General features: G+C 38.6%; 4 protein-coding genes and 2 long non-coding RNA genes across 7 annotated transcripts; 5 read left to right on the forward strand and 1 right to left on the reverse strand.

Annotated features, from left to right (window-relative positions):
- The first annotated feature begins 2273 nt into the window (after nucleotides 1-2273).
- On the forward strand, nucleotides 2274-7091 carry LOC146508803 (macrophage mannose receptor 1-like). Of its 2 annotated transcripts, XM_085178603.1 has the most exons (5): nucleotides 2281-2347; nucleotides 4878-5249; nucleotides 6098-6442; nucleotides 6581-6675; nucleotides 6834-7091. In XM_085178603.1, exons 1-5 carry the CDS (start codon nucleotides 2314-2316, stop codon nucleotides 6927-6929), a joined length of 942 nt encoding a protein of 313 aa, XP_085034729.1. In that variant the 5' UTR covers nucleotides 2281-2313; the 3' UTR covers nucleotides 6930-7091. The 2 variants fall into 2 exon arrangements, with proteins under 2 accessions (XP_085034730.1, XP_085034729.1); XM_085178604.1 differs by lacking the exons at nucleotides 6581-6675; nucleotides 6834-7091 and having other exon boundaries at nucleotides 2274-2347; nucleotides 6098-6450.
- A 6862-nt stretch (nucleotides 7092-13953) lies between these two features.
- Nucleotides 13954-19676, forward strand: LOC146508804 (L-selectin-like). The gene is made up of 4 exons (XM_085176438.1): nucleotides 13954-16887; nucleotides 18122-18466; nucleotides 18635-18729; nucleotides 19071-19676. Exons 1-4 carry the CDS (start codon nucleotides 16641-16643, stop codon nucleotides 19164-19166), a joined length of 783 nt encoding a protein of 260 aa, XP_085032564.1. The 5' UTR covers nucleotides 13954-16640; the 3' UTR covers nucleotides 19167-19676.
- A 3799-nt stretch (nucleotides 19677-23475) lies between these two features.
- On the forward strand, nucleotides 23476-25970 carry LOC146508805 (C-type lectin galactose-binding isoform-like). Its single transcript, XM_085175987.1, has 3 exons — nucleotides 23476-24423; nucleotides 24560-24657; nucleotides 24790-25970. Exons 1-3 carry the CDS (start codon nucleotides 24051-24053, stop codon nucleotides 24883-24885), a joined length of 567 nt encoding a protein of 188 aa, XP_085032113.1. The 5' UTR covers nucleotides 23476-24050; the 3' UTR covers nucleotides 24886-25970.
- An 8071-nt stretch (nucleotides 25971-34041) lies between these two features.
- Nucleotides 34042-35761, forward strand: LOC146508806 (uncharacterized). The gene is made up of 2 exons (XR_014876959.1): nucleotides 34042-35212; nucleotides 35399-35761. It is a non-coding gene; the product is annotated as an uncharacterized LOC146508806 (long non-coding RNA).
- Nucleotides 35762-35813: 52 nt separating this feature from the next.
- Nucleotides 35814-49502, forward strand: LOC146508807 (uncharacterized; the record flags this gene model as incomplete). Its single annotated transcript, XM_085178182.1, has 9 exons — nucleotides 35814-36201; nucleotides 36320-36414; nucleotides 37026-37103; nucleotides 47058-47142; nucleotides 47359-47388; nucleotides 47548-47904; nucleotides 47997-48350; nucleotides 48469-48563; nucleotides 49155-49502. Coding segments are annotated over 9 exons (1566 nt in total), but the record flags the coding sequence as incomplete, so codon positions are not given.
- On the reverse strand, nucleotides 41345-45168 carry LOC146508808 (uncharacterized). The gene is made up of 5 exons (XR_014876958.1): nucleotides 45068-45168; nucleotides 43221-43606; nucleotides 42911-43063; nucleotides 42591-42674; nucleotides 41345-42488 (listed from the first exon to the last, which is right to left on the reverse strand). It is a non-coding gene; the product is annotated as an uncharacterized LOC146508808 (long non-coding RNA).
- Nucleotides 49503-55192: the final 5690 nt, after the last annotated feature.

The following is a 55192-nucleotide window of genomic DNA, read 5'->3' on the forward strand; positions in this document are numbered from 1 at the left end:
TGACACTTTACAGACAGTACAGAAAATTCTTTAGTGTAGGTCACAAATAATGGCTTATTACAATGATAGATTAATTATGGCCTCTGGCAGTGGACTCATCTCTTTGCTTGTTGTTTTAGACCTAGGACTTCCAGATACAGACAGACAAACTGGCAATGGCTAGTCAACCAGACATAGTAGTGGTGGAGAAGCAGAGGAAGACGGCGACGGTGATAAAAGTGGCTATACTGAGTGATGGGAAGAAGGACCACGAGAAGCTTGAGAAGTACCAGCTTGAGAAGGATGCTGTCTCATGGTGATGATGAAAAACTAGTTCAATTTATTAAATCTAGACTGGACTACTGCAATATATTCACACAATATCTCCGTTCGTTAAGTTGACAAACTGAAGCCTATATTATAGCCTATATTTTGTCTGCTTTGGCTTCAAATTGCAATGTAAATAAAGTTATTTCGGCTGTATTATTCATTTGAGTTGGTTGGGGTTTTTTTTGCGCACTTATAAGAATTCATGACATTAATTGACATTTAATTGATGTGGACATGTACAGAGACAGGAAGAAGAAGCAAGGAAGAAAGGCCAAGGGACACTGGAGACATCCAGGTACTATGACAGTTATGTATATTTGTTACATTTTAGGTTCAAATAATATTGATGGTTATTAGGGAAACTTGAATACGTAAAATTAATCTTTTTTTTTGTCATAGTCTGGGTCTTGCACCCATGGTTTTGTGTTTAAAGTGTTGATTTTATTTGAGTTTTGATTTGATTGAGTTTTGATTTCCGTGTCTGTCGGGTTTCCAGTTTCATTTGGATAGTCCCTTGTTTCTTGTGTATTACGCTATATCCAATTTGATCCTGTGTTTGCCAGCTGTCTCTATTGCCCAAATCACCTGCTTGTGTATATATTGTCTCACTCTGTCTGTCAGGTTTCATGTTTTTTTGTTGTTTTTTTTTTTGTATTTTCCCATATAGGTTTTCTGTTGCATTTTGGTTTTTCTTGTTTTGTATCAGCCTTAATAAACTGCTTGCATATGTTAACTAGTTCCTGTCCTCCTGCGTCCTTTGCATTTGGGTCCTCTTTCTGCTTCAAGTTATCTGCGGTCTGCAAATACTGACACTTTTCAAATGATTAAAGTTATTAATTGATGTCATTATGCATCCAAAAATTAAGTATGTACCTGGTTTTATAGTATGCCATTCTGCCAGTCAAACACCATCTAGAAATCATACTTTTGTACTGACAATGTAAAATTATTTACTAAATTAACATATTTCCACATAGTATGTTATTAGTATTATCATTTAATATAGTAGTATATAGTCTTCATAAAATTCTCCAGTGAGGGAAGGAAATTAGATGAATGCTAAACATGAACTGGTAGCATCAGTGACAAAAGCTCCACCCTTTGTCACTGATGAGGACACTGCAATTACCTTGACATAAACAAAGAAAACAAGGTTGTTTTACATTCTGTATGAGTAACATTTACATGATCAGGATCTGAAAAGCAAAAGTGCGTAACTAATAGTATCTAGTGCAGAGAAAATGACAGAAACCTCAGCAGAACACTTTTCAGGAGAATGGCAACTATGGCAACTCCTCCATCTAATGTACACAGTGCAATAGTTAAACCCTTCTGCACATGCTCTACAGTGCAAATAACAAAGTTTCATAGTTTACAGTTTAGAGTAAAATGCACCATATATATCTCTGTAATATTCGATTAAACTTTATAATTGAGTTCTTTATATATATTAGAGCAATTTCTTATATTTTGTAAACTTTGTATTATGTTGTATTATTTAATTGAATTCAGTCTGTTGCTATTTCTATTGTGTTGGAGCAACTATAACCACATAATTTCCTTAGGGAAGAATAAATTATCCTTATTCTGATTTTGTAGTATGAACCTATGTATTATAAGTCCTGCTGCATTGACACCATCTGGGAATCATAGTTATGTACTGAAAATTAAAAATTTTAATGAATTAACATGTTAGCATGTAATACAGTATTAGTATAGTAATGGTATGGTATTTAAATCAAATCCTCCAATGAGAGAAAGAAAAATATATTCTTGGTGAACTAGGAGCATTGCCATCAGTAACAAAGTCTCCACCCTGTATAATGCTGTAATTACCTTGACATTAAATTAACCAAAGAACAGGGTTGTTTTGCATTCTAGATGAGAAACATTTACATGATCAGGATCAGAAATGCAAACTAGCACAAAGAATGTAGTATCTGGAAACATATATATACATATAACAGGAACCTTCAGCAGAACTTTGTCAGAAGAATAGCAACTATGGCGGGGATCATGCATCTTCTGCTGCTGTCAGGTTAGTGTTGTAAAATAATATTAAACGTTTTGTCACCCTTTCAAACATCTTTAGCTTAGTGTATAGTGCATTTCAGTAAAAGTAGCTTCTTCTTCTTTCTTTTTTTTTTTTTTTTAGCATTTTCTATTAAAGCTCAGTAATGAAGTGGTAATAGTAGGGTAACAAGGCAGAAACAAGACCGTACAAACAAACGTACCATGTAATAACCTGTTAATATCCAAGAAATATCATGGTAGCAGCAGTGGTTACACTGTGAAGAGGTTGCTGTGAAACTGACAAGAGCTACTTGTAACGTAGTGCCAGTATTTTATTTACAGTATTGTTTTACTTTCCTTTACAGTATCTTCACAGTTTTTCCATTTACAGCATTACTGTAGTTCATTTTACAGTAGTTCTACTGTGATCTCATTCACTTAATTTTTACTGGAATGTCTTGCGCAGCACTTTTTCTGTATTATCCTTTTACAGTATTACTGTAACATCCTTTGCGGTATTTCTACTGTTATTTTTATGGTACTTAGATTGTAGTCTTGCTTAAAGTGCTTTTGTTGTATGTTCATTTACAGTACAGTATTTTCATTAAATACTGTAAAACTGTGACTTTAACCTGTAAAAATATTCTAGTAGCAGAACAGCACTGTAAACTTAAAATGTAACTGTAAAAGTGAGATACTCAATTAAGTTTGGCCTTTAAAAAGCCTTAAATTGATTGTAGAACATTAAAATTAATACTTTTTTGGAAATTCAGTGTTCAACTTGTGGGTCTCAATAGTCTATCATATTAAAGCACTTTAAAAAGAAAACTATTACAAATTTTATAATATACTAAACTGACTCTGGAAATCACAACATCTGACATTAACCTCTGTGAAAATCTTGCTTTGTGAAAGCTAAAAAACCTGGGCAACAAGAAAAATAAAAATACAATTTTGGCAAAAATATAATTTAATATTTAATAAATATAATTAAATATAATTAATTCAGCCTGCTGGTCTTCCTCTGGACCCTCTTTACAGAGTTTTGGCTGATCTGTGACTTTGACGGGCATTTGGTTCCATCAGTATTTGTATGATTTGTAGAAGATACAGACAGAATGATAGACTGAACCTGCTATCACCTCTCTTCTTCTCCCCCCTTCCTCTCCTGTTGCTACTTCAATCATGAAACTGATCAATGATCAGCTGATCGGCTTTTCTCTCTTGTTTATTTATCGCTCACTTTACGCCAGAAAGATTAAACCAGCGGATGTTGCGCTAAACAATAGCAGCAAGTTTAAGCCTGATCAGCTGTTGTTAGAATTTATTTAATATTAATTTCTAGTATCAGCTGATGTTTGCTGGAGCCACAGCTGTAAAAGCTGCTGGTCATGATATCGGTTTGGATATCTGGTGAGAGGGAAACATGAAGATGAAACCAGGAGATGTCCTTACTGAATCATCAGAGCTGAACAGGTGATGGAGAAACAGGTTTACATTTTAGGTGACATGAATGAGTTGAAGGGAAGTTATGAACTGTTTCTGAGAGACAAATAACACCAGGATCCTTTTCTAAGTAGCTGACAGCTGGTAACTGTGCAGGGGCGGGTCTAGCAAAGTGTTGCCAGGGGGGCCAGGTAGGGCATTAACAGGGAAAAGGGGGGCACAAAGAAATACTTTTCTTTCTTGTTCTCATTTAAAATGTCTAGCTTTTAACAAATAGTTATCTGAATCTTGCGAACAAAGTTTTTATCTGACGTAAAATGCATAGAAATCATACATATACCAAAAAGACAGTGTACATCACTGTCACAACAGCGTTTGTTTTCATTCAAAGGCTTTATGGCTTTAATACCTGGTGGGCCAGTCTCTAGTCAAAATGCCCAATTTTTTGTCCCAGTCCAGCCCTGCAGGTTAATACTGGCAGTGTCACCATGCCAGCTGACTGTATTTCATCATCAGCCAGTGTTGTTCTTTATACATCAATATTACCAAAGTTTATCATAACGCAGCATAGAAAGTATTTACTTGCTTTCAGGTTTTATTCAAATGTTAGTCTTTTCAGTTGTTTCCCCTCTTTTTTCCTATTTCAAAATCAAAAAACAGTTTGTAAGAAGATTATCTTCTTTTTTTAATAGGCAGATAAAGTTTTGCATTGGCTAATTTGCCAATTGTATGTTAAAAATGTTCGTATTTTATTTTATTTGTGGCAGTCGTGAGCCGACTGCCACAATTGATATTACCTGGATAATAACACAATATCTAATCGTGTAAATATATTGCGACTATCTGACAAATTCTGATAATTAAGCTCATGGTTTTCCTATTGTTTTTAGGTTTAAAATATTGTTTGAATCTTCTACCTTAAAGTGTTTGTTAAGCAGATCTGCAGTGTTCATAAACCCACTTTATTCTTGTTCTAGACTTAATTTTCAGTGGTACACATGTTGCTGAAATGTTGACAAATTTTACAGTAAACATCTACATCTACTACTGACAGTAGTGGGTTTTATAATGACTTGTCATTAAGTATTTCATATATTTCTGTTCCACAGGCCTGTCTTTTCAATTTTCACATGGCCTCCAGCCCCAGTTTGTCTTCTTTCAAACACCAAAGACCTGGTCTGAAGCACAGAGCATCTGCAGGGAGCAATGTTTCGACCTGGCCACCATTAATGACATGAGAGAGATGAAAATTGTACTTGAAGCTGTCGGAGATAAATATGATGATGCTGTGTGGATTGGCCTTTCAAAAGGCACGATCCACAGGTGGCACTGGTCTCTCGCAGACGACGACTTCTACAAAGAGGGAGAAAGAAATTACTTGTTGTGGAGCTCAGAAACGAGTAGCAACTGTGCAACTTCCAGCAACAGGAAACTGAATATGTTGACCTGTGGCAACCAAAAATATTCAGTTTGCTTTGATGGTGAGTCATTTTAAATAGTTGTTTTTGCCATACTCTCATCATGTGTGCATTGTGTTCTGTTTTGCTTACTCTGTCTCTTTGCCCTCTTGTTATCGTGTGTGTGTGTGTGTGTGTGTGTGTGTGTGTGTGTGTGTGTGTGTGTATTTAAGTTCCTCAGTTTTCCCTTTTCCTTGTCACATCGTTGTTGTTTACCTGACTGTGTGTGCGCTCTTCTAGAGTCTTAGTGTTGCCTAGTGTTTCCTGGTCGCTGAGTATCAGAAATAAAGCGACTGTTTCAGTTGAGCCTCATCTATGAGTCCTGCATTTGTGTCCTTCCCTTGCCTGCAACCCAGCAAATCCTGGCAAGTTCATGGTTACCTGTTAGAATGTGTCTCTGATATTTGATGGAAATCCATCAAATAGGTAAATTTTCAGAGGGAGGAAGGAGACAAGACAAGACAAAAGACAGGCTGTGGAAAAGAGTTAGTGTTTAATAATAAGTAATAATTAAATGAAAAGTGGTGTATACAGTGATTGCATCAAGCTCATGCCAAACACTCAAACTGGTTTCACTAAATGTAATGGCACTTTTTTATTTTCAAATCTTATTTATCCTTCTTTGATTAGTACTGTAATCTTTGTAGATAGGTTTGTAGATAGGTTTAAAGTTAAATTTAAAAAAAATGTCTCTTTATTTTGATCAGTAGTTTGTCAATACATAAAAACTGTCTTGCTTTGATTCTCGGGAATACTACAGGACACACTGCACACTCTTGGCTGAAACCTGAGGACCATTGCTACAAAGCAAATGTTTTAACTGTTTTGTGGAAATCAAAAGTCAATGAAGCTAATTTTACTTTACTTTGCAGCGACAAAACAAGGTGCAGATCAGTACATCCTTAACACACAAGGCATAGTTTGGACTGCTGCTCGGGATTACTGCAGAACACACTACACAGACCTGACCAGTCTAAGGAATGATGCTGAGTACCAGATAGTCCAGCAAGTAGCCAATGGCAATGAAGTGTATGTTGGCCTCTTCAGAGACCCCTGGGTGTGGTCAGACCAGACTGACTCCTCATTTAGATACTGGAACCCAGACGAGACTGTCTGGACTGATGGCACTCAAAACTGTGTTGCTATGTTGAAGGTAAACTCTGGTAAATGGGGAGAAAGGGCATGCACAGAAACACATCCTTTCGTCTGTGACTGCAGTGAGTAAAACTCTTTACTAGAAAATTTATATAACATTTATATTTCAAATAGAAAAAAAATATCTATGTCTTTCTCCATGACAGAAATGTGTAAAATGAAGGATCCAGACTAACTCTGTTTACATGTGTTTATATCAGGGAACAAGCTGAGTTTCATTAAACTGAGGATCAGCCCACAGGACTCAATGCTGGATCTAAGTAATCCTTCGGTGCAAGCAGACATCCTGGAGCAAGTAAGTGATGCAGATCTTTGTTAATGATGAGCAGTTAAATTTGAGTATATCATATATATGTTTATTTAGATTGTGACATGAAATAAGTACTTCATCGCATTAGGACCTTCATGGCTTTGCTATAGTAAATGGAAACATGAGTATTTTCTGTTTAATAGATTAACCAGAAGCTAAGGAGTTATAACACGACTGCTGTTTTTCGTCTAACGTGGAGAAAACAATCTGATGGAAGAGTTTTTACCAAGGAGCCTTGAAGAAGTGGCTGAAGAGAAAAGAATCAGCGGAACAAGTTAATATGGATGATAAATGTACTTTAACAGAGTAGCATAGAGCAATGTGAACATAGTATAGACAGTGTGTGTGTGTGTGTGTGTGTGTGTGTGTGTCAGCCTTAACCTTTGTATATATTTCCCCAGCCCAAGTGGCTGAAGAGAGAAAAATCAGGGGAAGTGATTAATATGGATGATAAATGTACTTTAACAGAGTAGCATAGAGCAATGTGAACATAGTATAGAGAGTTTTTCAGAGTAGAATATTTTGGCACGTAACAGCAAAGCCAGATTAGACATTTGCCAACGAAACTATGTGTAAGAAAAAGTACACTATGATAATGAAAAGTTATACACCGTCTCTCTCTCTCTCTACACATATATATATATATATACGAATATATATTTGTGTATCTTTTTTCTGTCCTTACGTGTGCATTTATGACTGTTTTGCATGGGAAAGTTTTTAAATTTCTTTTTGAGAAAACAACATCTAGCACTTGTTTGGATTAACTCGTTGCAATTCAAGGCAGGACGACTCTCTCTCTCTCTCTCTCTACATATATATATGTATTAGGGGTGCAACGATACTCGTATCGATATTGAACCGTTCGATACAGTGCTTTCGGTTCGGTACGCATATGTATCGAACAATACAAATTTTTAATTTCTTTTATCAACTTTTCTTCTGACGATGCTGTCTGTGTTGAGCGCTCAGTGGATCTGCGCTCGACAGTGCAGCCTAGGCGGAGTAGTCGAACGCAGATTCACTGAGTGCAGGCCAAGCTAGCGAGACAGAAGTTAAGCTCTCCTTGCAACATGGCAAATTGAACCTCCCCCACCCTCATTCAGATCTGGCGTTTGGAACTATTTTGGTTTTCATGTGACATATGACCCTGAAGGTAAGCGCGTCATGGACTAAAGTAAAACAGTATGTTGGATGTGCCAGCAATGCTCAATTACATTGGTGGGAACTAGTGCGTTAGCGCAGTTAGCTCGTTAACGTGTTGGCCGTCCAGCCCCACGCACGGGGCGATCCGCAGTAGCTCGTTAACGGAGATTTGCCGAGTTGTGGCGTTAACCTCATTTCAGATTAACGCTGACAGCACTAGTGGGAACACAACGAATATGACTGCACATTTACGCCAACATCATCCTAGTGCAAAGACAAGTGGAAGCAGACAAAAACAACAAGCACGCATGCTACAAACTTTACCCGAGTCATTTAGACAGCCGTTAGCACATGATTCTCCTTATGGGGACCTCATATGTTTAATATGCTGCTGAGAATATAGCCCAGAAGAAGCGTATAGTATAGCTTTTATTTTGGAAAGAGCCATTTCTCTGTAATAAACTCTCTTTTCCAAAGATGAGTGATTTCTTGATCAGAGAGATTTATTTTTTATTACTTTGTTGTTTCAGCAACATTACATTTAAAAGCTGTACTTTTGAGTTAAAATATATATTTATAATTTTAATAAATGACAAATTAAAAAGGCATGAACTTTTTTTTGTATCGAAAAAATATCGAACCGCGACACCAAAGTATCGAACCGAACCGAACCGTGAATTTTGTGTATCGTTGCACCCCTAATATATATATATATATATACATATATATATATATATATATATATATATATAAATCTACACATATATAAATATACGAATATATATTTGTGTATCTTTTTTCTGTCCTTACGTGTGCATTTATGACTGGTTTTTTGCATTGGAAAGTTTTTAAATTTGTTTTTCAGAAAACAACATCTAGCACTTGCTTGGATTAACTCGTTGCAATTCAAGGCAGGTCGACTCGGCTCAACAATTTTTCAGTCGAGTTCCACCTAAGGCTGTTTTTATGCTCGCCACGTGGCTTGTGTCATGGGTGTCTCATGTATCACATAACATCCTGTGTTGTGCGACACAGTTTTTATTGTGTGTTGTCCAGTCATGCAGCTCTTGATTTTTTTTAACTTGTGTCAGATTATTCCTGTTTATACCTCCATCATTGAAACTCAGGGACATACAGACACACAGAGTGAGATGTTGCAACTGTTGTGGAAAGAAAGGATGCAAAAAAAAAAAGCTTCCGGTTGTGACTTCTTCTTGTTTGTATCAGCGAGTATGACATGCATTTCGTTCCCTTTTACTTGTGGCGTTTGCAGTGACAATAAAGAATAAAGATGAATTCTATTCTATTCTATTCTTCTATATTGTCTTAGTGGTGACACCTATTTTTTTGGAGAATACTGCAACAGCTTCTTACGTCTTAACAGCAGGTATGAATGGCTGGATCTGTGTGATGATGGCGTGGCAGTGAGTAAAATATGATCAGCCTATATTTGCTAAATGATAGGTACACAGGCCTTCAAGCTTGCAGTATTTAAACCGTTATTTACAAAGCCATCACTTGACAAAGCTGTCTTAGGTGGGTCCTCTGCAGAGGAATGATTTCAGTCGGGTTTCAGAGTTAATCACATCACAAATACAGCTTTAGTGAAGGTTATAAATGATCTTCTTATGGCCTCTGACAAAGGACTAATCACTGTTCTTGTCCTGTTAGTGCAGGTACTGGTCAATACTACTGAAAATAACATTTTGTTACAGTGATTAGAGCTTGCTGTAGGTATTATAGGTACAGCACTACTGGAGTTTGAATAATATCAATCTAATAGACTCAAATGAGTTCATGTAAATGAAGAGTACTCTTTACACTAAGGTTAATTATGGAGGTCCACAGGGTTCCAAAAGACCCTGTGGACCTCCATAAATGTAGACCTTATAAATGTAGACCTTAAAATAATCTGCAAAGCTCTCTCAAAGAGACTAGAGAAAATAACCCCCCTCTTAATTCATCCTGACCAAACTGGTTTCATAAAAGGTAGGCACTCATCAACAAATACACGTAGATTACTTAATTTAATAGACTACTCATACAGTAAAAACCTTGAAACTCCAATATTTTCTTTAGATGCAGAAAAAGCATTTGACAGAGTTAACTGGAAATTTCTATTTGCAACTTTACACAAATTTGGTTTTGGATCCTCTTTCATTAACTGGGTAAAAATATTATACAATTCCCCAACAGCTTGTGTCAGAACAAATGACCAGACATACTCCAACTTCTGTCTCCTGAAGGGCACCAGGCAGGGATGCCCACTCTCCCCTTCACTGTTTGCAATTTTTATAGAACCACTAGCAGCAGCAATTAGACAGAATTCAGTAATTAAGGGCATAAAATGCAAGAATGTGGAACATAAAATCAGCCTTTATGCAGATGATGTGTTACTTTTTCTCCAAAACTCACAAACCAATATCTCTGGGGTGATTGAATTGATAAACTCTTTTGCAAGAATATCAGATTAGTCAATTAACTGGTAAAAATCTACAGTCCTCCCGATTAATTGCTCCTTCCATAATTCTTCTTCTACACCACTGCAATCAGGAAATATAAAATATTTAGGTATTAATGTTTCTCCCAAGCTTGCAGATCTAACTAAATTAAACCATATCCCACTTTTAAAGAAAGTAGAAGGTGATCTGGCTAGATGGAAATGTCTACCCATATCACTCATGGGAAGGGTTGCCGCTATAGAAATGATGGTCTTACCAAAAATAAATTATTTATTCTCAATGATCCCAAATAAGCCATCACAAGATTGGTTCAAATCTCTAGATTCATATATGTCCAAATTCCTTTGGAAAAATAAACCCCCACGTATAAGCTTAAAAACACTACAAAAGACCAAGGATAAAGGAGGATTAGAACTACCGAACTTTCAGCACTACTTCTTAGCCAACAGGCTTCAATTTATCTCAGGATGGCTAAAACATACCCTCTTAGATGAACCTTGGCTAGATGTAGAACAAGCACTTTGCAATAATATAGAGATTTCAGATCTACCATTTATCAGCTCAAACATCCAACGACATGAATGCTTCAAAACGTCAGCATTAGCTCTTCTCTGGCAGCATGGTGGGAGTCTTCATTAATCCCATGCAAATGTACACCTATCTGGAACAACCCTGACATATTACAAAACAATAATATGATAAACTTTCCAGATTGGAGTGGTAAAGGAATCAAATATTTAGAACATATATTAGAAGGAACAGAATGTATTCCATTTGACAGACTAGTTACACAATATGGGATCAACAAGAAAAGATTTTTAGAATATCAACAAATTAAATCCATAGTAAAAAAGAAATTTAAACCGGGTTAAGTTGAACTACAAACACCACCAAGTGTGGTACAATTTCTTACTCTTAAAACCCCAAAATTGCTTTCCAAAATATACAGAATGCTTTCTAAAACAGATGAATCAATATCACTTCCTATTGCAAAATGGGAAGCGAAGCGGATTTATCAGTTAACTTAGACCAAAACTTCTGGTCTCAGATTTGCTTAAAAACCTTTCATCTAATTAGAAATCCCAGTCTTCAATTAATTCAATACAAAATACTACATAGAGTGCACTATACAGGTCATTGGATGTCCAAGATGGGCTTTACATCTACCAACAACTGCTCACACTGTCAAACCAATACACTGGACAATTATATCCACGCTCTTTGATTCTGTCCACCAGTTCAGAAGTTTTGGCGCAAGATATGTGAAGACTTATCAAAGTGTCTGAAATTTAACATTCCAACTTCTCCTTTTGTGTGTTTGTTGGACAGCTTAGATAATGTCACTACATAAAAGAATATAGCCCATATGATTTTCACTGCCCTATGCATAGCCAAGAAAAGTCCTCATGAACTGGAAAAATAAAAATAATCTTAATTCTAACCAATATAGAAATTATCTATTAGATTACATTAGTCTTGATACAGCCTCTGCCACCACATCAGATCAATTTGGGCTCCTTTGATCAGCTCCATCACCAAGTGGAGGAGGGGGGGTCATAGTTTGGTCCCATCTTCGCTGTTGTGATTGGTGTAGGGGTAGGGACAGACTTGGGGCGTCGGGGGATTCTCCAGGAGCATCTTCCTTGGAGGGCTCCTTCTCTGGTCTGGGGCCTTGGCTGGGCCTTGGGGGCTTGGGTCCTGGTTGTTGTGTCGCCGGGGTTACGGGCGGGTGGGTGTATGGGGGCCCAGCCCTGGCGCAGGGTACCGCCAGTGCATCGAGCCATCTGGGGGGCTCTTCAACTGGTGGGGGAGGCTGTTACATCTTGCAAGAGGTCTCCTCTCTTCAGGAACTCACTCTGCAGAAGGGGGAGATATAGGAGAGGTGGAGGAAGATCTCAGCCTGGGCGTCTATTGTCTTGTGTAGTCTGGAAGATGAGTGGATGACGGGGTGGGGACAGTTTTCTCTGTGGTAGGGTCGGGTGGGCTGTCCTGGGCTCTGTGGGACCGGGCACGGGCACGTCACTGCAACCCCCCCCCCCCCCCCCCCCGCTTCTTTAATATTTACTGTTATATTCCCATAGATCATCGTAATGATGTTGTTTATTATATTTGCTCTTTTTTTCTGCTTGTTTTCTCTTTTTTCTTTCTCAACAGGTGATCCAGGTGATCGATATATGTATTTTTTGTCTGCTTAGTTTGTTGGTTTTTGGTTTTTTGCCCTTTATCACCATTCCTCTTCCCCACTGTTTTTCTTTCCCTCTTTCTTTCTCCCCTTTCTTCTCCCCAGTCAAGTCTGTCCCATATTTAGCAGGTTAAAATAAAATAAACAATAAAATTGGTCTTAGGTCATGTCTCTTGTTTAGTATAGGTTCAGTTTAGTGCCTGGTCTATGCCTGTTTCTTGTTTCCTGTTTTATTGTGAAAGGTTGTGCCTCATGTCAGTGTGTCTAACTTTGCTCCCCGTGTCTTGTTAGCCCAAACCCTCCCAGCTGTGTCTCCCTCCTATTTTCCATTCCCTGATTACTCCCCTGTGTATATAAGCCCTGTGTTTTCCTGTGTTCCCTGTCGCATCGTACCTTCAACTTGCTGTGTGTTCGTGATTTCCAGTCCTCCAGCACCTCGGTTTGCATCGAGCCCGGGAGGCAATTCAAGCTCGGGACCGAGCTGGCTTTGCCGCTGCTGTATCGCAGTGGACTCGGTCCGCTGCTGCTGCTGCGGCGAATAGAGAAGCTCCCTGCAGCGCTGCCGCGGATGCTACAGCAGGAGGATGAACCTACGCCGTCTCCGCGGATTAACCCACTCTCCACGCCTTTCTCCGACCGTTGTTTGCCGGCTTTTTTCCTTGCGGCAATGTGGTCGGATGGTGAGGAGTTGGCATCAACCTCTCTGTCATTACCGATCTCCTCTGAAATCTCCGCCCCACTTCCAGGAGGAAGCAGAATCGGCGCCATTGTCGTTCCTTGCCACAGCCGCATCCCAGCCTCTCTCTGGAACAGTCTGCCACTGTGAGTAATCTTGACTGTACTTCTCCCACTCCTTCAAGACGAAATCTGGAGAGGTACTGTGTTTTTCCTGCTCCACCTGAGCCTGTATTTGCCCTCTCTGACTCTGCTAGCCCTGTGTCAGTTTACCCTGAGTCTGCCAAACCAGAGAAAATTAACCTCAGCCATAAGGATACAAACACTATTTTACTTTCCGAATTCCCCACTCAGGAGACTGTTCAATGTACGTCAGAACGTTTTATTTCTCAGACTATTGACTCTCATTCTAAGACATGTAGTGACAATATTGTCGAGGCTGAGAAATCATTAACTCAACCACAAGCTGCAACTCCACCACAACCGTCGTTGCAGCCAGCCACTCCGGCTCTTTCTCAATCAGCTGCCCAGCCAGAGGCCCCAGTTCAGCTGCCCAGCCAGAGGCCCCAGTTCAGCTGCCCAGCCAGAGGCCCCAGTTCAGCTGCCCAGCCAGAGGCCCCAGTTCAGCTGCCCAGCCAGAGGCCCCAGTTCAGCTGCCCAGCCAGAGGCCCCAGTTCAGCTGCCCAGCCAGAGGCCCCAGTTCAGCTGCCCAGCCAGAGGCCCCAGTTCAGCTGCCCAGCCAGAGGCCCCAGTTCAGCTGCCCAGCCAGAGGCCCCAGTTCAGCTGCCCAGCCAGAGGCCCCAGTTCAGCTGCCCAGCCAGAGGCCCCAGTTCAGCTGCCCAGCCAGAGGCCCCAGTTCAGACTCCTGCTCCTCAGTCATTCACTCAATCACCAACTCCACCTTCACCACAACTGCCACTACAAACTGCAGCTCAGGCATCAGCTCTCCCACCAGTTCATACTTCAGTACAGCATCCTGTAGCTCAGCTCCCGGTGTCACCTGTAGCGATTCAGTCCCCTAGTCAGCTACACACTCACTACAAATATGCAAAAGCATTTGCTCACAAAACACGCAATGACCTTAAATGAATGTCGTGTTTTTAATTCCGCTCTGGACTCGTGAATCTCAACCCAGCAGCAGCGGTAACGTTTGCACGTCCTCTGCTGTTAATGCGGCAGGTAAATAATCAATTAACAGCGCATATTATGTTAGCGCGATCTGCCTTATTACAAAACCTGCCATTACTATGCATTTAGGTGACCATGATGAGAGAGACAGACAGAGTCTGGCTCAGATGCTGGCAGTTCTCGCTGCAGTCTACCGGTAGCGTCTCCTTTCAGGCCAGGATAGACGAATGTCACCGAGCAGTGACTCAGTTTGTGGTCAAAGGCTTGCACCCATTTGCCACAGCAGATGTCCCGATTTTCGGTAAGTGAATGTGTTTAATTGTAGGCAGGGACATTACTGGATATTCTTGTGTAATTGTTACAGAATAATTTATGTTATACTTTATTATTGCTATAGAAGAATATTTATTTTGCATTTACAATTTTTTATTATTTTTTTTCCCCGGGGACCCTGTGACACCCCATTGAAGAGCCGTAGGCTGTGGATCTCTTAAGATCTCACTGCTGGGTTTGTAAGGCCATGTTATTCCTAAATTTCTATCTTGTTCAAAGAGAAGATATAAAACAAAGTTCTAAGCTAGTCGACCTTAGTGTTCTCCTTTAAAAAAAAAAAAAGAAGAATTGATTAAAGAATCGAATCGTTAAACAGAATCAAAAATGGAATCGGAATCATGAAAATCTTATCAATACCCATCCCTAGTCCTGCCTCAATGATTACTGGCTGGTGGCACTTACGCCCATCATCACAAAGTGCTTTGAGAGGCTGGTATTGAGGCACATAATAACTCAGCTTCCACAGAATCTGGACCCGTTACAGTTTGCTTACTGCTCAAACTGCTCCACAAATGATGCCATCTTGTCTGCTCTTCACCTTTCTCTCTCCCATCTCGACAAAAAGGACACTTAGAATGCGGTTTATTGACTTCAGCTCAGCATTCAACACAGTCATTCCCCAGAAGCTGGTAAAGAAGTTGGACCTACTATGAATAAACACTACTCTCTGCAATTGGATCTTTGACTTCCTAACTGACAGGCCCCAGGTCTTTCTTCTTAGGAAATACCACCTCCAAAGTCCTCAGAGTGAGTACAGGATCGTGGCAGGGCTGTGTGCTTGGTCCACTGCTGTTTACCCTGCTAACATGTGACTGTACTGCAGAGTACACCTCAGCAGTCGGGACTCAGCACTCAGGAGCCGTGGAAGGCACCTTGGCAGCAGAAAATGATGGAACTCTGCAAATAAGAAATAATTTTGTCTTTAATGTTTGTAAATATAATTACAAGGCTAAAGGATTACAACATGATCATTTTAAAAAAGAATTACTATAAAGTGTTTTCCTTGTAATGCTGTGACTAACTCCAGTAAACAAGGACTAATGCTGTTTTGCATTCTGAGTGGGAAGCATTTGCATGACCGGCATATGGAAATCACAGTTCATGTTTAAAAAAAGTAGAAAGGAGCAAGTGATATCACTCTGGCACATCCATCCTAGACAAACACTGAGGGCTCTCCAGCTCTCCCATATTTGCCACAAATTGACAAGTACGGCAAGGATCATGCATCTAATTCTGCTCCTGTCAGGTCAGTGTTGCTAACTGTCAAAACAGTGATCCTTTTTAACTCTTTAGCTGGGCATACCTCTGCATTTTAAAAGACAAAAACAAAATAATAAATAAAACTTTAATAATACTGTTTGCTTAAAGAAAGCCTAAAGGTTAGGGTTTATATTTAAATGATGCTTTCTCTGTGCGGTTAATGAATGGTGAAATAATATAGGCTTTTATAACTCAACAAGTGCAAAAAAGATGTTTGGTCACCCTATCTAAAAAAGCCAGAGTTTCAAAGCTCATAAGTTGTCCTATTTTGTCCCTTTGTTTTAATATTTTAAAAATATTATTTTGAACCTTGTACTTCGTTTTGCAAATTAATTATTTATATTTCAGCTGTTTTTTCTTATTCGTAATAGTTGTTTCAATGACCTTAAATTGTTTGTTAGGCAACCCTGCTGTGCTAAACTGTTTTATACAAATGAACTCACTTTATTTTTGTCCTAGATTTCATTTTGACTGGTACATGTGCTGCTAAAATTTCAACAAATCTAACAGTGAACACCTTTAATTACATTTTAAATAAAATATTAACACATAATTTTTTGGTTATCTAAGACTTACTTACAGTTTGCAGATCTTACAATGGCGATTGACTGTTTAATTTGTGGATTATATTTATTCCACAGGCTTGTCTTCAATTTTCACATGGTCTCCAGCCACGGTTTGTCTTCTTTCAAACACCAAAGACCTGGTCTGAAGCACAGAGCATCTGCAGGGAGCAATGTTTTGACCTGGCCACCACTCATGACATGAGAGAGATGGAAACTCTCCTTGAAGTTGTCAAAGATAAATATGATGATGCTGTGTGGATTGGCCTTTCAAAAGGCACGACCCGCAGGTGGCACTGTTCTCTGGCAGATGATGATTTCTACAAAGAGGGAGAAAGAAGTTATTTGTTGTGGCACTCAATAACTGATGACAACTGTGCAGTTTCCAGCAACGGGAACCTGAATATATATTCCTGTATGAGCAAAAAATATTCAGTTTGCTTTGATGGTGAGTCTTTCTTTTACATACTGTATGACACAAGCATACTAATACTCATTAGACACATTGGATGTGTTATGTCGTGAGGCATTCATTCAGAAAGTTTATTCTGTTCATTAGTGATGTGTGGATCGATACTAAAATATCGATTCCTTCGATACCAGTCATTTATGTTCTAGAATCGATCCAAGTTGCATGGTTTATTAAAATAATCAAATTACAGCATTTACATTTATGTTAGACTACTTTTAATTAACTGCTTGTTAACACTGTTACAGTGTCTATCAAATAGACACTGTAACATTTCGAACTTGACGAACATAGTCAACTTTGAACTGTTCACCACTCTTCTAACAATTCAGTTTAAATGAATTTAATTCATTTAGCACCAGAACACACCAACAGTCATCTTGAGGTGCTTTATATTGTATGGTAAAGATCCTACTAATCTACAGAGAAAACCAGATGACGCCCTGTAAGCAAGAACTTTATGAGTTGAAGGAAAAACTCTCTTTAAACAAGAGGAAACCTCCAGCAGAACCAGGTTCATGGAGGGGCAACTGCTGCAACCACATGGAGGTGAAAGAAAGGACATAAGACAAAAGTCAATGTTTAATAATAAAATGTAAAGTGGTGTTTACAGTGACTGTATCAAGCTCATGTCAAACAAATTAGTTTTATAGTAAATGTAATGCTACTAAAATTCTCAAATCTTGATTGTCCTTCTTTGTTTTGTACTGTAATCTTTCTGAAATTTTTTAAAATTGTCTCTTTATTTTGAGAATAAAACATGCAGATCAGTAGTTTGCCAATACATAAATGTCTTACTTGGATTCTCAGGAATACTACAGCAGCAGTCCTCAACCTTTTTTGCACCACGGACCGGTTTATGTCCGACAATATTTTCACAGACCGGCCTTTAGGGTGTCGCGGATAAATACAACAAAATAAAACAAAAAAAAGGTTCATTCATAACACAGGGGAAAAGACCCAGAGAAACCGAGTTAACGATACAAAAAATAACGAAGAAAAGCCTAAAAACCATCAATTTCACACCCGAGCCACAACTCTCGCGGCCTGATGCCAAATGACTCACGGACAAGCCCGGGGTTTGGGGACTGCTGTACTACAGGACAACTGCACACTCTTGGCTGAAACCTGAGGACAATTGCTACATAGCAAATGTTTTAACTGTTTTGTGGAAATCAAAAGTCAATGAAGCTAATTTTACTTTACTTTGCAGCGACAAAACAAGGTGCAGATCAGTACATCCTTAATACACAAGGCATGGTTTGGACTGCTGCTCGGGATTACTGCAGAACACACTACACAGACCTGACCAGTCTAAGGAATGATGCTGAGTACCAGATAGTCCAGCAAGTAGCCAATGGCAATGAAGTGTATGTTGGCCTCTTCAGAGACCCCTGGGAGTGGTCAGACCAGACTGACTCCTCATTTAGATACTGGAACCCAGACGAGACTGTCTGGACAGATGGCACTCAAAACTGTGTTGCTATGTTGAAGGTAAACTCTGGTAAATGGGGAGACAGGGCATGCACAGAAACACATCAATTCGTTTGTAACTGCAGTGAGTAAAACTCTTTACTAACACATTTAGTTTTACTGTTTTTTTGTTTTTGTTTTTTTCAAATGGCAAAAACTATTATCTTTTTTCTCCATGACAGAAATGTGTAAAATGAAGGAGAGTGTTGCAAATACGATTCAGACTAACTCTGTTTACATGTGTTTATATTAGGCAACAAACTGAGTTTCATTAAACTGAGGATCAGCACACAGGACTCAATGCTGGATCTAAGTAATCCTTCAGTGCAAGCAGACATCTTGGAGCAGGTAAGTGATACAGATCTTTGTTAATGCAGAGCAGTTAAATTTCAGTATATATATATATATATATATATATATATATATATATATATAGATATATATATATATATATATATAGATATATAGATAGATATATAGATAGATAGATAGATAGATATATATATCTAGAGAGAGAGAGCGATCTAGAGAGAGAGAGAGATCGATATCTATAGAGAGATAGCTATAGAGAGATATCGATATCTATAGAGATATATTTAGATTGTGACATGAAATAAGTATTTAATCACATTAGGACCTTCATGGTTTTGCAATGGTAAATGGAAACATGAGTATTTTCTGTCTAATAGATAAGCCAGAAGCTACGGAGTTATAACATGACTGCTGGTTTCCATCTAAAGTGGAGAAAACAATCTGATGGAAGAGTTTTTACCAAGGAGCCTTGAAGAAGTGGCTGAAGAGAAAAGAATCAGCGGAACAAGTTAATATGGATGATAAATGTACTTTAACAGAGTAGCATAGAGCAATGTGAACATAGTATAGACAGTGTGTGTGTGTGTGTGTGTGTGTGTGTGTGTGTCAGCCTTAACCTTTGTATATATTTCCCCAGCCCAAGTGTACTCGTGTAGTGTTCGTGCGCAGTTAACATAACCACAGTTTTCACTTAGCCACTACTGCACCCCACCTGTATATAGCCGCTAAACTCCACATCAGTGTGTATTCACGTTTTGCCACTTGCTGTAATAAATTCTTGTCACGTTCATACGGTGTCTGTGTTGAATCTGTCCAATCTGCCCTGTATGGCCCACGCCGTGACAGTTACATGCTTAAATATAAAGTTGAAAAAATGTAAGTGCAACCAGGCTATGGATCAGGTAATTGCGATTAATCGCAATTAATTACAAAAAACTGTGAGATGAATAGGTTAATTTTTTTTAATCTATTCACAGCACTAATCTCTCGTGTGTGTGTGTGTGTGTGTGTGTGTGTTCGTTCCACAATATGACTTTTTATAAAGTAAAACAAGACAAGAAAATACCAGATGCAAGCCACACAATTTACCCCTGAGTAAGTCTCCAGGGTCTCAAACTCGCGGTCCGGGAGCCACTTGTGGTCCACGTCACCCCTACTTGTGGCCTGTGTATTGACGTGAAGAAATATAATGCAATTTGGCCCATGAGGTGACTTTTTTTGTTACGGAAGATTTGTTTGTTGTTGAGTGCAATGTGAAAATAAGTTCTCTAAAAAAGCAAAAAATGATTTAATATGAAGCCACTGTGAGCACAGAGTACAAACATGTTGAGGGATTGGCTGTCTTAGTTCAGTGAGAGAGTTATTTGTAAAGAAAACAATTTTCAGTGGCCCTCAAAAACTAATTTATACACTTATGTCTGCATTTTTATTTTGTTACGTACGAACATAATTATTGCAGAAGTGCTGCCATGTGTCTGGCCAGAGAGAGAGGACCAGTTTGTTTATTTGGTAGTTCAATGAAAGGCTTCAGTTAGTTAAGAGTAAGAAAAATACAGTTTGGAGTTTTGTCTTGTTATACAATATTTGAAATTTAAAAAACAAAGAAAGAAAACACTACATTTTTGGAAATATTTGTGGGTGCTTTCTTGTTTGCTTGTTTTGTACTACTTGACCACTAAAGTGGCCCTCCAATGAGATGCCAGTGCCAGCAGTGGCCCACAGCTCATTTAAGTTTGAGACCCTGGCTAAGTTGAACATTCCAAACCACACAAGGTTGTTGGAAAATGTCTGTAATCTGATCTCTAAAAGTTGATTCTGTTCATCTGGACATAGCGTTTTTAGTGTGAAAAACACTTCTCACATCACTTAGTAATGACAACAACATTATCATCCTTCCGGCAGATAAGGGTAGGTGCACAGTATTGCTAAACCAGAAAGACTATCATGAGAAATTTGTCACTGCACAGTGACCAAAATACTTTGAGCCCCTGAAACAAAATCCAGGAAGTGGTTACAGGAAGAGGGTGATAGACTGTCTGAAGGGTTCTGCACTTTGAAGTTCTTTAATCCTGCATTTTTCTTCATGGTGCCAGCAGGAGGTGGCACCGCTGTCTGTAAAAACAAACAAATGAGGGGACGCCTTCCAATCATTTCATTTTAAAAATGATCATTTTGAATTCAATTTAAAAAGCCAAACAGTTGATATAGTATTTTTTTGTTTTTAATGGTTACCATGTGCGAATCACAATTTCCTACAGAGAAATTAAAATTATTTACAGAATTAAGATCTTTCTTTCGCGATCTATACAATCGTATTCATAACATTTTTAACTGAGAAAACAATAAAATAAACACACGATCAACAAACCCGTAACCTGATATGTTTTGCTTCAGTACATTTCTAGAAAGTAATTTGCACAGAATTTCCATCCATGACAAAGACTCCACCCTGGCAGCAGAAAATGATGGAACTCTACAAATAAGAAATAATTTAATTTAATGTTTGTAAATATAATTATACAAGCTAAAGGATTACAACACGATCATTTTGGAACAGATTTACTGTAAAGTGTTTTTCCTTATAATGCCATGACTAACTCCAGTAAACAGTGCTGTTTTGCATTCTGGGTGGGAAACATTTGCATGACCACGTATGGGAATCGCAGTTCATTGTTTAAAAACTTAGAAAAAGAGCACAAGTGATTTTGCTCTGGCAGATCCAGCCTGGATAGACACCGAGGGCTTTCCAGCTCTCCAATATTTTCCACAAAATTACAGCTATGGCAAAGATCATGCATCTTATTCTGCTCCTGTCAGGTCAGTGTTGCTAACTGTCAAAAAGTTGATCTTTTTTCACCCTTCAGCTGGACGTGCACATTTTAAGCTGTAAAATAGTAGAAAGATATCTATAATCACATTCTCTAATTGAGAAATTGTTTTTCAATATATATTTTAATTACTAACATAATGGAAACAGTATTTCATCTTTCCCAGGAATGTGATTGTCAAGCACTTTCAAAGCTCATAATTGTCCTATTGTTCTTATATGTTTAAAATATTACTTTGAACCTTATATTTTGTTTTGTAATTAATTATATTTCAGCTGGGTTTTTTTTTTTGTTAAATTTGTTATAATTGTTTCAATGACATTAAATTGTTTGTCAAGCAGCCCTGCTGTGTAATTGTTCTGTAAAAATATATATGTAAATATATTTCTTTTTGTCACAAAACGGCCGGAGGCCGAGCACCAAAAATCAAACCCACCGTGCAGGAAACCCAAGGCGGAGGCAGAGTAAAGGGTTTAACAAGGGTTTATTAACTAACACCAAAATGACGTTCACGTTAGTACTTGATTTAAGGCTTGATATAGGGGGCGTAGGACAAGCAAGGGGACAGGTCCAAGAAAGCAACGGCAGCTGCTGGTGATTAGGTACGTACTGGAAGAGAGGAGAGCAGTGTTAGAGCGGTAGCCAATGAGGAGTTCTGGAGAGAGTGGAAGCTGTGAAAATCTTCATCTTACTGTGCAGGTGGGAGATGGAAGCATTGAGGGAGAGGTGGTGCGGTCCAGGTGGGTTAGGTGGTGTGTGGCAGCTGTCCTGAGTGGTGAAGGTCCCAAGGTGGTGTAAGGGCAGGAGGGCAGGCAGGTGAGGCAAGGAGATGATTCCGAGAGCTGGCGGGTTAACCAGATTTCCAAGATGAGTGGTTCAGTATGATGGAGTTTTCCTGGAGTAACTAGAACACGAGATTACAAGGTTAATAGAGCACTTGAGATTCATGAACATGAAGCGTGAGGCCTGGTTACCAACATAGAGTAGCTGACAAACTGGCGAGGAAGCAGTGTCAGCAAGCAGCTTAAATCTCCAACCTGATTGCCTCAATCAGCTTCAGGTGAGGGGGGCTGTAGGCCCTGCCCATGGGTGGATACCAGACCATGACATTTTTGTCCTAGATTTCATTTTCACTCATACAAGTGCTGGTAAAATGTTGACAAATCTTATAGTGAACATTTTTAGTTACAAGTAAATAATAAAATGTGGACATATCATTATTTGTGATTCTCTAAGATCTACTTACAGAAAGCAGTGGCTCTTACAATGCCCCATCAAGTATTTAATTTGTGGGTGATTTTTATTCCACAGGCCTGTCTTTTCAATTTTCACATGGCCTCCAGCCCCAGTTTGTCTTCTTTCAAACACCAAAGACCTGGTCTGAAGCACAGAGCATCTGCAGGGAGCAATGTGTCGACCTGGCCACTATTAATGACATGAGAGAGATGAAAATTGTCCTCGAAGCTGTCGGAGATAAATATGATGATGCTGTGTGGATTGGCCTTTCAAAAGGCACGACCCTCAGGTGGCACTGGTCTCTGGCAGACGATGATTTCTACAAAGAGGGAGAAAGAAATTATTTGTTATGGAGTTCAATAAATGTACTTTACAACTGCCCAATTTTCAAAGACGGGAAGCTGAATATGGTTTCCTGTGATTACAAACGGTATTCAGTTTGCTTTGATGGTGAGTCATTCTTGTTCATACTGGTATGATACAAATCTATAAACACTCATTAGACACATTGGATGTATGCATGTGTTTCGTGGTTCATTCATTCAGAAAGTTGATGCTATTCATCTGGGTGTAGTTTTTAGGGTGGGTGAAACATTTCATCACTCATCCATATATATATATATATATATATATATATATATATATATATCAGATATGTTAATTATTATTATTATTTATGTATTTTTGTGTTTCTTTTGATTTAATTTTCATATTTTTTTCTGTCCTAAATATTAAGCAATTAGGTCAGCACTTGCTGTTTTTAAAGCACTTTATCCAATTTCCCATTTTCCAGTTTCATTGTACTATTATACTATGTATGATTGTGCAACGACTATAAAGAGTTATCTTATCTAATAATAAACTTTGCTTGGCCTATATAGCACTACATAACACCTACAGTCAACTTAAGGCATTCATATTGTATGATAAAGACCCAACAATAGCACAGAGTTGTATGCCCAACATACAGATGAATCACTATGCGAAAGCATTTGGCAAAAGTTGGAAGGAAAAACTCCCTTTAAACAAGAAGAAACTTCTAGACAACTTTTTTTTTATTGTCAATGCTTAATTATCCTTTTTAGTCAGCTCCCTGTAGATAGGCTTAAAATTTAATCTAAAAATAATTATTTTTATCAATATAAGCTGTAGTTCAGTACCTTGCCAGTACATAAAAACTGTCTTGCTTTGATTCTCGGGAATACTACAGGACAACTGCACACTCTTGACTGAAACCTGAGGACCATTGCTACATAGCAAACGTTTTAACTGTTTTGTGGAAATCAAAAGTCAATGAAGCTAATTTTACTTTACTTTGCAGCGACAAAACAAGGTGCAGATCAATACATCCTTAACACACAAGGCATGGTTTGGATTGCTGCTCGGGATTACTGCAGAGCACACTACACAGACCTGACCAGTCTAAGGAATGATGCTGAATACCAGATAGTCCAGCAAGTAGCCAATGGCAATGACGTGTATGTTGGGCTCTTCAGAGACCCCTGGGAGTGGTCAGACCAGACTGACTCCTCATTTAGATACTGGAACCCAGACAAGGCTGTCTGGACTGATGGCACTCAAACCTGTGTTGCTATGTTGAAGGTGAACTCTGGTAAATGGGGAGACAGGGCATGCACAAAAAGACATCCATTCGTCTGTGAGTGCAGTGAGTAAAACTCTTTACTAGAAAATTTATATAACATTTATATTTCAAATAGAAAAAAAAATATCTATGTCTTTCTCCATGACAGAAATGTGTAAAATGAAGGATCCAGACTAACCCTGTTTACATGTGTTTATAGTAGGGAGCAAGCTGAGTTTCATTAAACTGAGGATCAGCCCACAGGACTCAATGCTGGATCTAAGTAATCCTTCGGTGCAAGCAGACATCCTGGAGCAAGTAAGTCAAACAGATCTTCCGATCTTTGTTAATGAAGAGCAGTTCATTATTAGTATATCATACACTGCATGATGACCTTCATGGCTTTGCTATAGTAAATGTAAATATGAGTGGGTTTTTTTTTTTCAATAGCTGAGCCAGAAGCTAAGGACTAATAACACGACTGCTGTTTTTCATCTAAAGTGGAGAAAAAAATCTGATGGCACAGTCTTTACCAAGGAGCCTTGAAGAAGTGGATGAAAAGACAAGAATCAGGGGAATAGATTAATATGGAGCATAGAGCAATGTGAACATTGTAATTAGACAGTTTTTAATAATAATTTCCCCTTTCTTTATGCATTAATTTAATAAATAGCAGTAGGTTGTGAACCTTGTTCTTTGCTGTTTAATTTTCTAAGATCCAAAGTCCTTCATGGCATGCATTTTTAATTTCTCTTTGTTATTTGGGACCCGATGAATGTAAAAACAAAGAATTATCTTTTTACCTGATGTAGTTCACAAGAAAAATGATATCCACATGAGGACATTTGTTTTAGATTTCGATACAACACTATAAAGTCACAATTGAGTAATGATGTGCAAAACGTTATTTGGCGTTAGCATTTTTCCTAAGTACAAAAACAAAATGAGAAACAACATTTGGGCCCCTTTGAACAATATGGCTCATTTGAAGTGCTTCTAACAGTTACAGGAACACGTATGTCTGTAACAAAGTAAAAAAAAAAGTAAAAGATTTCTGAACATCGCATGGAAAACAAAAAATTTCACTCCAAAACTGCTACTTCAAACGTGGGAACATGTTTACTCAGGCCCTCCCAGGAATGGGGGGGCAGCACACTCCCTGCTGGTGGCTGATACCCTCAAGCGTCGGTGGTTCTCGGTGTTCAGGTCTGGGTACCCGCTCACTCCCGATGGCTTCTTGGCGGTGTCATGGTCCTGAGTCTGTTGACTCAGTGTTTTGTTTTATTTAATATTATCTTATGTTTTTGTTTATTCTGGTTGTGTATGCTATTCTAAGATTTCTAGTCGCTAGATTTTGGTTCCCATGTTCTCTCTGTTTCTAGTTCTGTCATGTCTCTGTGTTAAGCCCGTGACTCTGAGTCTTTGCGTGTGTGTTGTGTTTCCTATTTTACTCTCATGTCAGTGTTTCTGGTTTTGCTTCCCCTGGCTCATCAGCCCTGATTACTCCCAGCTGTGCTCCCAGTGTGTATTTAAGGCCTGTGTTTCTCTGTGTCAGTGTCGCGTTGTCCCTCATACCACCCTGTTTGTTCCGTTCGCCTGCCTGGTTGCTAGTTTATTTGCTTTCCAGTTCAGTTAGTTCTGTCACGGGGCCGAGTGGCCTGTACTGAACAGGACTCAGGTGCAGAAACCCAGAGCTGAGACAGCAGATGATGTGACAATTTATTAGGCGTAGTGCAAAAAACGTAGCAAAGACAAAAAAACAATAAGACGTGGAGTTTGACGTGGCGTGGCCTGGGAAACGTGGCTAGGGCGAGGGAACGGGATGCAGAGTGGAGCTGAGCAGGGAACAGTCACAATGAAGAGAGAAGACAGTGGAGTTAGGGAGGTAGTGGAGGCAGCTCTGAAGTGGCAAGTTGTAAGGGTAGAAATTCTTACTTGCAGTAGGGGACATGGAGAGTTGAGAGGGGGGTAAGAGAATCCAGGGAGGGCTGAGTGGCGTGGAAAGGCTGACCTGAGATCCGGAGCTTCAGATGGAGTGTGATGGCAGGCAGGTGAGGCACAGAGAGATTTTCAAAATGATTGCTTGGTATCCTGAGTCTGGAGGTGGAGCGTGAGCCAAGGTGAAAACAGCAACTGCAGCACAAGAGAGTCTGGTTAACAAGATAAATCACAGGAAGAATTTGAAGTATAAGGCCTGTTACCAACATGTGTTGATGACGAACTGGCAGTGAATGAACATCAATGTGTGGCTTAAATCCCTCTGGCTTGATTGCCTCCAATAGGCTCCAGGTGTGCAGGAGTTGGCCCTGCCCAGGGGCGGATCCCAGGTAGATTCATGAGCCTTATGGAAATTCCAGCCACCCACTGCAGACCATGACAAGTTCTTTGTTCAGTCTGTAATCCCACAATAAAGACGAGTGTTTTATACTACGTTTACGCTGCAGGCAAAAGCGCATCAAATCTGATTTTTCTGACCGTATGCGACCCATATCTGATGATGGTATGACAGTTTGCACAGCACAAATCCGATTTTTTTCAAATTCGACCTAGGTCACTTTCGTATGTGGTACTGAATCCGATACTTATCTGATGTTTTAGAAAGCGACTGCTGTTTGAACGGTCATGTCGCAATAAATCCGTCTTTGATGTCACTGACACAAGACAGATGCCAGTTATCAGTGCCGGAGAAGACATCGTGAACGCCTCCTGGCCATCCAGTGTAGATATTAGTTAAACTGTTGGGAAGACAATGTTAGAGAAACGTGAACATTTTATTTGTACTGTATAATCTGCAGATTCTGACAGAAATCTGCAACTTTCTGTCTCTAAAACAGCAATAAGGATAATTATTAGGCTATATGAAAATAACAAAATAACTTTAACTTAAAGCAAAATTGGGAAACGTAAAGTCCGAAACAAGTCTTTATATTAAGGGACATCAGTCAAACAATACTGTTTCGTCTGGGTCTGAACAGAGCGCGTTGTGTGTGACGTCTTCTTTTGCGCATGCGGGCCGCTTTGAGGGCCGTGAACTGTTCACACTAGAGCGCGTTTACTGTCACATTTTATTTTTAGTGTGAACAACCAGACAAGAAAAATCTGATTTGATCACAAAATTGCAAATGAGCATTAAGAACACAGTTGTGTGAAAGAAGCAAAAACTTTATTGCATACTCTCTTGCTGTGGATGAAAGTATAGACATGATAGACATTGCACAGCTGGCCATCTTTATCCGTGGAGAGGAAATATTGAACATTAAATTGATGCACGGGTTAGGGTATTTTAAAACGTATGTCAAAGTGTTACCGACATGAAACTGCCCTGGGACAAACTTGTTGAACTTACAACAGGGTGTTGTGCAGTGAAAAAAGCAGACTAGTCCGCAGGATGCGAGTAAAGATGCAGGAGGAGAACTGTACCAGTGAGTTAACAGCATATCACTGCATCATACACCAGGAAAGGCTGTGTGGTAAAGTCCTAAAAATGGAGCATGTAATCAGTAGCGGTTTTTGATACACGCGACACGGACAGTTGCCCGGGGCGGCATCGTGGTGGGGGGCGGCATCGGCAAAAAAAAAAAAAAATTCATGCTGCCCCTTGCAGCACAAGGAGGAGAGGGCGGGGATTCTCTGGCTGGCTGGAGCAGCATCTAATAACCAACTCGCCAAATAAAACAAAATAAAAACCAAACCAACAAACACAAAAACACCAGACATTATGATACAGACTTATAATTTGCACCGATGTTTTTTCGAAATTCTATACGCGAAAAGTGAGCGCGAGAGCCCTCGGTGCGCCTGCTCGCTGCTGAAGTCAAAGTAAACTTTATTGTCATCTCCGCTACATACAGTCCAGTATAGAGAGACGAGACGACGAGGCTCCAGTTACAGCAGTGCAAGTAAACAAACAATAAATATAAGAAGTGTAAGAAAATAAATATACAAGGGATCAAAGGGATCAATAACAATTTATAATTTACAGTTTGATGATTTAAAGTCTCACACACAACCCGTCGAAAGGGGAGGGGCCCAAATAGAGCACTTTTCAATCATAATGTCGTAACTCCAAGCCCATTATTTTTCTACCTAAATCAACCAAAAATACAATTTCATTATCACATGTTGCTAGCAACATAACTCCCTCTGTCCATACAACAAAGATAACAAGACTAAGTCCCTCTGTCCACATATGCGTACCACATGTTTAGCAACTTTAGTAACGTTTGTAAAATTTGACTTCCATAACACACATTAAACACTTTTGTACATATCTGAACAAGAATCAGCCAAGAAATGTGATTGCATTTTTTACCTGGTTGAAGTGTGGCTCAGTAGTTGACATCTGAACTTCTGGGTGTGTTGTTGGCCATCTTGAATCTAACGTGTAATGAGAAATACTCTTCTGTCGCCACCAGGTGGCAGTATGATGTCCTCATAAGTGGATATCAGGTCCTTATAGAATAAAATTTAGTATTGTGGTCTAGACAACCCAAAATGTGACGTCCGCATATGTGGACATCAGGTCCTAGAAGGTTAAAAAAGCATTTTCTAATAACTATAAACATCCCAAATATTGACAGGTCACAGCAAAGTCACGCTACAGACATTTGCCAACCACCTTGCATGACTTGGAATTAAAGCTTTTTGACTTTTGTCTTATTCAGCAGTATATTCTGTGGCTTACATTTGGTGTTTTGTGTTTTTGTTTTGGTGCTGGGTTTTTTGTCAGAAACTGTGTGTTAGAAAAAGTGCATTATGATGATGAAAGTTATACAACAGCTCTCTCTCATTATCTCTTTTTTCTGTACATGTGTGTGCATTCATGAGTGTTACACAATTTTTAAGAGTGTCAGAGATATAGGTGCACTTATTCTTTGTTGTGGTACTTTAGTGTTCCAATGAAAAGAGCCCAAATTAGCTCATTTTAAAGTACATTTTTTGCCATCCTGTGATCTCATGTGACATATTCTCTTAATATCTAAGAGCTATTTCCAGGGGGAGAATGTTTATGTTAGATCCTGTTTCAAATCAGGTTGTGATCGTAAAGTCACTTACATAGCACTGATTTTAGAGTAATGTACAACAATTGTAATCTCATTTAAATTTCCAAACTGCCTTTTGCCAGTAAGGGTTATGGTAAAATGTCATTGTGTGTCATTACACACTGTCCATGAGAGGACCCCTTATCAGGTTTATCTGTATAGTGCCAAATTACAGAGTCACCTGGAAGTGAGTCTGTTAATCACTGGATTGAAATTTTTTTTTGAATAAATCAAATGACTCAGTTAATATCTTTGGTTTTATTTATAATTACACCTTAATTTTTCAGTCCCCTACATCTTTTCAGTCCTCCTACATCTATAACAAAGTTTGTACAGGCTGTATGGAGGACTGTACCTTAACTGTTAAGTTCACCTTTTCAACATATAATGTCTCTCATCACTATCTCTCTCTCTCTCTCTCTCTCTCTCTCTCTCTATATATATATATATATATATATATATATATATATATATATATATATATATATGACCCTTGCTACTCTTCAGAGAAAATTAAAGGAGGAGGGAAACTTACCGCCTTAAATACTCTTTGTCATTATTGGATTCACCTGTGTATGTAGGTCAGGGGTCACTGAGCTTACGAAGCCAATTTGAGTTCCAATAATTAGTTCTAAAATTTTTGGAATCAATAGGATTTTGAAATTATAATCCATGCGTTTATTACAACGCGACAGGATTATTGCAACTCTCTCTGTTTTGGTGTCTCCCAGTTCTCCCTGTCCCGTCACCAGCTGGTGAAAAATGCAACTGCACAGTTTTTAAGATCATATTTCCTGCTGTTTTCGCCTCACTACACTGGCTACCTATTTCATTTTTAAATTCTTTTGTTTGTTTTTTAAGTATTTAAATGCTCTTACCCCACTCTACCTCTCTGAGCTCTTACATTTGCACTCACCCTCCCAGTCGCTCAGGTCAGCTGATCAACTGCTCCTGGATGTGCCGAGAACACAACAGAAGCTCAGCAGGGACAGAGCTTTTGCTGTGGAGGCACCTAAGATGTGGAATTAACTGTCACTGAGTATTAGACAGGTTTCTTTACTGTCCATTTTCAAGTCAATTCTTGTTTTCTTTGGTCACAGTATGAGAGCTGGTTTTAATTCTTCTTTTAAATTTGAATAATTTTGTTCTTAATGTGTAATTTATTTAGTCATTTATTTCTTTATGTTATTATTATTTATTAAGCTATTATGTATGTATTCATTTATTTATATATTTATTTATTTTATTTTATTTTTGTTAGTATTTTATTCTCTCCTAAATTTTAAGCAATTTGGTCATCACTAGCTGTTTTTAAACCACTTTATAATTAATTATAATTAACTGGCCCATGTGTGGATTACCTCTGGCAAACCTGATCTGAGCCACCAAAGGGCCGTCATTCTTTGCGCTGTGTGGGCCATGTGTAAGCTGTGTGCTGCCCAGAACAATTTCAGCTCTGGCCCCAGATGTCAACCTGTTTACCTTAATCAAGCCATGTAATAACAACATGTGCCGAACATAATAGTGGAAAAGTAACACGACTAAACTCTATTCAGACAGTGAATGGACTGATTTTTATATAGCCCATTTTTCTACTCTCCCAGATTACACAAAGTGCTCTGTATAAAATGGCAAATTCACCCAATCGCACACTTTCTCTAAACTGAGTGCTTCCTTAACTTCATTCATACAAATTCACACTCATGAAATGCAAACTGGAGGAGCCAGGGATCAAACTACTAATCTTCCGATCAGCAGGTGACCTGCGCTACCTCCTGAGCTACAGCAAATGCAGGCTTGTACACTTTATCCAAAACCTTGTGAGGGTTTACTCATCTTTGCATAAAGTATGCACTCACAAACCTGCATTTGAAATGTTGGCTAGCATAGCAGTATAGCATTGCAACATGGCATTTGGGTCTTCTAACTAAAATAGTAAAATAGGAACATAAACAGTGCCATCATTGCCAGACCTGGCCCACATCTGGTTGACATACAATCTGCCACAATGGCGGTCAGTCAGAAGTGCCAGCTTGATGCCGGATCCAGGCCAGACTTGTTTTCTATGAACCTGGCCCACATAAGCCAAACCACAATCGGGCCAGATGTGGCATCCCATCACATAAACAGTGTCATCTACTCCAGGCCTGGCCCATATATGGATGACATATCACTTACCATGCCAGAAGTCAGCCAGCGGTGCCGGCTTGACACCAGATCCAGCCCAGACCTGTCTGCTATGTGGGTAATTATTCTTTTTTAGTCTGTGCCCTAAACTCTGTAGATAGATTTTAAAATCAATTTAAAAATAATTTTATTTTTAACAATAAGCTGTAGTCGAATAGCTCGTCAATACATAAAAATTGTCTTGCGTTGATTCTGGGGAATACTACAGGACATACTCCACACTCTTGGCTGAAACCCGAACCCACTGCTACATAGCAAATGTTTTAACCTTTAATATTGTGGGAATGAAAAGGCAGTGAAGCTAATTTTACTTTACTTTGCAGCAACAAAACAAGGTGCAGATCAGTACATCCTTAAAACACAAAGCATGTTTTGGGCTGTTGCTCGGGATTACTGCTGTGGAATAAAATGAGGCGTAGGCGGCCAGGATGGGACAGAACATTTTTTTCATATAATTTACATTCTCTGGAAAAGTTATTTACATAATTGCAACAAACACACACCCAAACTGCCTGAATTTTTTTGGAATTAGAAACGCAGAGTAAAAGCGAAAGGACAAAGCAAACCATCCTTCCAGAGTTGTTTAATGGTTTCATTGCTTGAAGAGAAAACATAGCAAATTCTGTAGTTCACAGACACCAATTTAAAAGACACCAACATGTTAAGTAGGTTTTTAACCTTGTACACTCTCTTTGTTATTGCTCTGATCGTGGCTGTGTGTTGTTATTCCAGTTCTACTGAAGGGCTGATTGTTAAATGAATAAATGTAAAAATATATGAAGTTTGTCTTGTTTCTTTAGCCTTCAGTCATCAATCAACCAAAGTTTGTAATTGGTGCCACTCACATACTCAACTCTGCTGCTCAACCCAGCAAACCTTGTTTACAGAAACCTGGAAAAGCAGGATGATTATGTTAGTTTAAATGAGTCACAATCTCAGATTCACAATAACTGTCACAATCCCCAAAGCACAGGCTGAGGAGGGGGCATTGCAGCATCTTTCACTCCAACATATTAATCAATCATAGACCCAGACAGTTTTAATTAATTTAAAAGCCTGATTCTTAGCCTTTTTCACCATAATCAGCAAACTGAGAAAACAGTTTTGTTATTTATCACCTCTTACTTGGAGACTCTCTCCGATTTCAGTTTTTACATTCTGTTTTTTTTATCCGATTTAGTGCTCAGCTCAGATAAAATAAATTGGGGGTGATTTTAACATCCATATAGATACTGAAAGTAAAATTACAGACCAGTTGGGAATGCATTTCATTACAGTAGTGTCACGGGGATGGAATGGACTCAGACACAGACCAGCGCATTCAGAATAAAAAGTCAATAGTTTATTTATACAGAAACACCAGATGAAGACATATACAGTGCGAGGGATCAGGGGCTCCAGGGATGCAGGGAAGGAAGGCGTTAGAGTGAATTGTTAAATGTTGTCATTTTGTCATTTTATGCTTGCCAACTCTGATGAAAGGAATTCCACTGCCCCCCTCCCCAGATCTTGAGGTTCTGGGGGGGGGGGGGGGGTGTAGTCCTTTATTACAGACACATCCTTGTGCTTTTTGATTTAAGCTTCCTGCGTTTACGACCCTTTGGTCAGCAGGACGACACACACACACACACACACACACACACCATCCTTTTTACCCATTCATGAGGTCTTAATGTTGTGCTGATAAGAAATTCTCATGCCTCACCTGTTGAAAATGGTGGTGTTGGAGGAATAGGCTGGAATTCAGGAAATTCAAAGATGGGTCAGTGGATTGACAGGGCACTGTGTGCTTTGAGGTGGGAGCCAAAAAGGGTGTAGTTTGTTTGTGTGAGCACCCGTGTGTACACCTGTGAGCATGAGCGCGCTTGTATTTAAAAGGTTCCTTCATGTAATGATCTGCTAGAGGGCGTGGGGGGCCATAGCCCCGTCCTCCAGGGCACGAAGCAGGTATGGAGGAGATCCAGGCTCCAGACATGCAGAGGCTCTCAGAACACAAGAGACCAAGGAAGATCAATGGAGGGGCAACCAAGTCACTATCCTGGAAAGAGCTGAGGAGAGCCCCAGATGAGGGGTCATTCAGCAGCCAGCCCAGAGGGGTTGCTGTGACGTGCCCGTGAGCTCCGCCGGCAGCCAGCTGTGCCAGAGTGACCGAGCCCCAGGAGCTCCACCTCTTCAGTGCAAATCTCCTTACTTATCCAGTCCAAGAACAGCTAGTTGTCCTTGCTGTAGATTCTGCTGAGGTGGATCTGTGAGCTGATGTGTCATTCACTCATGGCATACAGTTTGCCGTCATCCATGTACGGGAGGGGACTGACAGTCACTTCACTGCTGAATCAGTATCCATATCTGTTCTTAGTGATGAGCTGGCTTGGGCAAAGAGACCTAGCAGAACAGTAGCAAGGACAGTGGATCACCAGCAGGCTCTGCCAGCTGCGCCAGAGCGGACTGAGCCCCGGGACCAGAGGCTCAAGGGCCCCCCACCCTTCAGGAGGGGCCTGACCAAGCCATGAGCGCCAGGCCCCGCCAAGCAGCCACTGCAAGTGCGCCAGCCACCAGCAGGGAGTCTGGTGGCTGGCTCAACGTGGAGACAAACAGAAATGAACACTGTCTTCTTGTCTTTTTCACTTGTTAAATATCAGTGTGGGATTTATTTTCAAGATAGACATCCAACATTTCAGTATAGAGTCATTTGGATTACTGAGCGTATTGCTGCTGCCACTGGGAATAAGAAGCTCAGTCACACAGGGAAGGTACAGATACTGAAACTAGAAACTACTACAACAAAATAACCTGAAAAGAACTAAAACCACGAATAACAATAATCAAGAAATATAAATAAAACACAAAACACACCCAGGACCATGACAGCTTAATGTCTAAAGCATATAAACTTAGCACAAAAAGTAAGGAAAATCATTTTGTTTGCTTATTTCTTTGTTGTTCATCTTGGCCATAAATCTTATACTGTTGGAAAACTTATTTTCCCTCTGTATGGTACCATATTTGGAAGTACAATGCATGCAGGTATGTGTCCAGAGGGGTATTTGTGGATTGGTACTACCATTATATCTGGCAATATTAAGGGTCGGGTTAAAGCCTTGACATTGACTTTTCCTTTAAATGGAGAATAATTTGCATTACTTAGTCCAGATTTCCACAGGCTTTGCATACTGAGGAAGAATCATTTGCGCATACAGGTAAATGTGTCAACCACAACCACCTCTTTCTGATAAACCATGTGTGGTTACCACATGCAAAACCCTTGTCAGTATCACATTTAGGTCCAAAGACTGAATCAGTTCTAGCATAGTAACAACCGCAGTGCAAACTGCAGAAATTTAGGACACATTTGCTCGTAAATGTAATTTTGGGACAGATCATGAAGCCGTTAACATTAGGTAAGATTCTTCCATTATCTTCTTTCATGTCATGTCATGTTTACATTACTTTTTGATAGATAGATAGTTGACTGGCAACCCTTTCCAGGGTGTACCCCTAGGAAAGCTTGGATATTATTTAAGGCAGAACGTAAAGGTTCTGCTTTAAAGGATCTTGATTATTTAAAATATGAGGAAATAAATGTTCTTACATTATTCTTATGAATGTCTTTACAGTCTTGGAAACACACCTAATTCTACTTGCAGGTCAGTGAACTCCCAGTATTTCTGAAAGCCCTGTGACATATCATTTTCTCCTCGGGTAGTATCTCCCACAGCAAATCCCTGTCACCTTCTCAAATGATAAAATTTACTATTAGTTGTTGTCTTAATTTCAGAATTAAGTAGCATTAAGTGTTATGCTGGCATAAAATTATGACCTTTCTTCCACAGGGATGTGTTTTCTACCTTTGTATCCCTACCAGATCCATAACTTCTTATTCTATAATCCAAAAACATGGTATGAGGCACAAAGCTACTGCAGAGAGAACTGCATTGACATGCTCACCTTTGACAACATGAAAAAGATAGAATCAATTCTTAATTTTGCTGAGAACAAATACAATGAAGCTGTGTGGTTTGGGCTTTGGAAAGGCCAGACTCAGAGATGGCACTGGTCTATGCCAAGTAACGATTTCTACAATTATTTGCCTTGGGGCTCCAACACAAATTACAACTGTGGTACATATGAAAATGGGAGTTTGTCTTCAGACCATTGTCATTACGCCAAAAAGTTTATATGCTTTGACGGTAAGAGAGTACCACAGCTACAATATACCAATATACAAATTAAGTATATTAAGTTTGTTTGCTTTTCTTTAATTTTCCTTTCTTTTTATCAGGAAAGAAAAAAGGTGCTGCGCAGTATATTCTCAGTTCAGCAACAATGGGTTGGAGTGAGGCTCAGAACTACTGCAGAACCAACCACACAGACCTGACCAGTGTGAGGAATGATGCAGAGCATCAGATAATTCAGAGTCTAGCTAATGGTATGGATGTTTGGATTGGACTATTCAAAGACCCCTGGGAGTGGTCTGACCAGAGTAACTCCTCACTGAGATACTGGCCAGTAGAGCAGAAAATTTGGAATGAAGAAACTGAACGCTGCGGTGCTTTGTTGAAGAATGAATCTGGTAAATGGGGGCAACTGCCATGTTCTAACAAATACCCATTCTTCTGTGCCTGTAAGGCCAAAGGTAGGTACTTAATTTACAGCATCTCTTGTTGTTTTTACTGTGCAAATATCTGAACTAAACACACAGAAATGATGAATGAACAATTTTCTGCTTATATGTTCCTTTCCACTTATAATAGAAACCATAGTCAAAGTGATTAAAGTGAGAATCAGCCTGCAAGACTCTGGGCTGGATCTAAATAACCCTACCATACAAGAGAACATCTTGAAGCAAGTAAGTCTTGCAGATCTTTGATCTAAGTGTTTTGCCTCCTACAGTCTGCTTGGAGAATAAGAAAATACAGTATTAATGACCTACTTAAACCAGGCCAAAACATGTTGTCCAGCTCGGGTGGTAGAACAGCTACTACCTGCAAGGTAGATGGTTCAATCCCAGGCTCCTCCAGTCTGCATGCCAAATATCCTTGGGCAAGAGACTAACCCTATGTTTCTCTCCAATGCATCCATCTGAGTATGAATGTTAGATACTAAGCACTTAACAAAACGTGATTGGGTGAATGAATTAGTTGAATAAAGCGCTTTGAGTGCTCAGATAGAGTAGAAAAGTGCTATATAAGATCCAGTCCATTTACCATAGCACTTACTTATTTAGTAAGTGCTATGGTACTTGCGGTTGTTACTATGCTAGATAATTTACTTGCTGTTGTTGTTGTTTGGTAACATGGCAAGTTAAATAGTTGATCACAGAAAATTTGGACATGTGATGTATCTACAAGATCTGAAGATCACATTATGTGCTTTTTGTTGTTCTGTTAGAACATTTTGTGTAAGATGTCAGATCTAAATTATCCTATAAACAGCTCTTGTTTTTTTTCTGTTTTCTAGCTAAAGGCTGCAACTGGAGCTAACATAAGTCTGAAGTGGAGAAAGCAATCCAGTGGAAAGGTTTTCATCAAAGAGATTCCCTAAAGTGGCTGAGCGCTTAACACCAGTTTTCTTATTTATTGATTGGTTTGATTTGATGATTTGATGATTTTGCCAAACATATACCAGTATGCTAAATCCAACAGCACAGAGGCAGTGTAGAAGCATAACCTACGAGTATAAAAGAAATAATCCAAACTGACACTTTTTCCAGGTTTAATAAATATAGGCAACTATCTTATAAGCACCAAAATTAGATCTGTTTGACACTGTCTGAACAGCAAAACATTTCTGGATTTTATATGTGTGTGTGTATGTATATATATATATATATATATATATATATATATATATATATATATATATATATATATATATATTCCTAACTTGGACTGACATTACAGAATGAAATGTCATTCATTTCATCTTCTCCTAATTTACATAATCCACACAGGTATCCATGTCTGCCAACTTCACACAGTAGTGCAAGGATTCCTGTTTGGAACTCTGCAATTACACAACTCATGTTGCTGATAAGAATTCCTGATAAGTTTGCAATAACATACCGTTCAGGACTGTAGTTTTGCTTAATTTGAATATATATTTGTAATTTTGGCTTTCATGATATTTTAACGATTCGTCTTAAAATTTAGCAAGTATCTTTCTTTTAATTGTGTTCAAAATGAGTGTGCAGCACTTTTGCTTCCTCAAAAACAGTATAGCCTACAAAGAATTATTATTTATGTATTTATTGATTATGTTCAGCTTAATTAACATCTTATAGTTAGATTAGATTTTTATCGTATTTATCCAAGAATTAACTTTTTATTAGGAGTCAATCAAGCATCTAATAAGAGTTTATTTTGTCTCCATGTAAACACCCACCAAGCAAGTTCTGTGTAGAATCTGCTGTTGTGGAGATCAGAGAAATATTTTACTGCTATTGTTTATGGTCATCATCATTATCATTGCATTAATAACATAATCTACAGCATCGATATTGTATTCAGATATTTAAACATATTGGCACCCAATTAGCCTTTATTACAGGTGCAGTTATAACCACTTTAAACTGTTGAGTTAAATGTATAATCTTAAATGCTTGAATGCTTTTCATAATCTTAAATGTTTATATGTAGATTACATTGCATTATAAAAGAAAGGCCTAACTCTGAGTACACTCTGTGCCAAAGTAGACAGGGAGCGTAGGCTTTTGCAGAGCATGCTTGTGAAAGTGAAACTAAAGCAGAGTCTAAGTGTAAGTTACTTTGAGGAGCTGTTGGGAGGATGCTATTTGAATAACCAGGTTATTCATTATTGTCTTTTATTCATTTATATCTTTTGATTAAGCTTTTAGTAGAGGTTCTTGATTAAAACATTTATTCAACATATTACAGATATAGTTTCAGTTGGGCAATAACACATAAGGATGAGCCTCTGGTCTGGTGGAAAGGTTACAAGGTTTAGCTGGTGAGGTGAGAGGTGAAACTGAGTGCATTTCAGGTTGACACACACACCCACACACACACACACACAGTAGATAGACTCATTTATAGGTGAGAGGTTAATCATATTTTGCTTGTGACTTCAAAATTGTGCCTGCAAAATAACAGTTTGTTGCAGAATGTGTGCCTGATGTTCCAGACGATAAGTGAGCGTCCGGCAGCAGCAGGAAGACACCTGGCATGGAGACGAGGCGATGTTGCTTTTTCAAACTGTGTTAAAAGTCATTGTGGTTTTGAAACTTATGCATGTGATGACGCATGAGGAGGCGTCATAAATTTCCCTGATGATATAAAAACAACTGATTGTGTATTGTTAGAGAGAGATCGATGCTGTCTGCGTATACGGTGTTCATCTCCCACACGTGTGTTCATTAAAATCATCGTTTGACTTAACCCGGCCGGACCAGTGTTGTTATTTTGGATTTCCTCCTATATCCCTCCTCAATATTTGAACCCTTAACACTGTTTTACATCCTTTACATTACCCACACCCTGTATCATAGTTGTATATAAAACAGACACATGCACGATAAAGCTGAAATTAAAACATCCAAGATCTTTTCCTACAGTTTGCTTTCCCAGTCAAATTTAACCATCTGCATTTTCAGTTTCACAGTCCCTCAGAGTCTTAGACAGTGTTGGGAAGGTTACTTTTAAAATGTATTCCATTACAGAATACAGAATACATGCCCCAAAATGTATTCTGTAACGTATTCCGTTACGTTACTCAATGAGAGTAACGTATTCTGAATACTTTGGATTACTTAATATATTATCATGCTGTTTACAACTACATGAATGTACTATTGCTGTGATTTATTACTGTTACTGAAGGTCCGCGGCTCCGAACCGTAGTAAAGGGACCTCTGGCTAATACGGTGGGTTCTGTGTCAGGCTCCTAGCCGAAAACTAGCTTTACTTTGTTGTCTAGGTCAACTTTGCTAGCGACAGACAGAGAGAGGCCTTGAAAGGCTGCTCCAACGGAACTTATTGTTTTTGGAGGAAAACACGAACACGGTGTACAGTCGAGTCTTAATAGCTTACTTACAACTGGGCTCCTCAGGCACTCTTCTTGGCTTGGTTATTATTATATTTACATGCTTCCAGCTCCCGTTTTTGCTCGATGACAGCTCGTACTTTTCCTTTTTCTCCCTCCCTCGCTCACAGACACATAACGTGTATGGCAGTCCATTCTCCCTGCAGCATGGACTACACTGCCTATGATGCTACATTCTTTAGAGCTATACCGGTAGCATTCTGCCTATTAGCTTAGCACAACAACAACAAAAAGGCCTCTCTCACCCATGAAACACGCAGAGAGAGAGCGTCACCCTGTAACCATGGCAACTGTAATGCCGCCACCTGGAACAACAGAACGTAGCTGTCAAACAAAACCCAAACAGTCCTGACCCGCCACAATATGAAACAGGGAAGTACCGCCGTGTAATCCATTTATTTCAACAAAGTAACTGTATTCTAAATACCACCTTTTTAAACGGTACCTGTAACGGAATACAGTTACTCATATTTTGTATTTTAAATACGTAATGGCGGTACATGTATTCCGTTACTCCCCAACACTGGTCTTAGAATAATAATAATAAGAGTAAATCCTAACTATGTGAACTGATATGTATATTAAAATGTAAAATCTTTAAAAGCCAATGCCAATTTTTCTTCTTTGATTACCTTTAATATTACCTTAAAAAACAGAATAAAACAGCTTTCCACTGGAACCTATTTGTGAAAGCTGGTATGTAACTTGTAGCACTACGTAGTCTCTATATATGAAATCTTTGCAAAAATAAATTATTATAAATGCAGCAGGTCAAATCAGAACAGACTTTCCTGTCACTGCATCTACTCAAGTAATTTATTGTATTTATTTTATCTCTCATTTTATTCTTGTATACTGTGGCACATTTTTATGTTTATTTTATTTTATTAATTTATGCGCTTGAATGACAATGAAACCTTGAACCTACTGTTCAGCATTTGTTTTAAGTCAGTGTTTTTGACCACAAGTTGATGAATCCTAGGATGGGCCAAGATTTCTCCTGAAGCTCTTTGCATGCTGATGTCACAAACCTAAATCCAGACAGGAGACTTTGCATATAGTCAGGCTTCAATCTCTTCAGTGGAAATTACATGTATTTACTTTCATTCCAGTCGTCTAGCTCTACTTGCCTAAATATGATCATGAGATTTTAAGACAATATTATTTAATGATCAACAAAATACATATAAAGTGAAATGCAAAGAGAATTCTAATCAAACAGACCAATTCACGTATGTGACTTGGGACCCGGTGTCAATTAAACACCGACACTGAACTTGATCTAACCATGCTAAACCATCGCAAGGCTCCCCAATTAAACCCTGGGGAAACTGGGAAGGCACCGTTGGAGCTGGTGTTTCGTACATGCACTGGCTTGAAGGCTTGGAACTACTCTGACCATCAGCTCCTGCTCGTTCCACAGCAAGAGAGCTCCTACTGGTTTAAAGGCAAGTTGGACTGTGAACTATTCTGTCGTTGAGCCATTGAACACTCACTGAAAAAAAAAAGTTCTTTCAATTTACTTGATTTTATTGTGTACATCGGTCCCACATAATATGAATAAGTATGATTGACTTAATTTTCCAATTTCCCTCAAGTAATTAATGCTTGTCAAATCAAAGTATTTTATTTACATCAGATTACTTAAACAAATCATGTTTGATGTACTAATATTAATCTATTATCATAATATCAATGTATTGCATAATGTCAATATATTTTAATGTTTAACACCAACTTATTTTTATTTGCCAGTGGTACGCAATGATATTATGTAATGTAAACACATTGCAATTATGTTCCTGCAACACAACTTATGGCTTTAAATCCTACTTAATTTTTTCAATTGAAATATTAACTGATCATTATTGACAAAAAAGGCAAAGACTGAGTGCTACTGAACAATTCACCTTTATTAAACTGTAACAGCAGTGAAAGCAGCAATTCTGCCATGAACAAGTCCAAAATCACATCCATATAAACTTGTTAACACATTTTTAAAGATAGCCTGCAGAAATAACTAAAAGAAAAAGTTAGTTTGAGAATATATTTGCAAATATTTCACAAAAAACTGACCTTAGCAGCAAATAAAAGAAAGTGCTTATAGATGATCCTGTCATCTCTTACATATAACATTTGTATTAATTACACAATTGAAAATGTAAACCAAATTAAGACTACCTGAAAAAAAGCAACACGCTTTTATGAATAAACATATTTACACAAATATAACTTGTGTATTATTTGACAACAGTTTCAGCTTCTGTACAAGTATTTATCTGTACAAGATTTCAACTAAGTTGAGCCTTAAATGACATTGTTACATAACTAATACCAAACACCTACATGAATTTTAATCTTCATTTTAAACATATAAGCAGGACATTAAGGTTGACTTAGAACATATTGCTAAAAATCATCAGTAAAAATTTCTTACCAAAAGGAAAAATCATCCTGCATTGCAGTCACATGAGGGGAAAGCAATAAAAACATAAGCAGTATAACGTTACTGAACACAAAATGAAAAACTGCAAAGAATTGCAGAAGTGCAGTCTTTGACTTCTCAATGAAACCGATGGTTTTTGAAAGCAAGAACTTTAGAGAGTTTAGCTCCATCCAGTTCCATGAAAACCTTCTGGAAAACGTCAAAGTTGTAGCGAAGGTCAGCAGGGTAGGCAAGGTTTAGTGCATACATGAGTCCAAATAGCATTATCACAGCAAATGCTACATTATCCAAATTCTTCGCCACCCTGATGCCTGCGAGGACAACTCTTGTTCATCTGCTGAAGCTTGCTCTTTAAGATGATAAATTCGAACAGTGGTGTCTTCAACAGTCTCACTGATGGCACGTTCTTCCATGCCCTGTAAAAAAGAAGCCATGTTAGTCATTTCATGCCAAGTAAGTAATATGACACACTGTAGAAAGTCCGAAAAGGAAAAACAAAACAAAACACAAGTACATACCACATACTCCCGGATAAGCATGCCAGGGTCTTCACACATGTAGATACACACTCCCTTGACAGACGCAGCATCAACATCTTCACGCTGAAATGAAATGTATGTAATTAGCATCTTCATTCAGCCCTTGTCCTTCATTTAAGTTTTAATAGTGTACTTTACATGAATGTTTCTAAAGTAAAGGCACACAAATTAATAATAGGTTTACTGGCAATTAATAATAAGTTGACAAAGTCAAGGTTAAAAAAACAAGCAGATGTAAAAATACAATATGCGAGAATTTATCATGGGAAAACATTTGAAATTCAGGCTTTATCACTTACATTATCCATTTATGCCACAATTCTTTTCAGTATTAGTCCAAGCTCTCCTCTTCTGTTGACCAACTTCACCAGGTTTTCCAAGTGGAGAGCCAGCTGAGCCACGAACTTTGTCTGAGGGGGGATGGTGGCAATTCTCTTAAACTCAGCGTTGATCTGAAAACATGAGCACAGAGTAATGAGCTTCAAAGGTTTAATACCTGGAAGAAGGCTGCAATCACTCATGCTGAAGAAATGGGCTGTCAAATAACAACTGTGCCTTAACCATTTTAGGCTAATACCACAAGAACACCGTGTATGAGGCAAACCTTACCTCATGGAAGTCAAATAGATCAGGCCATCTTGCCATGAAAGCCTCTACCATTGGTGCATCACGAACATCTTCATGTCTTCTGTATGAAAAAGTCTTTTCCATCTTGAGTTTCACCAACTCTGTTACTCTTTTTTATGTCCATGTGGTGGGCTTTGGCATGTCAATAGCTTTAAGAGTCCCTTTGTCTGCTATTTCTGAAACTGAGGTGAGGTTAAGAAACTCGTTCCCAAACAAGGAATCCATAAACTGAAGTCTGAAACTGCCCTGAAGACAACACTGTCTCTTGACTTCAACGATGAGATCCTCAGTTGATTCAGGCGCTCCATTAGAGAGTGAGCCTTCGACAGGTTCCCGTCAGCCAAAACAGTCTTTAGGACCAGAGGACTCTGTAGGCAAAAAAGAATTACATATCAGACATTCAAAAAGAATCGTTTCAGTTTAGTTTTCATAAAGCTATCCATACCCAATAGTCAAAGTTATAAAGATCAGACATAAAAAAAGAAGAATTTATTTAAGGAAATACATGCGACTGAACCTATTACACTTATATGAACACCTTTTATTTCTATATGCCTTTTTAGAGTCACAATGTGGACTAATCCAATCTCATAGTCAACCAATGGATACGTATCAAGGAGTTCAGAGTGAAACGAGAGTGAATATTCTTGTGGATACTGGGCTGAGCTCAAAAGCTCTGTCGTGCTCTCTGTACCAGCCACCAAGCTCTCTGACAATGTAGAATATGCTGTGGTACAATGCAGATATGGTTTTTCAGTATTCTGGCAATCCACCTGCTGCCCTTTGGGCCAGTACCATTCCCTTTCTATAAGTTATACTCTTTATGTCACACACTGTCAAAGGTCGACCTCTAGAATGTCAGGGAATATGTACCTAATGACTTAAGCTATCTCCTCTTTAAGTCTTTAACTCTTTAAATCCACTAGAAAGGCCAATACAGCTGAGCCCTCTAATTCAGACTTGCCAAGAGATGGGGAGTTTAGATGGTAAGCTATCATCATCTGATGTTTTGACTTCTGTAATGATAAAGGTAAAAATTCCACCATCACAAAAAACATTAATTTTAATTGAAAAAATGTATTTATTGCAGTCCAGAAGAGCATCAATGGTTTCTAGTACCAATCTTTCTCTCATTTATACATAATGTTTTGAGAAGCAGCTCACATATGTTCTACACAAAGTAGAAAAAAAAAAAAAAGGGGGGGGGGTCCTAATTTTTGTTAGGACGATGTTGGAAAATTCACAATACATCACTTAATAAGACATACTCTGTTGAACAAACTTATCTCCTTGTAGATATCTGCTGTATTATTTGGGCTTGACCAATAGAATAGTCAAGTGACACTTCACCTAAAACAATGACTAAATGGAAAAATGATTTGGCATTTATGGGCACGGGTTCTTAAACCCACGTCTAAGGTGGCAGGATCCTTATTATAACTTGAGTGCGTGTCAGCAGCAAGAATTAAGTTATGGCACTGTGGGGCTCCCAGCTTCTTAAACTCTGACGTTAGAGCCGGACTAATTAGCCACTGTAGCCATAACTAGCACGAGTAACACAAACACTATTGCTCTCTCAGTGACGTTTTAACTTGCTAAGCCATAAAAAACGTCAGTGCTCTCTGTCACATGCATAAATTCCATATCTGACCAACAACAGCTGCAATTTGATACTATTTTTCAGTTTTAGCCACAAAGCTAATACCAACTTTAGCTAGCACTGTAAAAACAACATGTAGATGCATTACAGATTACTTTTCATATAGCATGCACTACAACAATTCTGTGAAAACGTACCCAACTAAAACAAATGTATTTAAATTACTTACCTTCTCAGTATGCCTGACTCAGTGCCAAAGGTTGCATGCGGCTAAACAGTCTTCCAGAATCTGGCGGTCAATTGCGCTCTCCTTAAATTATGTTGTTGTCTTATTGACCCTGTGCACGAGAAAATGCTAACTTCCTGGTTTGAGACCGGATGTGGGGTTGTACATTTCCGGTAGCTTTACTTTGCAGTCAATCGCTACTGCGAAGATATACTCCAAAATTGATGTCCAAAACTCGAAAACGGAACGATCGCGTTAAGTTACAAAGAGGAGAAGGTGGGAACACTCACCACTGTTGTGTCATAAAAATCTAATGATCAATTTTGACGTTTAAAGAGTTTAGATCGATCAGTTGTTTACATCACTCAACACAAGCAGAACTGCAGCAGAAGACACATCGTCCACATTCAGAAGCACATCTCTGTATAGTGACTGGTCTTATGATTTAAACAGGCAAATGTTCAGCATTGAAACTACAGGTGAACAATAGTCAAACGAGATGTTTTCCCCGTTATGTCGATATCAGCTAGTCAAGTACACACCTACACAGCATGTTAACAAACCGTGAAAAAAAGCCACACAAAAAATTAATGATTGCTGGTAACGGTTTCTATACATTAGTATTTACAAAGGGTATGTTGTGACTTACCTTCAAAATTACAGTGGTCCCTCGCTATAACGCGGTTCACCTTTCACCTCGCTGTTTCGCAGATTTTTTAGTGCAAGTTTGCATGCTTTTTTACGTCCTGCGTCCTGATCGCTGCAGACGATCTCCTCCGTCTCTCCTGTACAGTACAGAATCGCTGCATCTATGCTAGCAGTGTGACTCTGAAATGCAGTGCTGTATGTCCAAGATGTACACGAAACGTTTTGCACCGTCAAAAAATAAAATTGGCTACTTGATTTCACCTATCGCTGGTTATTTTTAGAACATAACACCCGCGATAAACGAGGGACAGCTGAGAAATATAACATTTGAATCCATTTTCTCTTTTCCCCTGAGGCGTGGGGGAAAAATATCGACAACTCGATGAACATCATTTACAGATATATTGGGTAAATGCCCGAGACATCTATAGAAATGTAAATCGCCGCTTTATTTATTTGCTTAACTTGTTTTGGACCGTAAACAGGGCGCGAATAGGACACCGGAAACAAAGCTCCCCACAGGAGTTTCCGCACCGGAAGTAGCATATGCTAACGTGCACATAGTCAATTGGATAAGACTCTAGGTCTTATTATCCAATCATATTTAGTTGTTGTCTTTGAATATATTGCATCATTTCCGGTTGTGGTCAAACATGATTACAATGGTTTTAGTATTCTAATTTAGTCACTTTAATTCAATGCAAGAAAAATGAGTAGTCTCAGTATTGTTTATAATCAAGTAAATGGTACTTTATTTAATCATGTAAATAAGAGAAACATGAAAGGCTTGTGTAGCATTAACTAAATTCATTTGTGCAAATTCAAAAGCCTGCCAATTCCCATTTTTTCAGTGCTGACTTTGCCCAGCACTGTGCCTTTCACACAATTTCTTTTGCACTAATATACTAATAGTGCAATAGAATTTCAAAAAATTACTAAGGCTGTCCCTCAAAACATTCTATGTACAGCATATAATCTTTTTCAAAACCCTGACTATAGATCCCCTGACCTCCCTGAACTCTTGGTAAATGGGCATAACATTACAGCTATGCAGATATGTGTCCAGAGGGTATTTGTGGATTGGTACTACCATTATATCTGGCAATATTAAGGGTCAGGTTAAAGCTTTGACATTGACTTTTCCTTTAAATGGAGAAGAATAACTTGCATTACTTAGTCCAGATTTCCACAGGCTTTGCATACTGAGGAAGAATCATTTGCACATACAGGTAAATGTGTCAACCACAACCACCTCTTTCTGATAAACCACGTGTGGTTACCACATGCAAAACCCTTGTCAGTATCACATTTAGGTCCAAAGACTGAATCAGTTCTAGCATAGTAACAACTGCAGTGCAAGCTGCAGAAATTTAGGACACATTTGCTCGTAAATGTAATTTTGGGACAGATCATGAAGCCGTTAACATTAGGTAAGATTCTTCCATTATCTTCGTTCATGTCATGTCATGTTTACATTACTTTTTGATAGATAGATAGTTGACTGGCAACCTTTTCCAGGGTGTACCCCTAGGAAAGCTTGGATATTATTTAAGGCAGAACGTAAAGGTTCTGCTTTAAAGGATCTTGATTATTTAAAATATGAGGAAATAAATGTTCTTACATTATTCTTATGAATGTCTTTACAGTCTTGGAAACACACCTAATTCTACTTGCAGGTCAGTGAACTTCAGTATTTCTCCTCGGGTAGTATCTCCCACAGCAAATCCCTGTCACCTTCTCAAATGATAAAATTTACTATTAGTTGTTGTCTTAATTTCAGAATTAAGTAGCATTAAGTGTTATGCTGGCGTAAAATTATGACCTTTCTTCCACAGGGATGTGTTTTCTACCTTTGTATCCCTACCAGATCCAGAACGTCTTATTCTATAATCCAAAAACATGGTATGAGGCACAAAGCTACTGCAGAGAGAACTGCATTGACATGCTCACCTTTGACAACATGAAAAAGATAGAATCAATTCTTAATTTTGTTGAGAACAAATACAATGAAGCTGTGTGGTTTGGGCTTTGGAAAGGCCAGACTCAGAGATGGCACTGGTCTATGCCAAGTAACGATTTCTACAATTATTTGCCTTGGGGCTCCAACACAAATTACAACTGTGGTACATATGAAAATGGGAGTTTGTCTTCAGACCGTTGTCATTACGCCAAATATTTTATATGCTTTGACGGTAAGAGAGTACCACAGCTACAATATACCAATATACAAATTAAGTATATTAAGTTTGTTTGCTTTTCTTTAATTTTCCTTTCTTTTTATCAGGAAAGAAAAAAGGTGCTGCGCAGTATATTCTCAGTTCAGCAACAATGGGTTGGAGTGAGGCTCAGAACTACTGCAGAACCAACCACACAGACCTGACCAGTGTGAGGAATGATGCAGAGCATCAGATAATTCAGAGTCTAGCTAATGGTATGGATGTTTGGATTGGACTCTTCAAAGACCCCTGGGAGTGGTCTGACCAGAGTAACTCCTCACTGAGATACTGGCCAGTAGAGCAGAAAATTTGGAATGAAGAAACTGAACGCTGCGGTGCTTTGTTGAAGAATGAATCTGGTAAATGGGGGCAACTGCCATGTTCTAACAAATACCCATTCTTCTGTGTCTGTAAGGCCAAAGGTAGGTACTTAATTTACAGCATCTCTTGTTGTTTTTACTGTGCAAATATCTGAACTAAACACACAGAAATGATGAATGAACAATTTTCTGTGTATATGTTCCTTTCCACTTATAATAGAAACCACAGTCAAAGTGATTAAAGTGAGAATCAGCCTGCAAGACTCTGGGCTGGATCTAAATAACCCTACCATACAAGAGAACATCTTGAAGCAAGTAAGTCTCGCAGATCTTTGCTCTAAGTGTTTTGCCTCCTACAGTCTGCTCAGAGAATAAGAAAATACAGTATTAATGACCTACTTAAACCAGGCCAAAACATGTTGTCCAGTCCTTTGGCTGCAGCTCAGGTGGTAGAGCAGCTACTACCTGCAAGGTAGATGGTTCAATCCCAGGCTCCTCCAGTCTGCATGCCAAATATCCTTGGGCAAGAGACTAACCCTATGTTGCTCTCCAATGCATCCATCTGAGTATGAATGTTAGATACTAAGCACTTAACAAAACGTGATTGGGTGAATGAATTAGTTGAATAAAGCGCTTTGAGTGCTCAGATAGAGTAGAAAAGTGCTATGTAAGAACCAGTCCATTTACCATAGCACTCACTTCTTTAATGATAATTTACTTGCTGTTGTTGTTGTTTGGTAACATGGCAAGTTAAATAGTTGATCACAGAAAATTTGGACATGTGATGTATCTACAAGATCTGAAGATCACATTATGTGCTTTTTGTTGTTCTGTTAGAACATTTTGTGTAAGATGTCAGATCTAAATGATCCTATAAACAGCTCTTGTTTTTTTTCTGTTTTCTAGCTAAAGGCTGCAACTGGAGCTAACATAAGTCTGAAGTGGAGAAAGCAATCCAGTGGAAAGGTTTTCATCAAAGAGATTCCCTAAAGTGGCTGAGAGCTTAACACCAGTTTTCTTATTTAATGATTGGTTTGATTTGATGATTTTGCCAAACATATACCAGTATGCTAAATCCAACAGCACAGAGGCAGTGTAGAAGCATAACCTACAAGTATAAAAGAAATAATCCAAACTGACACTTTTTCCAGGTTTAATAAATACAGGCAACTATCTTACAAGCACCAAAATTAGATCTGTTTGACACTGTCTGAACAGCAAAACATTTCCGGATTTTTATTTATATATAAAAAAAAAATAAAAATAAAAAAAATATATATATATATTAGGGGTGCAACGATACTCGTATCGATATCGAACCGTTCGATACAGTGCTTTCGGTTCGGTACGCATATGTATCGAACAATACAACATTTTTAATTTATTTTATCAACTTTCCTTCTGACGATGCTGTCTGTGTTGAGCGCTCAGTGGATCTGCGCTCGACAGTGCAGCCTAGGCGGAGTAGTCGAACACAGATTCACTGAGCGCAGGGCAAGCTAGCTAGACAGAAGTTAAGCTCGTTGCAACATGGCAAATTGAACCTCCCCCACCCTCATTCAGATCTGGCGTTTGGAACTATTTTGGTTTTCATGTGATGTATGACCCTGAAGGTAAGCGCGTCATGGACTAAAGTAAAACAGTATGTTGGATGTGCCAGCAATGCTCAATTGGTGGGAACTAGTGTGTTAGCGCAGTTAGCTCGTTAATGTGTTGACGTCTTCCAGCCCCACTCATGAGGCGATCCGCGGTAGCTCGTAGTGATGGGATTTCCGGCTCTTTTTAGAGATCGTAAAACAAATGGGTTTATTTATATATGTTTATATATAAATATATGCGGTGGCCCCTAGAGACAAAACACGTACAAACTCCAAAACACAATTCTATCATGAAATGAACTTCCAAAGCAGAGCTACTAGATCACTTAAATTACACAATTGAAAGCATGTGTGTATTGTTTGTGTATTTATACACAGGCACTCATATATATTCAAATAATTTAAAACAAATGTTCATTTACCTGTTATTACCACACACCAAATCCGGTCGTTGGTACTTGCTGGCTTGTGTAGCCACTAGGTAACAAAAGCTCAACACTGCGCCCAGCATCCTGGAGCACTTCTGTTGTCTTTTGTACGTGTTTTGAATTTTTACGTGCTTTTGAGTTTTTACGTGATTTGGAGTTTTTACGTGCTTCTGAGTTTTTACGTGTTTTTACGTGCTTCGGAGTTTGTACGTGATTTGAAGTTTGTATGTGATTTGTCTGTAGGGGCCACCGTAAATATACTTTTATTTATTCACTCCACATAAAACGTAATAAATAAATCATATAATACAAAAACCAACTATTCACATTTCAACTTTTAACTATTTAAATTTTCAGCTTTTTCCTTTTAAACAAATTTAAAATGAAACAACACAAAACACTGCAAACCACAACACAATTAACTATAAATTAAAATATTAAAACAAAAAGAAGATGCATATTCTCTGTCATATGGGCCTGCATGAATAAACTTTCTACATCCTTTATCATCTGCAACCGAAAATAGTTGTGGATGATTACTTTACCTTTCTAATGTGACGTTGTTGTCCCTGGCTCTCTTTCTCTCTCTCTCCCTCTGTTCCTGTGCTACTGAGTAACTACCGCCCCTCCCCCCTCTGCCCAGCGTAAAGCACAAGGCTCGCGTGCGGAGTGAAGCGAAAAAAAGTGCGAGAGAGAGAGAGAGAAAAAAAACCCACGTGACGGCTCGCGATAAGGAGCCGGCTCCCGTCGTTCACTTCAAAGAGCCGGCTCTAAGAGCCATTTCGTTAACGGAGATTTGCCGTGTTGTGACCTTAACGTCATTTCAGATTAACGCTGACAGCACTAGTGGGAACACAACCAATATGACTGCACATTTACTCTGACATCATCCTAGTACAAAGACAAGTGGAAGCAGACAAAAACAAGCACGCATGCTACAAACTTTACCCGAGTCATTTAGACAGCCGTTAGCACATGATTGTCCTTATGGGGACCTGATATGTTTAATATGCTGCTGAGAATATAGCCCAGAAGAAGCGTATAGTATAGCTTTTATTTTGGAAAGAGACATTTCTCCATAATAAACTCTCTTTTCCAAAGATGAGTGATTCCTCAATCAGATACAGGGCTCGCAAAATCGCTAGCCCGACGTCCTGGGGCTTTTTTCCAAAATCTATCTCTGCCCTGCCCGTCGGCCTATCGTAGGAAGGAAAAATATATGTCAATGCTTTTGCATTCTTTCGGAAATGTAGCTGGGTAATTATGTCATTGGCATCGGCCACTGTCAATATGTGACATATTGAAATCGCGTTTGAATTTGCGCTTGTTTTTTGCTTTCACTTTGCAATGCGCGAACTGTGTATAGAAAGCGACAGTACTGATTGGTGAGTGATGATAATTTGCGCACCAATTCCTCTGCCATCGTCTTATCAATCGTTAGCTTACTATACAAACATGACAAGTGAAATCTCCTGCAGCTTAAACATGTGAGAGGTTGATCGCGCAGAGAATCGCTGAGCGTTATGTTAGTGCGTATGTAAAAGCAGCAGGATATATATTTTAGTTCTGCTGAGCCAAATAAGACAGGTCAGGGTGAAGAAGTGACAAAACGGAAAAGTTATGACAAATCAGACTATATGGCAAAAAGAAAGTGCAGCTTTATGGTTTCATGGACAAAATAATTTCTGTGGCTGCAATATGACGAGCTAAATAACCAGGTCTACACATAAGTGGTCCGCAGGTGCGCATTCGCTGTCAAAATAAAAAACACGCACAAGATAAGAAGTTGCAACGCGTGTTTGCGTACATAAGATTTTCAGGAGGAGGACAGACATTTGTTTAGAACTCTTAAAGATGTCGAAGAAGCTCCTTTAAGCAATTACTGTGATGTTCCTCCACCTCCAAAGAAATGTCAGAAGGAGTCCGAACCACAAAAGAAGCGCGTATTCTCGGAAAAGTGGTTGCAGGAGGTGAGCTGGCTTCAAACAAATGATGAACGCACAGAGATGTGGTGCAGAATGTGCCGTGAAAATTTAATAAATGACAAATTAATAAAAAGGCATGAACATTTTTTTTGTATCGAAAAAATATCGAACCGTGACACCAAAGTATCGAACCGAACCGAACCGTGAATTTTGTTGTATCGTTGCACCCCTAATATATATATATATATAATATATATATAATATATACACATTCCTAACTTGGACTGACATTACAGAATGAAATGTCAATCATTTCATCTTCTCCTAATTTACATAATCCACACAGGTATCCATGTCTGCCAACTTCACACAGTAGTGCAAGGATTCCTGTTTGGAACTCTGCAATTAAACGACTCATGTTGCTGATAAGAATTCCTGATAAGTTTGCAATAACATACCGTTCAGGACTGTAGTTTTGCTTAATTTGAATATATATTTGTAATTTTGGCTTTCGTGATATTTTAACGATTCGTCTTAAAATTTAGCAAGTATCTTTCTTTTAATTGTCTTCAAAATGAGTGTGCAGCACTTTTGCTTCCTCAAAAACAGTATAGCCTACAAAGAATTATTATTTATGTATTTATTGATTATGTTCAGCTTAATTAACATCTTATAGTTAGATTATATTTTTATCGTATTTATCCAAGAATTAACTTTTTCTTAGGAGTCAATCAAGCATCTAATAAGAGTTTATTTTGGCTCCATGTAAACACCCACCAAGCAAGTTCTGTGTAGAATCTGCTGTTGTGGAGATCAGAGAGATATTTTACTGCTATTGTTCATGGTCATCATCATTATCATTGCATTAATAACATAATCTACAGCATTGATATTGTATTCAGATGTTTAAACATATTGGCACCCAATTAGCCTTTATTACAGGTGCAGTTATAACCACTTTAAACTGTTGAGTTAAATCTATAATCTTAAATGCTTTCGAATGCTTTTCATAATCTTAAATGTTTATATGTAGATTACATTGCATTATAAAAGAAAGGCCTAACTCTGAGTACACTCTGTGCAAAAGTAGACAGGGAGCGCAGGCTTTTGCAGAGCGTGCTTGTGAAAGTGAATCTAAAGCAGAGTCTAAGTGTAAGTTACTTTGAGGAGCTGTTGGGAGGATGCTATTTGAATAACCAGGTTATTCATTATTGTCTTTTATTCATTTATATCTTTTGATTAAGCTTTTAGTAGAGGTTCTTGATTAAAACATTTATTCAACATATTACAGATATTAATATAGTTTCAGTTGGGCAATAACACATAAGGATGAGCCTCTGGTCTGGTGGAAAGGTTACAAGGTTTAGCTGGTGAGGTGAGAGGTGAAACTGAGTGCATTTCAGGTTGACACACACACCCACACACACACACAGTAGATAGACTCATTTATAGGTGAGAGGTTAATCATATTTTGCTTGTGACTGCAAAATTGTGCCTGCAAAAGAACAGTTTGTTGCAGAATGTGTGCCTGATGTTCCAGACGATAAGCGAGCGTCCGGCAGCGGCAGGAAGACACCTGGCATGGAGACGAGGCGATGTTGCTTTTTCAAACTGTGTTAAAAGTCATTGTGGTTTTGAAACGTATGCATGTGATGACGCATGAGGAGGCGTCATAAATTTCCCTGATGATATAAAAACAACTGATTGTGTCTTGTTAGAGAGAGATCGATGCTGTCTGCGTATACGGTGTTCATCTCCCACACGTGTGTTCATTAAAATCATCGTTTGACTTAACCCGGCCGGACCAGTGTTGTTATTTTGGATTTCCTCCTATATCCCTCCTCAATATTTGAACCCTTAACACTGTTTTACATCCTTTACATTACCCACACCCTGTATCATAGTTGTATATAAAACAGACACATGCACGATAAAGCTGAAATTAAAACATCCAAGATCTTTTCCTACAGTTTGCTTTCCCAGTCAAATTTAACCATCTGCATTTTCAGTTTCACAGTCCCTCAGAGTCTTAGAATAATAATAATAAGAGTAAATCCTAACTATGTGAACTGATATGTATATTACAATGTAAAATCTTTAAAAGCCAATGCCCTTTTTTCTTCTTTGATTACCTTTAATATTACCTTAAAAAACAGAATAAAACAGCTTTCCACTGGAACCTATTTGTGAAAGCTGGCATGTAACTTGTAGCACTGCGTAGTCTCTATATATGAAATCTTTGCAAAAATAAATTATTATAAATGCAGCAGGTCAAATCAGAACAGACTTTCCTGTCACTGCATCTACTCAAGTAATTTATTGTATTTATTTTATCTCTCATTTTATTCTTGTATACTGTGGCACATTTTTATGTTTATTTTATTTTATTAATTTATGCGCTTGAATGACAATGAAGCCTTGAACCTACTGTTCAGCATTTGTTTTAAGTCAGTGTTTTTGACCACAAGTTGATGAATCCTTCTAAATTTATTTCAACCTAGCATATTTGCCATTAACATGACTGTGGCTGAAAACTAAAATGCCTACAGATTTTGACTTTCTTAAAAAGCTTTCGCATCACACGATCATACACCATAAAGCTCACTACATCAGTAAACACATACATAATAAATTAAAAATTGAATTCAAATTTACAAAAGAACACACACATCGGTCTCCTGTCTTTAGTATCTTTATTCTTATTATTTTGTGAAAGATCATCAAAAAAACATTAATTTGAACTGTGGCTGATCTAAGTGGGTTGGAGAATTTAACATCTTAGACAAAAAACTCAGCACTTGTTTATGACCTCTAAAATAGCCTATTAAATCTTTAGCAAAGAAATAAGCAAGTCTCTCAGGACTTCCCGAAAAAGAGCTAGGATGTGCCAAGATTTATCCTGAAGCTCTTTGCATGCTGATGTCACAAACCTAAATCCAGACAAGAGACTTTGCATATAGTCAGGCTTCAATCTCTTCAGTGTATGTATGTAT

This window comes from Neolamprologus multifasciatus, chromosome 11 (genome assembly GCF_963576455.1).
Source record: "Neolamprologus multifasciatus chromosome 11, fNeoMul1.2, whole genome shotgun sequence".
Classification (NCBI taxonomy): domain Eukaryota; kingdom Metazoa; phylum Chordata; class Actinopteri; order Cichliformes; family Cichlidae; genus Neolamprologus; species Neolamprologus multifasciatus.

Coding starts and splice junctions, on each gene's coding strand:
- LOC146508803 (XM_085178603.1), top strand. CDS start 2,314: ATGGCGGGGATCATGCATCTTCTGCTGCTGTCAG. Junction 6,443..6,580: donor TCCTTTCGTCTGTGACTGCA/GTGAGTAAAACT, acceptor TGTTTATATCAG/GGAACAAGCTGAGTTTCATT. Junction 6,676..6,833: donor AAGCAGACATCCTGGAGCAA/GTAAGTGATGCA, acceptor TCTGTTTAATAG/ATTAACCAGAAGCTAAGGAG.
- LOC146508804 (XM_085176438.1), top strand. CDS start 16,641: ATGAGAGAGATGGAAACTCTCCTTGAAGTTGTCAAAGATAAATATGAT. Junction 18,467..18,634: donor TCAATTCGTTTGTAACTGCA/GTGAGTAAAACT, acceptor TGTTTATATTAG/GCAACAAACTGAGTTTCATT. Junction 18,730..19,070: donor AAGCAGACATCTTGGAGCAG/GTAAGTGATACA, acceptor TCTGTCTAATAG/ATAAGCCAGAAGCTACGGAG.
- LOC146508805 (XM_085175987.1), top strand. CDS start 24,051: ATGAAGCTAATTTTACTTTACTTTGCAGCGACAAAACAAGGTGCAGAT. Junction 24,424..24,559: donor TCCATTCGTCTGTGAGTGCA/GTGAGTAAAACT, acceptor ATGTGTTTATAG/TAGGGAGCAAGCTGAGTTTC. Junction 24,658..24,789: donor AAGCAGACATCCTGGAGCAA/GTAAGTCAAACA, acceptor TTTTTTCAATAG/CTGAGCCAGAAGCTAAGGAC.